Here is a 57,643-nt window from a genome sequence, read left to right as displayed (position 1 = left end):
TAAGCTATGCTGCTTGTGAACTTCTTTTCTGCCTGCACCACCTGCTGAGGACGCCTGATGGATGAGAGTGGTGGAAGGCATTTGCCTGAAAGGCATTCTGGGTTTTAGGGATGAGGCAAACAATGACCCTCCCACCCTTCATTAGGGTTCAGTAGGGACCCTCCCTCCCTACATTAGGAGCTGTTCTCACAGTTCATTAAGATGATTTATGGTTGCACTTCGCTTGCAGCTGACCTCACCATCACTATAGTGACAGCCATCCTTTTGCTGATCATGCTCCCCAGAAGCTTTCCCAAAGTAGCCCTGCAGGCTTCCCTCAACTTTTCACAAGGGAACATATACAGCACTTGCACCAGCAATTCAGAGAGGACCAAGGCCTCACAGTTTCAGGTTGAGCCTAACATTCAGCCCCAAACAATTTTCAAGCTCAAGCCATTGTATTCAAGTTCAAGCAATTGTATCAAATTAAATGCTTGATAGTTTGGTTCCTTGGTCACACAGAGCTCACAATACCTTGGAATGTTTCGTGCAGCTGCAAGGCCTCTCACAGCACCCTCTGCTGGCCTCTCACTGCAGTCTAGCCTAGTGGATCAACTTTGCAGGATCCCCCTTTGCAGGAATAAGATCCCCAGGAGGAAGGACAAACATTGAGATTTCACCACAGTGCCTGATCATTGCACAGAGTACATTCTTTCCATCTACCTGATGAGGTTGTATTTGAGCAACAACAAACTCCACATCCAAGACTTTAATGCATACACACCAACTACTGTATTCCTATTTACCAGAGACCATCTTGATTTTCAGGTCACCTGTCCCTTGCAAAAATTAGCCATTTTTGCTGGGAAGAGCCTTGTTCAAGTTTTAAGAAAGGTACTGAAGGCACCATTTTTTCAGGGTTTATCCCCCCCCCCCACAGTTTTAGAACAGATGTTTTCAACCAGTGTGCTGTAAGAGTTTGGGGGTCATTTATTAGTGGGGCTATTGGAGGATCTGAGTCCCCCCAGCAGCATGGTGTGCCTTATTACTTGGCAAAAAACTGATAGTGTGCCTTGACAATTTTAATGCTTTGTCAGCATGCCAATAAGATGAAAAAGGTTGAAAACCACTGGTTTAGAAGCTAGAATAGAGTCAAGAGGTGTGACAGCATATGTGCACATGAACACTAAGCCACTACATAGCATGCAACCTGCCTTGGGCTGAGGTTTATCTTGAACTGATAAGCAACTGTAATGCAAAGGTGTTCAATCAGCAGATGATTTGCATCTGAAGAGTAAACCAGGGGTGCCCAAATCCTGGCCCTGGGGCCACTTGCAGCCCTCAAGGACTCCCAATCTGGCCCTCAGGGAGACCCTAGTCCCCAATGAGCCTCTGGCCCTCCGGAGACTTGCTGGAGCCCATGCTGGCCTGATGCGACTGCTCTCGGCATGAAGGCCAACTGTTTGACCTCTCGCGTGATCTGTGGGATGAGGGCTCCCTCCACTGCTTGCTGTTTCACATCTGTGATGCAGTAGCAGCAGAAAAGGAAAGACTGGTCTTGCTTTGTGCAAGGACTTTTGTAGGCCTTGAGCTAATGCAAGACCTTCATTCATTAAGTTCCATCTCTAATATATTCATTTGTAAATTTATTCAAATTTTAAATGTAAATTAATTTCCCCCCCCCCCCAGCCCCTCACATAGTGTCAGAGAGATGTGGCCCTCCTGCCAGAAAGTTTGGACACCCCTGGAGTAAACCAACACAGGAGCTACAGAAGACCATCCCTGGAGATCCAAGCGGCTCCCCCTCCATCTGTTTAAGAAGGGGGATAGAAAGCATTTCTGTTCCACAAGCCCCCTTTGATTTATCATGGCTTTTAATAGTATGCATACAATTTTTGTTCATTGTTAATCTTCTCATCTCACAATTGGCAGGATAAAAAGCTTTGAAATAAAAAAATAGGCCCTCCAGCAATAGATATTAAACGGACAAGAGGGCCCGGGCCTTGATAGGAGAAGCAGGATGTTAAACATGGCCCTGTTTGCTCTTTGTGAAATACAGTAAACAGGAAGAACAATGACTTTGCATACTGCACTGCACAGCAGCCCCTTATCAGTGAAAGGAGCCAGTCAAGTCACAAATGAAGTGTCCTCCCTCCAACATCCCCCCACTGAAGATTTGCTTGCAATGCTACCCCTCTCCTAAAAAAACCCTTAATAAAGCTCTCCATGGCAACAACACACTTAGAACTGCATGTATGGGCTAAAGACCCCAGGAAGGTGGGTGTGGAGACAGGGAAAGACAGGAATACAATAAGCGGTCATCCCATTTATGCTTTTCCACTACTGTTGCCATGGAGATGCTGCCCCCAACTCCCCTCTCCCCCCTTGGATGTAGCTGGAAGGCATAATTACTCTAGACAGCTGATAATTAACAATTCATTGCCATGCAAGGCTAGCAAAAAAACACAGCAGCACACAGGACAGTTTGAAAAAAATGCTCTGGTCTGATCTGAAGGGAGATTTTTCAGAAAAATGTATATGGATTTTATAGAGTGGTAAAAATGTACTGCATGACACATGCATGTTTAAATAGGGCATGAGTCAATTGCCTAGAAGCAAGTTTAAAGCAAAATTGCTCTGGAGGAGCAGACAAAAATGTTCAATTTATGGAATTTACCTGCCACCAACATAGTTTCAACAAATGCACAGATTTTACAGCAGTTGTTGATTGCAGTGGCTAAAGATGAAACTCTCTGTGCTGGGTCAGTATGTCTCTGAAGTTGTATTCTGAAAAATACAGTTGTGAACTGTAAATTCACATTTGATCAATACTGGAAAAGGCAGTTATCAAAGTGAACCTCACAATTCACTTTGGGTTAAGCCATGATAAATATGTTACAGTTGAGGCCTTTCCCAGGGCAAGATTTAAATTAAGAATGGTAGCTTACATATCAAGTAATTTGCAAAACAAGAATCACTGAATTTGAGAAACTGCTTACCTCCACATTCTCTAGCACACAGATATTAAGACTGCTTCCAACAGGACATCATAGTGGAAAGTTTTTGTAGTTTTCAAAAACAGAATAAGGCAACTCTCAGAAGAGTAGCTGCTGGACTCCCTCTCGCCCCCACTCCTGCTGCTACTCATTGCTGCCCCCAAGCATTATGGCAGCCCCACCTCCACCACCAAACTTGCTGAGATTACTGTAGCACTGAGGGGTGCTGAGCATGTCTGTGTACACACACACACACACACACACACACACACACACACACACACACAGCACATTCCTGCCATAGTTATTGCAAGACACATGGCCACTAAACAAGACTGGCAAGGTGTGAACTTCATGCTCATCTAGAGGGGAAGTGCCACAGAAGGATAAACTTATCAGATGGAAGGATTTGTTATTCCATGAGTTGAGACTAGAACTTATGGAAAGTTTAAGAACACTGATGAAGAGGTGGCACATTATCATGGATTTGTTCCTTAGAGCTTTATGAGTCCAGAAAGAAGGCATGGTTTACCACCCAGACAGTGTACCCAGACATTGAACCCAGACAGATGCACCATTGTTTTAACATCTCATTAGCATCTTTAATTTGCATAGCAGAGAAAGCCAAGTCACCTATGGGCTCTACTACTGGTTTCACTGGCTGTGGAGGAAACTGGATGACAGGTAGGACCTGGCTGCCATATGGAGGGCGGTAATGCTTCTATGACAGGATCTGAAACAGCTCAGCCTCACTCTTCAAACATTGCCCCCCTTCTCCAGCCCTAGGCCTGATTCTGCCCCCACAGGACCAAATGCTGGTACTACAGAGTAAACCCATGCATTGCCCCTCACCCCAAGCCAGGTCCCACATGTCTAGACTGTTGGATAGCAACAAGTAGGGAGACTGAGATGTGTATGCAGGCACGAACATGTAAGTAAACACCTCCCCCACACTAGCTCCAGGGAGGTTTGTGAGAAATCAAAGTTACATAAAATGGGAGGCAGCTGAAAGTTATATCAGGAGGGGGAAAAGTTAAGCAAAAAATAAGAACAGCACAATAAGAAAGTAGGAAAAACAGAAGCAAAGAATACAGAAGACATTTATTGAAAGCCAAAAATAAAAAGAAATACAGACAGGCCATTGACTGAGTTCTACAATCCAAACAATCAAAATAACTATACACTATAGGAAGAAAGGTACTGCGTTTTGTTATAAAATAGTTTTAATTTCTTTTTTGTGTTTTGCATTACATTCTTTTTTAAGCCAGGCAAATAGATTCTGATGTGTAGGGTCACAACCCTCCCATCCACCTCCCCACCCCAATACTGAACCTGTAATAGCTGGTTATCAAAATATACAATACATCTGTTTGAGCCATAAAAACCTGGGTTCTGCTGCCCCCTCATGTCTTACAACAGGTATAAAAAATTATAAATATTTACACCTTTTTTTTTCTCATTACTCACATTTACATGCAAAACACACACACAGAATAGGAAAGATATGAAACCCCTCTCCCCAGGTTGCTTGGAGTCTAGGATTGTGATACTTTTGCACGCATCTTGCAGCAAAAAACCACACCCCCACAAACACACAGAAAGAAGTCTGCTTGCTGACTGAATCAAAGGTATTTAAAAGCTCAGCCAGCAAAAGGAGAGGTTGTGTTCCAAGGAGCCTCCAAGAGAGGCCTGTCAAACATTGTATTTTTTAAAAAGTTAACTTAAGACCACTCTAATCAAGGTTCTGTTAAGGTTATAAGAGTTATGGTAGGGTGCCACTGGTGGGTTGTTTTTTGCCTGCTAATATGCCTTCCCAGCCCCAAAGCAAAGGGATCCTGTGGCATCAGACCTTTGGGGGCCAGCACAGTGTTAACTTTATCACACAATGTAAGGCATTGGTTTATTTATATCATGGCCCTTGGAGAAACTCCCTGGCCCCCCCAGCAAAAACCCCATGCTACTGTCTTGGGGCAGTTAGGAGAGCAGAGGTAGACAGATGTTGATGAGAGGGAAAATCCCACTCCAAGGCTTTGTAAACCTCTTCCCTCAAACTGTTGGGAGGTCCAGATGGGGAAACTAGCAGGTTACTTGGGGGAAAGGTTTTACTCCTTTCTCCTCCCCCTCATTGCTGCACTAGGGCAAACAGGCCAAATGAAGGCCACTTCCAATCAAGCAGCCAGCGTTTTCTCCAGGCAAACATCAAGAAACCAAGGTGGCTGGATCTCCCTATGCTGGAGCAGGGGAAACTGCAGTCAAGAAACATGGTGACAAGTCCCATAAAAATAACTGGGTCACTCAAGTCTGCCTTGCTACCCTGGACCAAGGGGAGAAAGCCTTGGTGCCAGTCAACTGCATGAATGGGCCCTTTGTGATGAGGATCCTCTATAACTGATTGAATTAAGGCTATCATACTCTGCAAAGGTCAGCAGGCACTACCACCCTTTTGCATTCCAGAATGTTTGGGGGCTGAAGGACAGTTCTTAGGTATCTCCACCCACCCGATGCTGGCAACCCAAGCAGAACCTGCACTCAGACATCATGCACTCCTCCAGCATAGATTTGAGTCTCCATAACATTGGGGAGGAATTTAAAAAAAGTTTTAAGACTTTTCCAACCCCCTCAGTGACAAAGCAAGTCAAGAACTCCTGTAAAAGCCATCGACTTGAGACGCCTACACACACAATTTAAAAAAACAACTTTGGTCCACAATTTGAAGAAATAACCCTGATATTAAGGTACAAGATTCTGGTTCTCTTAAAATCATCTCACACAAGTTAGAGGGAAATGTAAGGCAACACTGGAATATAATATAAAGAAGGCAGATTAGCATGGGGAAATCGGAGGCCACAAAGACAAATTGAGGAGTTTTAGCTACTATTGGGGGAAAAAGTAATTTTGTATTTCTCTTTAAATAACATAAATTTGCTTGGATCATTAAAGTAAAGAGACCTTTCAATTTGGCTCCTTTCCTTAGTGTGAAGCAACCAGCATTTTTTTGCTACTTTTAAATACTTTTCAAAGTATAATGTTAAATCTTCAGCCATGACCTCTCATCTCAATCAACTAGATTCCTGCACTACAGTTTTCCAGATTACAAACAAAAATACAAGAATACAGTATACAAGGGTAATAGAATGAAAAAGTTTAGATATGTTTATACCATCTTATTCTATAAAAAATTAAGCTATTGCCTTTTGCATATATATAGATAGATATGAACCCATTAAAATATTTGGTCAACTGGAAATATTGCTAGGCAGAGACACTGCTTGTAAAAAAAATTAATAAAGGATTAACACAAAAAAGCTGAAGCTGTATGTATGATAGCAGAGATGGCAATGAAATTCAGGAAGAATAGGGGAGGAAGTACAAAGGCACCTTGAACTCTAAGTGAGAGTCCGAAACTCATAATCTGGACCATGAATGTTCAAAGCTCCAGGTACCCTTATACTAATCATGTTTTGATGTTTGTACATCAGCTTTTGCAATTTGCTGATGTTAAATGCAAAGATTCATTGCTGACAATGGAATGTTGATGGATCGGGGTGGAATGAGGAATCTCACCTGTTCCAGCCCGAACAAATGCATTGTGGGCCAATTTTTAAATCAACTCTCACCCAGAAGAAGAGAAAAAACACAAAAAGGTGGAGAAAAAAGCCATGTATAGATAGGGAAAGTTAATGTGGTGTTCTGCAGGTCAAGACACATTTTTATGGAGAGATGTTAAGATTGCTTAAATGAGACAAAGTTAAACATTCATCCTCCTCATCTCCCTGCTGCAATACAATTACCTGAAGGCAACTCCCTGTCTTCCCACCCTCAGTGAAAAACTTCTAAGGCACAGGATATTGGATGCAAGGCTTAGGGAAAAGGTAACTCCCACTTGCTCCCCCCTAAGGCAGCATCTATCTATACGTGGGAGGTTTATTCCAAAATGGAAACCACAGTTTGGGGTCTCTTCCAAGGCTTGAACAAGATAAAGGCATCACCATGAAGCCGCTATACCTTCTGGGACTGAGTGGGTGTGGTTTTGCTTTATTATTTTTTAAGGGAAGGCAGGGGAGAAGAGGAGAACTCCCAGAGAGGTTTCCAACCAAGAATGTAAACGGTTAAGCTTGCATTTTTTTCTTCTCCTGAACAGTCAAGATTGTTCTCCCACTCACTGCAAGAAAGGTTATAGCAATGTAAATTAAGATTTTTTTATAAAAAAAAACCTGGTAAACTGCTTTCCTCCTTAAAAAAATAAAATCTGTTGTCTTTAAGGTCACTTCAGCTGCATTTTTCTTTTCTTTTTTTAAAGTGGCTTTTTTGTTGTTTCTGGAATGATGGAAGTTGTCTCGCCCCCACACTGGAAGATGCAAGGCAGGGCCCATAAGAGGGGTAGCGGTTGGGTTTGTTTTTTTTCAGTCAGGTCCGTTCTGCTGCGCGGCTTCCCAAAGCTCCTAAATGGTGGACTTTGAAAAGGACACTCGGAGGTGGTGGTTCTCACCAAGGTCATGGTTATGGAGGTCGATGAGCGATTGGATGGCTTCTTCCACAGATCCCATCTGGATAAGGGCCATCTTGCGATCTTTCCTACAAAAGAGAAGAACCAGTGGTGTTTGTGCTGGAAAATGAGGTCAGAGAGGTATAAACTACACACTAGGCTAGTGGTTCCCAAACCTTTTCAACTAGCTGCTCCCTTGACCTACTGGGTCATTGGCCATAGCTTCCCATTATGGCTACAATTCTATACATTGTATAGGGCGGCACATTTTTTGCAAGGATTCTACAGCTCTCTTGGCTGGTTTCTGCAGTTCCCCAAGGAGCCACAGCTCACAGTTTGGGAACCACAGCACTAGGTTAAATAAGCTCCAGCTACAGACCATGAGACAACAGCTGCTCATCAAAGAGGCTGATTACCTTTCAAGTGTAAGCAGCAAAAGAGGACAGAATCTCCAAACAAGCGCAGAAAAACATTACATGGTATTAGAAAGCCACTGCATTTTGGCAAAAAGTCTTCTTTGAGAGCACTTTCTGCATCAGTAAACTCTGCACAATATAGACTTGTTACTGCCCTCTTTTTTGCTACATTCCCTTTCAAATGTGGCAACTTCCTTATGATAACATAGTACCTAAGTTAGACCAATGGCACATTCAGCCACCTGATTGGCATAGGTGGCTCTCCAAGACTATTCATTAGGTCACTGTCACTCAATTCATACTCTGTCCTTTAATGCAAAAATATTCTTAGGGAAGTTCATAAAATCTAAAAAATAAAGCAACCAGTTGGTGTAGTGCAGTGGTATTCAAACTGGGGCATCGCGACGCCCCAGCCTGTGGGTCCTGGCCTCTGCCCCCTTAAGGGGCGGGGGCAGCCAGGAGACAGGGGGAAGGCAGCAGCGTGATCCACAGAACTGCACCACTCAGGGGGGCTGCAGCAGTTTGGGTGAACTTGCCCGAGTCCCCTGCAGCTCCTGGGGGTGCGGGGAGCCCTGTGCAACCTTCGACAGGGCTCCCCGGGTCAGGAAAAGTGAAAGTGAAGCAATCACGCCCCGGAGCACGATTGTTCTGCTTTCCCTTCTGACGGTGCTGCAGGGACTGGGGTGCACCCTCCATTCCCTGCAGCAGCCGTCCCTGTGTGCGGGGAGCCCTGCGCGAGCGCCTGCAGGGCGCCCCAGGTCAGGGAAAGGGAGAGTGGGGTGATCGCGCTCCGCTTCCACAGAGGCAGAGCAGATTGCTCCACTCTCCCTTTCCCTGACCTCGAGCGCCCTGCAGGCGCTCGCTGCAGTACACAGGGACTGGGGGGTGCACCCCAGTCCCTGCAGCCCCCTGAGCAACATGATCCTCCCCCCGCTGCCTCCCCCCGCCCCTGCAAAGACTTACTGCGGGTTTCAAACTCCCGGAGAGTTTGAAAACCGCAGGTGTAGTGGTTTCAGTGTCAGATTAGGGCAACAAAGGCCTCCGTCCAAATGCCTGCTCTGCCATGAAACTCACTGGATGATCTTGGGTCAGTCTCCCAGATTAATCTACTTCACAGGGTTATTGTGAGGATAAAGAGGGATAACTCAGGCAAATATAATCATGAACACCCAAGAGACATTTCATGAATAGTTTCATCTTGATGCCAATTCACGAGATTCCTTAACCATGAGGGTGCCGAGAACTGAGTCTGGGGTCCTTCTAGCTGTTTTATACACTACTTGTGTACAAGGCTGGTGTGCTCCCTGGGGCATTTGGTGGGCCGATGTGAGATACAGGAAGCTGGACTAGATGGGCCTATGGCCTGATCCAGTGGGGCTGTTCTTATGTTCTTATGTAAGGCTACTGGTTGTAACTCCTAGAGACAGCAGATCCTTCATACAATTTATGCTAGAAAACATAACAGTCGTCAACACGTTTTGATTCATGTTCACGGGGGTCAAATTCCAAATGAACATGGATTTAAAAACCAGATTTTCTTCCACCAAGAAACTGACCATTTCACACAATCCTATTTAAGCTGGGCATCAGGAAATCTGATGCATCAACTTCCAAGAGCTGATACTGATAACCTGATGCAGTAGCTCAGCACAGCAAGGATAATGACCTCACATGTCAGGAACAGATCAAACAGAAGAGCTTCCTTTAAGGAAACCATTACTACTGAGCTACTCTTACAGGACAGATGCTTATTGGCATCCTCCCCCCTCTCCAGCAGCTGGGATGCTAACACCACTTACTGGAAGAATTTGAAGCCTTTCACCATTCCTCCATTACATGCGAAAAGCATCTTGAGGTCTTCTTCAGTTACTGACGGCCTGGAGGAGAAAGAACAGCAGCACTGGTTAGGCTCTAGCAACAAAGGTATGAATTAAGGAGTTACTTACAAATGCCTTAGCATCTGATAAGGCTAACATGTGGGACCCGCCCTACCTCCTGCAGGAAGCAGGAACTGCCTCAATTTAATGCTATTTCAATTTCTGTCTCTCCCCTTTGCTTCCCCACTCCAATTATCTTGTGCTTGTAGTAATCCAATTCAATGGCTGCAGGTGCTTCAGCTGCCAAGCCAATGCTGCTAACCTGATATGCAGTACTTTGTCACCTTTCCAGGATACACACTGGGGGACAGGGCAGGGCTGCTTCACTGGTTCCTTGGCACATGTGCCAAAGAGAGGGGCACACAAACACCTCCAGCTTCCTGCTCAAGAGAGCAAGTTCATTTGTGCTCTCCTTGGCCCAAATGTGAGAGAGACCACTTTGCAGATTGTGAGAGAGATCACTTACGGAATGTTGGAGAGGTGAAGGGTGGCTGAAGGGGGGAAAATGTTTTGGAAGTTCTTGGAGCCTGGTTTTTTGAAGCGATGGAGAGGAGAGTTGCCATAGTCCTTGGTTAAGCCCTGGTCTTCTTGTCCCTCACGGGGCAATTGCACTGTCTGGTGTTTTGACAGAGTAATACGGATAGGCTTCCCATGCAATTTCTGACCGTTGAGGTGACTCATTGCTGCCGAGAGTTAAGGCAATAAGGTAATAAAACGTCTGCTGTTCAAAAAAGTTCATTTAATCCAGTAACCTCACAGGGTCAACCAAATTCCTCCAAGGAGCCCACAAGCAGGGCAGGAAGGCAACAGCGTTTCCCTTGTTTGTCCCCAGTGACTGATATTCAGAGACAGGCTACATGTGAACACAGAGGTTTCATATAGCCAGGACAACTTATACTCCAGGAATTTGTCTTATCCCCTTTTAAAGCCATCTAAGCTAGCAGCCATCACCACATATTCCATATATTATGCACCAACATATGGAAAGCATGTTATGCACTAAGCCAGTGTTTCTCAACCAGTGGTACCCATGGGAGCCCCCAGACCCCTGCTGCCTGGCTTCAAGATCATTAATGCAACATGACAAGCAGCACTGGGAGGCTTGGCTTGGCAGGCAGAGTTCCAGCATGCGCTTTTCGTTAGCTCAAAAAAGCCCTCCTGTCCACTTTGAGCTTCTTAACAGTGTTTCTCGTATTGCATTTGGGCTCCCAATTCAGAAGTAACTAGCAATGACATTGTCACTAGTTACTTCTGGTCGTACTTCCAATGGGTGGACCACGCAAAGTGGTACACTAGGGGATAAGAAACTCTGCACTAAGCAGTAGTACTTTTGTTTGGACTAGAATCTCCTGCCAAACCTGGGTTCTAAGAACAGTTTTCCCCACTATGTACAATTTCATAAGCAATTTGTGTTCCACAAACTTTATTCCTAAATTTAAAAAGCTCTAAACATTGTAGCCCTCCCCATAGAAACAAAAAGAATGTCTGGTTCTGAGGAAACCTTTCCTTCAGCTAATTTGTGTGTTGGGGAAGATCATCAACATCACATAAGGGAAGCGTGGGAATTGACTCCATCTTGGTGGGCAGTACAGTTTAACCTCCCATTCCTTCAAAGTAACAAGAAAAAAGTTGGGCCTTATTTCAAAAATTCCTCCCAATGAGGAGATCCAAGTCTAGGCGGTTCACCTTTAAGACAAGTGGACAGATTTGAAACAAAAGAAACATAGCCAAGCAGAGGTGGGAAAAACTTCTCCCCTTCTTCAGAGCAGCTGTGCATTTGGCTATCTGAACCTAATCCACAGCTGGGCTGAATCTGAAGAAGTACTTGGGATGGGTGTCTTAAGAGGGACAGGAGCCTGTGGGAGGGAGCAAATTCTCACTGTTCAGTCTGAGGTTTAGGTATCAGGGGCTTAGCCCCCACACTATGTTTTATCTAGAATAAAGCTCCAAGGAAACTTGCACTGACCATTGTCCATAACAAAAGGAAAACTGACTATGGCACATTATCCCAGAGCCAACACACAAACACCTGTACTTCAACCCTACACATTCATTGCTTCCTATCACTGTACTAGTCAAGTCCACAGACAATATAAGCAACAACAAGTTTTTGCTGCGGCTAATAGAAAGATTAGTCTGGTGATGTCAGAATTTGCAGTAAGTTTCTGCTGCCTTGAACAGTCAATCCCAAGAAACCCTTACAGGGAACTCCTGAACAGGCTTTTGGAATGCTTGGACTCTCTCCACCCCCAACCACTCCATGGGTAATTTTAAAAAAAAGCCAATGACAAAAGTGTGTGCTTACCCAGCTGGGCTTGATTGCCATCTGCCATTTGAACCAAAGCATTCTCCTTCTTGTTAAACAAGATCTTCACTCTTTGCACATCACCATATACCCCTTGAAGCACAGGAAGAAAAACAAAGTCTTGAGGAAGAAATTCTGAACTTTTACATCAATTTATTTCCTCAAAGGCATTCACACCCAGATTGCTCTCACTCCACTTAAAAGATGGCTTATTCTGCTCAGGACAAATCTGATCAGCAACAGAATAATTGCAACAATCTTTAGGAAAAGTTACAACACTAGGGCTTACTAGCACAATGAAAATGCTGCAGCCACCAGTGAGTTCAAGTGGACAGATTTATACATGCTACCCAATCCTGACTCCTACCCAACACACATGCAAAGCAATCAAAACCATGCATAATGATGTATAAATAAGAAAAATTAAACAAAACTAAACTAAAATAGCATGTTACATGATTTTTTTAAAAAAGAATTCAACCAAATGGCAAACTGCAAAAAACACAACCATACTTCTTCCCCCCAAAGTAAAAAAATAAATGAAAAAGATAATAAAAGTGTGAATGATAACATACCGAAAAGAATAAAGAGGCATTGGGGTGTAACTCTCTTTAGAGAACAGCAGAGGCAAGGCAGCGGAGGGACAGGGAAGAGGTAAGGAATCGGAGGGGAGAGCGAAGGTTGTGCAAATCGTCGACAACGAAGGAAGGGCAGAGTCCCCGCAGGAAATGGCGAAATTGGTTCATGGATGATGAAGTTCAAGATGGTTAATATATTGAAGAGGGCAAGTTGGTTTCCGAAGAGCAGGAAGGTTTTGGTTTGGTTTGAGGGGGGTATTTTTATATATATTTATATATAATATTTTTTGTTTCAAGCAACAACAGGAAGCAGAAGGTACCGTGCAGTCAGTTGGCAAAGAAATTCCGGATCAGGGAGAAGGGGAGGGAAAAAAAATTGGGGGAAGGGGTGGAGAGAAAAAGAAAAAGTAGCAAAAACATAGGTCAGTAAATACATAAAAGAAATATGTAGTGTTCCATCAGTAAAGATTTATAGATTTCTAAAAACGTACAACTTTGTTTTACAGAAGAACTAGTTAATAGGCTTTTTTAACCTAGTGGAACACAACAATAAAAGAAGAGCACTTTACTTAAGGTGTAACTAAGAGAGAGGCAGTACTGCAACAGAGCAACTTGAGGAAGGGAAGATGTGCAAGCTCTGATTCCTGGCAGACACAGTGCAGAGTGGACTATCCAAGCAGAGGCTGGTCCAAAAGCTACAAGGGAAAACTTAACCCATTTCTGCCCAGCCCACAGGTGTACACATTTGATCCTTGTTGCATATATGCAACACTGGGCAGAAATGGCTCTTAAGGGGCTTGTTCTGTTATACAAGCGTCTCACATAGGCACACCTTGTTCTAGCCAACTGCAAAAGAGTTCTCAAACAAAAATTATAGAGTGGAAGGAAATGTTGGTTGAGCAATCATTTCAAGGCCAAAGTTCTCAAACTGCATTCCAGGAATTCTCATCAAAAACAGAGAGTGAATCCTCCAACTCATTCTTGCCTTGACCAAACCTGAGTCAGTTTTAAGCTAGTTGATATGCAAATATAGCAAAAGGAAGGACTGCTAAGGACGAATATCTTCAACATACATAAAATTTGTAAAACACGATTAGGTTAGTTTTAAAATCTGTCCAATTTTGTAGTAAACATCAGGGATTACCAGTGTCGATATGGGAAGGGTTTGCTCTTCCTTGACCAAGCTGTTTGGGGCCCAACATCATTGCTGGAGAGGTGAAGTGTGTCTTCTGTGTCCTTTTGAGCAGGGTGCCCAGCGAGTCAGAAGTAGTGTATGCCAAAGTACACTAGTGAGGCACTGCTTGACTCAATGGGTGACAAAATGATCTCAAAGCCTCTGTGACTGAGTCCATCAAGTCTGAAGTAGCATTTTATGCACTGTTAGCACCAAGCAAAGTGCTGCTTCTGACTCCATAGGTGCCCATGTAGACAACAAAAATTCACCTCTGGGCCTGGTAAAGGATGAGCAGTAGGACCAGTCAGCTCACCACATTAGGGATGGCCATTAGGCCAACATCACCTGTGCCCATCACAACATGATGCAGGTGTAGAAAGCTGATGCTCAGTAATTCCACCAAGTTCACAGCCAGTGAAAGGTGGGAATTTGCACTGGTATCATTGAGATAGCCATATGGCTCTTATTTGCATCAACATGGAAAGAATGTGTGCCATACAGAAACACATGGTAGAGGAGCCATTGTAAGACTTGCATCTTCCCCTTAGTGATCATTCCAGTCCACTTTGTATCTTTTGAGAACTGTGGCCTTCAGAAATAACTCTCACAGGGACTTCATTGCGGCTGTCAAGAATAGCTGGGATCCCACTTTTGTTCTGTCATGGTCAATGGCCAAAAACCAGGACTGGAGAGATTTGAAACAATTATACTTTTAAAAAATTTGTGCTTATGACCAGCTGAAGAAAAATTATGTGGAGCTACTAGCTTGCTAAGCAAGGAAACCCCAGCTCAAGAACTGATTAAGGTATGAACAAGGGGATTCAAGCTACTCTGCATAGCCACAATGTTATCTACCATCTTCCATGTGGCAATTCTGGGGGGAGCACAGAAGGAAAGAAGCCCCTCTGGAGAAATACTGCCTCTTCAACCATTTGCACAGATAAGTTTCTACAACACTGATTACACAAGCAATGGGGAAAGTTGGAGTTAGTTCACAGCTTCACTACAAGTATCAAAGTTTCTAGCCCAAAAGAAAAACTGGATGGATAAGCAAGGAGTTTGTAAAAAAAACACAAATAAGGCATGAAATAAGTTGCTCAGCAATTCTCATTTGGCACCAACTTCTCATTTGGCAGAAGTTGTATCTATTTTGATCAGAGGTGGTTGCACTGACTTCACAACTGTTTGTTATCTTTTGAACATGCATAATTTGAAACTGGTGAATGCACAAGTTAAGAGGCAACAGTAAAACCGAATGTTTTCAAGTTAATGTGTTTCTTTCTCCAAGTGCTGTGTGCATGAACTACATTAATGCATGACCCCTGCCTCTCCCATTTTGGAAAGCATCTGTTACACCACCCCTTTTCAAATGCAACACAGTGACTTCTGCTTTAAACAAGTTTTTAATACTATTCAGTTCTTGTTTCTCTGAAAAAATTTGTACACGAAGAGTATGTTTTCCACTCAACTGTACAGCAGGGGAAGCAGGAAGTAAACAGAGACCTATTGGAAAAACCTCTAGATCAGTGGTTCTCAAACTGTGGGTTGGAACCCACTTGGGTCACAATCCGATTTCTGGTGGGTCACGAGAAGCTGACAGCAGCCATCTTGGAAGATGGCAAAAGACTTAGGCGGCACCATTTTGGAAGTGGGCAAAGCCTGGACTTTGCCATTTTAAGCTTCCCAGCATTGAGACGTAACTAAGAGCGGCTTGCACATGTGCAAAGAAAGCAGCATGCCGCTTTCCCCCAGAAAGTGTGCTGCTGCCTTCCAGCTGGACCTCCCTCTGCACTCGGAGGCTTCCCTCAGGGGGGCCAACTGTGGAGTGCAGGCTTGGATCACAGGCAAAGAAGGACCGGGAGAGACGTGGATGAGTCAGCCAGGCTTCTCCCCACCAACCGTTGTCAGCTTGGCTGCCTTGACAGGATGGGCTGCCTTGGAGTTGCAAGACAGAGCAGTTCCCCCCCCCCCCCGCTGGACTGTAGAGTGTAGGTGTGTGTAGGTGAGAGTACACTGGAGAGTGTAGGTGGAGACCTGAACGCAGGGCTTGGCTGAGTAGAGGCAGACCCACGTGATCTCCCCTCGTCAGCCTGCCTTGAAAGCAGCATCACCGCCACCCCACTGCCGTTCTCATCCTCTGCATCACGGCCTCTCTCTCTGAAATCACCTGGAAGCCGCAATCCTTTCCTGCCCTGACTAGCACATCCTCTTTTTATATCTTTGCTGGGGTGAGGGCAGATCCCTGGTTGCCTGGCTGCCAAGAGAGCAGCCAGGAAGCGGGGGAGGGAGGGCAAACCTGGCATGTGGGGGGGAGCACCCAGGGAGAGTGCTGCTCCCCCAACCACTTCTCTGATGTGCACCCTTCCCCTCTTCCTGCTTCTCTCAGGCTGCAATTCTGTCTACTCTTACCTGGGAGTAAGCCCCATTGCCAATAATGGGAGTCAATTGAGTAGATGTGCTTGGGCTTGGGGGAGATGAGGGGAAGCATATCTGCTTATCTTCCTTCTGAGGGGGTACTACTTTTTTTATTTCCTTTATTTACAAAAACTCAAGCGACTTCTTGTATTGAGATGCATGAGTAGGGTGCACTTGTTTCTGGCTAATGCTGTGCACAGTATCAATAGCCACATCAATGTTTGTTAGTTTCAAGCGCAATACAAGAAGTAGCTTGAGATTTTGTAAATAAAGACAGAAATAAAAACAGTAGTAAATAAATACACAAATATTTTGGTCCAGATGTTTTATTTTTTGCTTGATAGCAATGGTAGCAAGGGCAGGGAGAATTGAAAGAGGCTTCTGAACTGGAATACTGTCTCTTGTCATTTACAGTTTGAGTTTCTAGACAGGAACTTCCTGCTCGATGACATCACTTCCGGCTCTGACATCACAGTGATGTCACTCCCCGTTTGATGATGTCATTTCTGGCTATGACATCACTTCCAGGTTGCTGACATCACTACCGGTGGGCCCCAGACAGATTGTCATTCTCAGAAGTGGGTCCCGGGTTAAAAAGGGTGAGAACCACTGCTCTAGATGATTTGCAGTAAAGGTAACTGACCTAATCGTTTAAAAACATCCACAAATACGCTTTCCCTCCCTAAAACAGGGTGTTGAAACCAAACAAACTTGGAGGGAACCAGTAGTCCACTTTCTTTGGCTGTGATCCCAGTTTAAGCACCAAATGATCTCAGGGCCTCAGCATGTGCTTGGAGGTAATTCCAAGGGTTTGTTCACCCATAAGCCACAATACTGCACTTGGCTCTCACTGGTAAACCTTTGGATTCTAGTCCAACAAAGAGATCACATAAGTCTGAAAGATGCCCACCCCAATAAACAGAAAAGTGCTGCTCTCCTAATGGTACCTATGCATAGGGTGGAAACAGTAACAGGGAGGACCAATATCCCCCCCCATGATTTTGCTAAAAACCCTCCACATGCATGTACAAGTGGAGCATCTACATTCAGTGTGCATGCCTGCGATACTAAATGCAGATGCTTGCTGTCATGAATAACCCAATTAACTGTTTGACTGGGAAGTGGTGTCATTGTTTGAAAGAGGTCAGACCTTGGTGTTGCCTTTATTTGGGAAAGGGCTCAAATGCAAGGAGGAGCATTGGGGTGCTTTTGCATTGTGTCCTTTCTATTACTAGTGCTTCCTCCCTAAATCAGGAAAGGTGCTCAGACCGACCACCCCATGCCTGCATTTTCTTGATAAAGAGGCAAATGCACATCCATCTTGCTTTGCAAGGAGCCTCATAATCCCACAGGATTCAAGACCATGCTGGGAGCGAGCATTGCTGGCAAAGTCTCATGTCCTGAAAAGAACAGTTACACAATGGACAGAAAAAGGAATAGTGAAACAGATTAAAATTGGTTAAGTTTAAAATTTCTCTCATCCATGCCTCCCCCTTTTGGCACTTCCAACAAACCAAAACTAAGCAAAAATTCAGCTTTTACACATTGGGGCTGAAGCAATGTGCACAACTCATTGCATCCAGGGAGTGACTTCACAGAAATCCCACTTCAAAGACAAAGCAGATATCTGGTGAATCACATCCTTTACCCAGAAAATACCAGGCTCCAATTTTAACTTGCCTTGAATCTGTACAGCAAGGTCCAAACTAGACACAACATAAGTCACATCCCTTGGCTCTTCATATTTTGTCTTTAATAGTCACAGCAGCCTAACTGATCAGGACCATGGCTGGGAGGAGAGAAGCTTTAAAGCTTTCCTTTTGCCACTCCCAACCACCACAAAAATCCTCACACACAAAAGGCAAAAAAGATGCAATTTAATGTCGTGTCTAATCTGACCCCAGAGCAACCAAATCTCTCAACTTGAAAAGGAAAAATGTTACATGGAACCAAAAATGTAAAATTGTTTTTTTTTAAAGTTTAGGAGCAGAAATTAAGGCACACACACTACTTTCAAGGAATTTTGGTAAAATGGGAATATGTCAATGCATGGCAAAGATAAAATGAAGCTAAGCTGGCAGGGTAGAATCATGATAGCCAAATGAAGGGAACAGAACACTATCACTCCAACCCAAGTGTTTAAAAGCAATAACATGCCAAAGGAGCAACTGAAGAGTATTTTGCTATGGTGAGGAAGACCCAAGTAGAGACAAAACCATAGGGATAAAAGGCAGAAAGGGAGATTTCAAAGGCTTTTGGGGAATTTTGTTTTTGGGAATGAGAGCAGATCAATAATACACTCTTGGCTTGCTACCAAGAAAGGCAAGCTTTAAGATTTCCAACCATGACCCTCAGGTTATCTGCTGAGAATTGTATCAAGCAGCTGGTTTGAATGCCCATCCAATTTCTACATTCTAGACATTTCCTTTCAGACAAAGGAAAGATTTGGCACTGTGATGTTCCAGCACAAAAGTTTTTTGAACAGTGATTCAGAGAGAAGTGAGAGCGGAAAGCAACTTGGAAGGAAGCAAAAAATACAAGAAAAGTCAAATAGAAGAGGAGATCACAACAAGGCTTCCACTAACCTCGGGGTTCAAATTGCTAACCAGCAGAACAGAGTTCCCTGACCCGGAGAAGCCGGGAATGGCAATCCGTCCTGCGGCAGCTGCGGCTGCTGCTGCTGATGGGATAGCCAAAGGAGCAAGTGCTCCATGTACATTTGGAACTGAGAGGCCTGGAAAAATTAAAGAATATTAACCAGTGATGTTAGCAGCATCTTCTCCACCATGACTGGCTGAAGAGGTGAGCCCTTGCATGTTTGGTAAAAGGATTGCCTGAGAACCCCCATCCCTCCTCACGCAAGCACTTGGGCCAGACAGCTCAAGCATTAATGGACTGATGTCCTTCCAGCCCTGGTGCTCCTTAGGACTCCGCTCTCAGCTTCTGACAGAATGGGAGTGAGGGGATCAGGGCAACACATTTTGCTCTCCTTGGGTGCTGGGCAAATTAACATCTCTGGACACCTGGTTTTAAACACTTTTGCAAAACAATTTCATAGGAGAAATAGACTGTAGGGGATGCAGGAAGGAGGGCAACACAAAAGCAGTGCATTTATAAGGTCCTTCCACTAATGCATGTCAGAAGTGCCTCATCCTTGCATCATGCATATACCAAAACCACACTTTATGCACATTTCAGTCAGTTAATTTGACACCATTTGGATGCAGGTTCTGCAGAAGCTCATGAGAACTCAATCTCTGCCCCTTTGACATTAGCACTCTTTGCACATGCACTCCCACTCCCAACACAAACACTTACAGGATGCACACTTGTCTTTTCACCTCTTACACCACAGAAAAGCATTATGGGATGCTCTGTGGGAATTCCCAGCATGTTGGTGAAAGGATAACTGATAACAGGATAACACACAGTTATCAGCAAACAGGTCTGTCATATGAACCCTTCTGAATGCAATGCATGTGCAACAGGCTTTAAAAATAAAGCATTCCATCCACCTTGTTTTAAGTTAGTACAGGGAGACCTGTGGTTCTGTACTGCAGACATTCTTAACAGATGTTGCAATGCTGCCTGAAAAACCCACAGAGTAGCAGCAACTGCAGGAATGCCCCAGAACCAGAAAACCCCAGAACCATTCCTCACCTTATTCTAATGCTTTACCTCATTCACAGCCTACTGTTACATTTCCAATCACCACAAAGTAAAACAAAGTCCTTCAGTGAGAATTAAGATAGTGCTGCAACCTAACTGTAAGCTGAACTCTTATACAATCATCTTAGGAACTTAATCAAGGGAGAAAGCCTTACGGACAAGCCCAAGCTAAGCAGATTAAGTTGCAGCACAGGCGAGTCTCCATTTTCAAGTCAGCCCTTTCACCTTCACACAATCCTATGCTGACCAACTTGCATCTCTCTTAGTTTGGTACTTTGTAGCCAGGAGTTAGTAGGTTTGGAGAGTTACACTCCAACACTGTGTACTGACAACTGTACTTCAGGAAATCAGCCTAAGTCATTTTCATGCTGCTCCACTCAGGTTACATTTCTAGGAATAGAGTCTCACCTGAGCAATTACAGCTACATTTGTTCACAAGAGCAGGATGTAAGAATGTTTGTGTGTTACAAGGGCTTGGTGTGGGGGACTTAAATTCCTTATTCTCCTGTTTTGTCATAATGCACAGGTAAGCGGCCTCTGGTACCTCTGCAATTTATGTTGTATCTACTTGACAGGTTGGAGAAGATAGTGAGATTACAGGAATGCCACCAGCTCCGTGAATCAGAAAGACAGTCCAAGAAAAAGCAAAAACTTTAATTTTGCTTTAAAACAGGTTCAGCAGCGAATATCTATGACACACGTCAACTGGGGATTCGAAGAACCACACAATTAGCACTATACATTCAAGGTGGGCCTGGGCTAGTGGAACAGTAGCTGCCCCCTGCCACAAGGCAAATCTGCTGTCAAGGAGACTTTCCAAAGCGTTTGATGTGGAGGAAGCTTCAAACACATGCTACAGCCCTTGGGGCTCTGCTAAAGTATTTTTTGGATCCTGGGCAGGATGCTCTACTTCTTTCTAACCAAGTACTGGTGACATTTTGGAGCCAAATCAACTGTGATTCCTTTTTTGTGGTGGTGGTTTTACATCAGAACTGTGAGGATTGTTTGGAAAGGCAACTGAGTTTGAAGATAAAAACAGTACCTGCAGCTTGAGGAATTGCAAAAGCAGGAGGAAAACCAGCCCCTGTATATGGAGAGGCAGAAATTATCCCCGGAGCACCTGCAACAATAAGAGCAAAGGACATTTGTCATTTGATTCATGAGTACATGACAAGTTCTATTTAGAACAAATTATCTGCACTGAGATAGCAGCATCCAGCAGCATCCTTTAACAGGGACAGCCAACAGCTAAGCTGAATGCTAGGATCAATTTGTTTCATATAAACCTGTCCCACTGAATCCCCATCCCCAAACTGATAAAGGGTTCTGCTGAATCAGTCCATCTAATCTAGATTCTCATTTTCTATAGTGGCTACATAGTAGTTGGCAACCTTCAGTCTCGAAAGACTATGGTATCGCGCTCTGAATGGTGGTTCTGGAACAATGTGTAGTGTGGCTGAAAAGGCCAATTCGGGAGTGACAATCCCTTCCACGCTGGGAGCAAGTGCAGTCTGTCCCTGGTCTGTCTCCCTGGTTATGGGCCTTCCTTCTTTGCCTCAGTCTGTTGGCCAAGTGTCTCTTCAAACTGGAAGAGGCCATGCTGCACAGCCTGCCTCCAAGCAGGATGCTCAGAGGCCAGGGTTTCCCACCTGTTGAGGTCCATTCCTAAGGTCTTCAGATCCCTCTTGCAGATGTCCTTGTATCGCAGCTGTGGTCTACCTGTAGGGCGCTTTCCCTACACGAGTTATTCATAGAAGAGATCCTTTGGGATCCAGCCATCATCCATTCTCACAACATGATCGAGCCAACGCAGGCGTCTGTTTCAGCAGTGCATACATGCTAGGGATTCTAGCTCGTTCCAGGACTGTGTTGTTTGGAACTTTGTCCTGCCAGGTGATGCCGAGGATGCTTCGGAGGCAGCGCATGTGGAAAGCATTCTGTTTCCTCTCCTGTTGTGAGCGAAGAGTCCATGACTTGCTGCAGTACAGAAGTGTACTCAAGACGCAAGCTCTGTAGACCTGGATCTTGGTATGTTCCGTCAGCTTCTTGTTGGACCAGTCTCTCTTTGTGAGTCTGGAAAACGTGGTAGCTGCTTTACTGATGCGTTTATTTAGCTCAGTACTGAGAGAAAGAGTGTCGGAGATCATTGAACCAAGGTACACAAAGTCATGGACAACCTCCAGTTCATGTGCAGAGAATGTACTGCAGGGAGATGAAGTCCACATCCTGAACCATGACCTGTGTTTTCTTCAGGCTGATTGTCAGTCCAAAATCTTGGCACGTCTTGCTAAAACAGTTCATGAGCTGCTGGAGATCTTTGGCAGAGTGGGTAGTGACAGCTGCATCATCGGCAAAGAGGAAGTCACACAGACATTTCAGCTGAACTGTGGACTTTGCTCTCAGTCTGGAGATGTTGAAGAGCTTTCCATCTGATCTGGTCTGGAGATACTCGTAGATGCCTTCTGTTGCAGTTCCAAAGGCATGCTTCAGCAGGACAGCAAAGAAAATCCCAAACATCGGCGCAAGAACACAGCCCTGCTTCACTTCGCTTTGGATGTCAAAGGGGTCTGATGTGGAGCCATCAAAGACTACAGTGCCCTTCATGTCCTTGTGGAAAGACCTGATGATGCTGAGGAGCCTGGGTGGACATCCGATCTTGGGGAGAATCTTGAAGAGGCCATCCCTGCTGACTAGGTCAAAAGCCTTCGTGAGATCTATGAAGGCTATAAAGAGCGGCTGTCGTTGTTCCCTGCCTTTCTCCTACAGTTGTCTAAGGGAGAATACCATATCGGTGGTGGACCTGTTGGCTCGGAATCTGCACTGTGATTCTGGATAGATGCTCTCTGCAAGTACCTGGAGCCTCTTTAGTTCAAATCAGGCAAACAGCTTTACTACAATGCTAAGGAGAGAGACGCTGCGGTAGTTGTTGCAGTCACCCCTGTCACCTTTGTTCTTGTACAGCGTGATGATGTTTGCATCCCTCATGTCTTGAGGTACTCCACCAGAGTCCAGCAGAGACAGAGGATTTCATGCAGCTCAGTGACGATGATCTCTTTGCAGCACTTTAGGACTTCAGCAGGGGTGCTGTCTTTTCCAGGTGCCTTGCTAAAGGCAAGAGAATCCAGAGCCACTTGAAGTTCTTCTAGGGTTGGTTCACTGTCAAGCTCCTCCAGCACAGGCAGGCACTCAACGTTGTTCAGCGCTTCTTCAGTGACTATATTTTCTCTGGAATATAGCTCAGAGTAGTGCTGCACCCAATCCTGGATGGCCTCGCCTGCGGCAGACTTCAGAGGGGCAATTTTCTTCTGTGTTGGACCTAGGGCCTGCTTGATACCATCATACATCCCCTTGATGTTGCCCGTGTCAGCTGCTATCTGTATCTGGGAGCAGAGCTGGTGCCAGTAGTCATTAGCACATCTCCTGGCAGTCTGCTGGACTTTGCTGTGAGCAGCTTGGAGGACCTGCAGGTTGCGCTCACTGGGACAGAACTTGTATGCTGCTTGAGCTTTCCTCTTTTCTTCAATGACTGGTGTCAGCTCCTCAGAGTGGGCTTCAAACCAGTCTGCCGCCTTGTTGGTCTTCTTGCCAAATATGTACAAGGCGGTGTTGTAAACGGCATACTTGAAATGTTCCCATCTGTTGGATGCGTTTGCGTCGGCCAGGCCTGGAAGAGATTCCTCAAGCACTCGTGCAAATTCCTCCACTTTTCCCTGATCCCGGGTCTTGCTAGTGTCAATGCGAGGTCTTCCTTCCTTTTTTGGGTGATACAGTCACTTTGTTCGCAGTTTCACTCTGCTGCACACCAGGGAGTGGTCGGTGTTGCAGGCAGCACCCTGATATCTGTGTGTGATCTTGATGCTGGGAAGGCTGGAGCGTCTGGTGAGAATTAGGTCAAGCTGGTGCCAGTGCTTTGATCTTGGGTGTCTCCAAGAGACTCTATGTTGGGGCTTTGTGTTGAAGAATGTGTTGCTGACACAGTGATGACAGCAAAACTCTAGCAGGCGTTGGCCATTTTCGTTCATCTTTCCAATGCCGAACTGACCTAAACAAGTGGGCCACAACTGTGATCAGCGTCAACTCTAGCATTGAAATCGCCGAGGATGAACAATGGCTCTTTTATGGGGATCTTCTTGACAGCGGTGGCCAGGTCATCATAGAATTTGTCTTTGGCTTCTGCTGGAGACGACAGAGTCGGTGCATAAGCACTGATGAGAGTAACAGGTCCTGCTGATGACTGGAGCTGCAGGACAAAATTCTTTCACTTCCCACAGTAGGTGGGATGATGGATTCCAGCAGGGTATTTCTGACCGCAAAGCCAACACCATGTTCCCTGGTTTCCTTTGGTGGTTTTCCCTGCCAGAAAAATGAGAAATTTCTCTCCTTGACAGATCCGGAATCTAGCAGCCTCGTCTCTTGGAGGGCGACGATGTCCATCTGCAGTCTGCTCAGCTCCATGTCGATGACAGCTGTTTTGCGCGCGTCGTCTATTTCTTGCAGGTCATCAGAGAAGCCAGGTGTCATTGTCCTTATGTTCCAGGTGCCAGGCTTTAGGGCAGGAGTTTTCTGTTGCATGGTGCAGAGTTGTCGATCCGCTTGTCAGTATTCACCCTAAACCCCACGCACCCCGTGAGGTTAACAGACTGTGGTGAGGCAACACCTTACTGGCTGGGGACTGCCCAGCTTAAGGCGGGCGGTAGCTGCCCAATGAGATGCAATGATCTCTCCCACCATCAGAAGCAGCCCCTGGCATCACGCTCTACGCCAATCCAGCGAAGACTTATAACCGGTAAACTGCTGCTTCCCATGTTGTGCCGACGCCATATGGCGAAGTTGGAGTGTCCTCTCTAGTGTGCGAAGCCTGGGTAAAGAAGGTATGGAGGATAGGCTGTTATCCAGGCAGCAAATCCCCCCTCTCCACATCACCGGAATGGTCCAATGGAAAGGCAGAAGCCAATACTGTTGGTTCCAGTGGCGTTGCAGGAGTTGCCAGAGCGTGACTGTGTTCAGCCATGAACTGCCTCAGGGACTCCGGCTCCGGATTTTGCCTCGTAGTTGACTCCTGAAGCCTTTTCCACAACTGGATATAGCCACAAGGCAGTGGAGGTTTGAGGTCAGGGTTTCCTTCTCTTAGATGAGCTGCCTTTCCAGGCTAACGAGTCCCATCTACCCGGTGGCTGTTTGGTTGCCTCTTACAACAAGTACAGCCAAACTGAGGGCCTGTTCTTATCCCCAGCCCTCAGGGGATGATGCAGGAGCGGAGGGGCAGAAAGGGAGATTGTGGGGGATGGAGGACTGCAGGGCGAGAGAGGAGGGTTGTGGGTAACAGAGGACAGCAGGGAGAGAGAGGAGGGTTGTGGGGAATGGAGGACTGTAGGGGGATAGAGGGGGTTGTGGGTAATGGAAGATTGCAGAGGGAGGAGAGAGGGGAGTTGTGGGTAATGGGGGATTGCAGAAGGAGAGCAGGGATGAGGGTAATGGAGGACTGCAGAGGGGAAGGGGGAGAGAGGGGGTTGTGGGTAATGGGGGATTGCAGAGGGAGGAGAGAGAAGGGATGAGTGTAATGGGGGATTGCAGAGGGAGAGAGGGGGTTGTGGGTAATGGGGGATTGCAAAGGGAGAGCAGGGATGAGGGTAAGGTAAGAACGGTACAGTGGCTAACCTGACCAGTTTCCAGTAAGTCCACTAACTGGGTATAAACAGCCCATTCCCAATGTTTGCCTGCAACACCTGACATCCAATGGTATAAGGCCTGTGAGTTTAAAAGTTTCATATAAGTATCCCAGTCAATAGGCACCAACAGACCAATCCTCTGTGAGCTTTTCAAATCTTTCTTTAAAGTTATCTAAATTAGTGGCCATCAATACATCTTCTCACAAGACAGACCATTTAAATACATATCATGGGGAAAAAGCACTCTTCTGGCCACTATTATCACTGAGGCACAAGCACAGGGAGCTGTCCCTAGGTTGCATTTGGCCCGTTACCCAAGACTGGCCCAGTTCCTTCTCCTGTGGAAGAGTTGCTCAAAGTGATAAATGCAATGTCCACATGGACTCCATTTGAAGGAATCTTTTGACATTAGGCTCTCTGCAGGTTGATTTTCTGTAACATGTACTGAACAGCAGAGGGCAATCAAGGGAATCATAACTAGGAGCAGCTACTCCCTATAAAGAGGAAACAAGAGTATATAGGTACAGAGCCCTTTTCAAATTTATCCACTATAAATGTCTGTTTCAGAGCTCTGTACTTTCTTATCTATTAAACACTAGGCAACCTCAATAAGCAAGAGCCTTGTGGCAAAATCTTTCGTGGCCTAGAGTCCACTTCATTAGATGTACCCATGAAAGCTTTTGCCGTAATGTATTTGTTAGTCTAAAACAGGGGTCTCCAAACCCCAGCCCAGGGGCCAGATGCGGCCCGCAGCAAGCCTCTTTCTGGCCTGTGGCCAACCTCTTGTCCCCTGAAAGTCTCTGGCCCACTCAACTGAACATGACCAGAACTGTGCTCTGATTGTGTCTGGAGGGTGTTCTGAGGGGCAGAGAGGTTGAATGAATGAGCCCATTCATTCATTTATTCACTCATCCAAGTTCCATCTCTAATTTATTTATTTAAATTTTATATTTAAATTTTTTTCCCCAGCCCTCCACAACATGCCATATATTTGATGCAGCCCTCTGGCCAAAATGTTTGGAGACCCCTGGTCTAAAACAAGACATGTTTCAGTACTAGTCTAGAAATGTGCCACAAAGCAACATGACAAGGAAAATACTCTACGCAAGTTTCCTGCTTAGATTATGTTTTTACATCCAATGTGAAAGCTACCAACAACAAGTTAAGCATAACATGAATCAGTAAGAGCAGTTTTGGCTCAATCAAGTTTTAAAAAGCACTAACTCCAAATGCGGAGTTTTACAAGATCCGGGTATGCCACAGATGAACTGAACTTGCATACAACACAGAGTGATGGGGGAATAATGTGCAAAAGTGTTAGAGCCTGTGGCCATTAACTACAGAAGCAGAAGAAAGATTGGCTTTAGAAAGGGTGTAGCAGTTGCTTCCTTTCTAACCCCTATCTGAACCTCTCTGCAGTATATGATGCAACCCATCATCCTTGGAGACTCATAGCCTGACAAGCACACAGAACAGTGGAGACTACTTCAACTTCACCCCTACTGTGTTGAAAGCCTTTACAATAACTCAAAAAAGGAAGTTAAAATCATTGGCTAGGATGAATCTGGCTGTAGCCAAAAATGCAGGGATGGTCAAACCAATGCCGCTGCCTGATACCATCACCATGTCCTTTTCTGCAATCCTCTTGATAAAGCAGGAACAGCAGGTCATGCTGGAGCTCCCAGCACACCTATGTTTTACTTAAAGGGATGGTAAGGAAGGAGCCAAGTAAATGTCTGCTTCCTCTCATTTCTTCCTTGACCAATCCCTTTAAATTTAAACAGACCATGGGAGAAAGAAGGGAGGGGTAGCAAAATGGCTCACTGTTGCCCACATAGGTTTTTTCAGCCCAAGAAATGGTGAGCCAGTTTGCTCTTCTACTCCTTCCTCGTGCAGTCCAACTGCGCAGGGAAGGGATGAGGGGAGAGGCAGTGAAGCAGATTGTCTGAAGCAGATCAGTGCAGCTTATGACTGCAGCAGGCTTGGGGTGAAGGGAAGCCCAAATCTGCTACCTCTTGCTGTTCACTGTTGACACAAGCCACATAAGTTTGCCTCATGGTTGGGCCAGCCCTGCAAGAGTAGTTCACCCAATGCCAGCCAATCAGTTCACAGTCACAATAAGATTCCACCACATTCCTCCTAGATCATGCTTCATGTACTTAGCCACTGAACAACCCCAACCTCTTACCAAAGGCAGCTGCCATGGTCTGGTCAAGAGAGGGCTGGCTGTCCCCAGAAGGCAAGTCTGGTCGTGTATAGTCTCTGCTCTTGTCATTGTTATATTTCACATTGAGGCTGGTGAGCTTGGAGAAGTCAATGCGGAGCGTACAGCAGGCATTATAGATGTTCTGCCCATCAAGAGACTACAGAAAACCAAAAAGGAGCACTTGTCATATCCATATCAACTACGGCACTTCGACAAACTAAAATGCATATCAGATTTGTCAGTTGTGTATACTCATGACACAATTTAAGAAAGTGTGACCAAAGGAGATGCCCGTATTTGGCAAGCCAAATCAGATCAGAGTATTCTGAACCTGTTCTCCAAGTTCCTGTGCATTCCTTCCCTCTAACCAGGTACATTTTTCTGCTAGCACCCAAGTCCCAGCTACCACGCTGCCTAGTATTTGACATTATACCCACACTGCAGCATGGATTTTCAACTCCAGTAGCTCTGGTACTGGTGACAAAGTCAAGCAATTGTGGACTCCCTGAATAGGAAACTGAGGGTCCAAGGACATAAATATGGTTATGTTAGATCTGCATCACAATCCCAACACTGTGCTGCCTCCCCCTCAACAGTAGACAAATGACACCAAGCTATTGGAGGGCAATGCACAAATGCTACTGCAGGCTCTAGAGTGGCACTAGAACTTTGAACTACTGCTGGCAACATTGGAAAAGTCATTGAGACAGCCTGGCAACCCCAACTAGAAAAATAGCCAGAGGCAAAAGAAAACTCTGGTATGATTTAAGATTAGGCAATTAGAATTTAAAACTGGTTTTCAGTTGGTAACTTCTGGAGCTTACATTTAGTTATGCAAAGGCATCTTTTTTGAGAGTGTAAAATTAGCAGATTTCTGCATGTTATTTTGCCTTTTGCTGTACCAACAGAATGAATGCATTACAGAAAAAGTTCAGTTCAATTTACTCAGTTCTGAAAGTGAGATTAAATCTTGATTTTAATTACTGGGGCACTACATTGACTATTCAAAGGCCTCCTGCTCTCTCAAGTGACTTTTTCCCTTACTGCCCCTTATGCATGGCTCTACCTCCCAGATCACTTGTGGGTTGCTTCCTTACTCAATTACAAATATCACCTTTTTCACAAAGCTTTAGGCAGCATACCTTAGATCCCATTTCCAACTGTAAATTTAAGTGCATGTAACTGGAACAATTGCTTCTGTTTCCTCTTTTATTCCTGCCTCCTTCCCCTCTCCCCGTTTCAGTTCTCCCAATATCTACAAGCCCCTTAGGACAGGAACCTGTCTTCATTTTCCTGTCTTTTCACTTTTTACACACTTGCATTACTCAGTTTATTCACACCAAGCCAGTTAAGCATCACAAACCAAGGTTTGGTGTAATTGACTGAACTGAGTCAAAGGGAACTAACGCCAAGAAAGAACACAACCCTTATCTGCCAACTCATTCCCTTTGCTTCAGCATATCCAAAGTTCACACAGGTCCTCCCACAGGAGATAAAGCAGTTGTTGCTCCTGTGTGTCACACCTACATCTGAACATTAAAAAAACACACTTCGTCATACATCAGCAGATTTGCAACTCGTGATACGTTTCCTCAGTAACCGCCTGCTCGGAAGTAGCCCACTCCATTTTAGAAACCATTCAGACTAAAGAACTGCAGAAAGGAACTCACCAATTTGGCATGCTGGGCGCTCACAGGGTCTGCATACTGCAGGAGAGCCTGGAATTGATTGTTCTTTGTGAACGTGATTATTTTCAAGACTGTACCAAACTTGGAAAAAATCTGTACAAACAAAATGAAACAAGTTCAAAAAGCAATGACTTTGTGTCTGACAACAAGGCACCAGGAACATATGAAGCTGTCCTCTAATGAGTTGGATCATTTATACATCTACCCCAATATTGTCTATGCCAATTGCCAGCAGCTCAAAGTTTCACATGGGGGCTTTCGCAGCCCTATGTGGAGGTATTAGGGACGGAAGCCATGAACATCTCCATTCAAAGCAGGTGCTTTACCAATGAGCTGGAATGGGTCTTACATGGGCAGAGAAAAGATCACAATGCAGAACTGGCCTACCATTACCTGTTTCAAGTCAAACTGTAGGAACTACTAGATACTCTATTGAAATGGTTCTCAAGCCTCTGCCCTTTAAGGGGTGGGGAGGGGCGAAGGCAGCGACGCGATTCACTGAATCACATTGCTTTGGAAGGGCATAGGGGTTTGCTGCCACTTACCAGAGCCCGCAACAACCTCCCAGGTGTGTGAGGAGCCCCCAAAACAGCCTTCGCAGGGCTCCCCACACAGTAGAGAAAGTAAAAATAGTGATTGAGACCACTTCCCCAGTGCCCCTCCAAAGCAATGTGATCCAGCGGATTGCTTCATTGCCATCCCGCCCACTCCCACACACACTTTCTGTGACTCAAACTCTCCCAAATTTGTAACAAATTTGGTAGTCTGCTTAAAATGCATTTTCTTTATAGTAAAGCAGAAGTGAGAATTCTATTTATGCAACTTCTGCCCATGTTGCTGCATCTGGCAACCCTAGATAGCTCTGATATATATAACACAAATTCATCAATATTCCTGCTTCTGGGTAAGAAGGCTCCCCTGCTCATTCCCTACTTCTGTGATTATCAATATCAAGAATTCTGCTGTTGAAAGTATCTCTTATAGCAAGGGCAGGTAGAACTAAGCATAATGGTTGCGGTTTTTTTTTAAATTCAAAAGATAATTGAAAAGTTTACTGGCAAGAGAGTGGGAATGAGCAGACTTGTCTGGACAGGCCAATCTTTCATCATTAACTGAAGGTGAGTTCCTGCATGCAGGCAATGCAGAATGCAAAGCTTACATGTGAGCAGTTGCAGGTGATTGGTCCACTGAGTGACAAAGTTCATGTACCCAAGGAGTGAGTGTCTACTGCAGCTTTAAACAGAATTTGAATAGAACCTTAACTTGTTTCAACTCCTCGCCGCAATAACCAGATATTCTTCTTTAAAGAACCTCTCAAGTACTCTGCCACATGAAAATGACAGAATACTTGCACAGCTCCAAGTGGAACTACTCCTGTCTAGAAAACACTGCAGAACTCTGGAATATCTAAGGATGCATGTACACATGCCTTCACACAGGTACAGATATCCAAGGCCAATGAAAAGCACCAAGGAGGATCCAAAAACTGGTTTGAAGTAGGCAGATGTGCCCTTTAAATGCACAAGATACTTCCATCTCATGTCTAAAGCCATATTTAATCAGGAACTAGTTTGATGTTGTAGCTAGTTTTGGCTGGAGACCACAGTGCAAATCATGGAGGTTCAGACAAGTTATCTTGAACCAGTCACAGGGTTATTGAGAGGACAAAAAGGCAGACCACCAAGCTCTTTAGAGAAGGGGAGGAATGAAAATGTGATTATAATACTAGAAGTGCAGTGCTCCACAGATGCAAAAATAATCAGAACAGATTTATCAGAACCAACTTCAGCCCAGGAGAAAACATTTCAGGAGATGGAGGGAGCAGCGGACACAACACAGATCTGTTACTTGATATACACGCTGCTAATGGCTGTTTCCAACAGATACTAGCTGAATCCCTCACCTGATGCAGGACATCTAGTGTGACAGGATAGAAGAGGTTTTCCACAATGATTCTCAAGACGGGGCTCTGGCCAGCCATGGCCATCCCAGCATCTACTGCTGCTGCAGAAGCTGACAAGGCCAGGTTCCCAGACTGCACAGAATTTACTGCCTGCAGGGCTGCCTGAGCACGCTGTGGAAGCAAATGTTCAGGACATTAATAAATCACAAAGGCACACCATTTTACATTTTAACTTCACCAGGTACATTGTCTTTGCAAGCTCTCCTAAATGAGACAGCAAATGGTTGTCATTTTATCAAGCCAAGGTCTGAACACGCCTTATGATTATAGTCCTTTTAAAGCTGAAGAGGGTACATAGTGTTTACAGAATCATTATATGGAGAAAAGAGATGTATGATTCACTCAATATGCCAGAAGATGCCACAATAGCAGCAGGAAGTCTGGGATACACAAGAAGTCAGTAGGACTTTGCATGAGTGTGACCTATTGAATTCAGTATCACAGGGTGTTTTGGTGGTCCCAATTCCAGAAAAAATTAGAACAAATGAGAGAGATGGGTCTATCATTCCCCCAAGTTATGGAAGCCAGCATGAAACCTAAATATTGTGGGGCTGTATACCTCTAGTAACCAGCTTTTCTACTGCAAACACCTGAACTATGCACAATCGTACAATACAAAGTCCATTAAACATAAGCTAAAGTCAAGGTAAATGCAATAAGAATTGCATGCAAAGCAATCCTTATGCTGTGTAGCATAGCAAAATACCTACAAGAACTATAAGCCAGTAAGTCCTCAGTTAAATTTTGTTTCATGCCATCAACTTACTCAGGCATACCACTCACCCCCAGTCTCCCATTTCTGCCTCCGTATTACCCATCTGCAATATGGGAATAATAATCATGGCCTACTTTACCTGGTGGTGGTGACTACAGTTTACAAGGTCATGTGAAATGCTCTGAACAGTCTACAGGGCTGTATAAACATGAAGGAGCTTCATGAAGCTCTTATTCGTGAGTTTCCTAGGAGGATGTGCCCCTCTTTGTTCAATTCTTATGGTAGTCCACTCTGTTCCTTGAGTGTGCCATCAACAACCCCCACCCTCAGACATTGTACTCTTATCACCATAAGCCCCAAGGCTCCCATTACTTATTTCTTCTCCTTGGTAAGTCTAAGTTACAGCATGTGGCTAGTATGGAAAGTCCAAGACTGTTCTAGGTGTGACAGCTTGGAACAAAATCTCAACTCACTGCTTGGTTTGGAGAGTTTTCAGTCTTCAGTTCTTTGTGGTTGGAAAACTGGATGTAGATGGCCTGGCTCCGGAGGATTGGAGTTACTGTGGTGTAGTAGCTCACCATGGTGTTAGCTGCTTCCTCAGTGTTCATTTCTATGAAAGCCTAGTGAGGAATTGTAGACACAGAAGTACAACCTGCATTAAGTCCAAATATTCTTGACCCAAATGCAATGGTTGAAATTGAGCAACCAGAACAAGCTGCTTTTACTCCACACAGATGAGATCTTTAAATCCCATCTGGTAATCAAAACAGTGCATCCAGGCACATCTTCAGGGAGGGCTGAACATACATTAACCTTTTCAGACAACTGCAGAAGAGAGCAGCCATTATATTGGGGCTTTATAGTGTGCTCAACTGAAAGCTGCCCTGGTTTTGACTGATTTGCCCCGATTTCACAATAGAACAGTCTGAAGTTGAAAGATGGCTGCTAGCGACTGTGCTCCATCCTACTTTCAAACTTGTCTACAGGTTGCATATTTCAATATGGCCGTGTAGTTTTCCTTGGTTTTCATACACTACATCGTTCCGACAGCTAGCTGTTAGGTCTTGTTCACTCCAGTAAGGTTTTTACCAAACCAATTTTTTTTCCTAAAAGCAAGACAGCTTTGTGCAGTTCAAACTTGTTGCCAAGAAACAAAGCTAGGTGCAGATGTTGCCTATCAGGAGGCCATTTTCAGAAACAGGGTTTTAAAAAACTTAAGCACCTAGCAAGGTGTGTTTAATAATCAGAGATGCCTGAGGTTATTTCAGTCCTGTTCAAAGATTCTCATGTGAAAACAGGATCTGGCACCCTGAGAATGCCAATTCAGCTTCTGGCACTCCTAGTTAAGGAAGGCTCCTTAACTGGTGTGTGGACTCTGGCTTCATTCAAGGCTTAGAAGTCAAGAGCTGAAGCGTTACCAGCAGCACAGGCTTGCGCTTGCTGCAGAGAGGACTAGAGCATCCCCTGCATCTGTCCAGGAACATCCCAAGCCTCTGGCACCTTTGTCATAGGTTAGTCTATCAAATTACTGTTTGGGCACAGTTTGACATCATGTGCATAGTGCACCGAGAACATGATTCTGGACTTTTATGTGGAACAAAAGATTCAGAAAAGGCTTCCTTTAACTTCTCGACTTGTACAAACCAAGAATATTACTAGGCTAGCAAATGGAGCAATGAAGAAAACAGACCAGCATCTATCTACCAAAAAAGTTGGGATATGTAGCACTTGATCTGGACAGTTCTATTAAATCAGCTTAGCAAAATCATCAGCCCCAACTTCTGGTTTGTGGCCAATGCTGTCAACAACTATGGAAAACCAACAATGTTCCAAATGAAACTGACAGCCGCTACAAGAGACGTTCTAATATCCAGAAAATTGTGATCTCTGGCTACACTTCAGTCCCAGGAATGCTGAATAACTTTTACTGGAACTGGTTTTACTCATACTTTACCAGCAACTGCAGATCAGTATATAATTTACAGTCTGATACTGAAGTCATTAACTACTATGATATAGAAACTGCTTCTATACAACTTACAGGCTTCCACCCAGAAGGCAAGAGCACCACCTACCTGATTCTTTCCTTTTAACATTAGTAGATTTGTGACCTTGCCAAAGGGTAACCCCAAGGAAATGACTTCAGCTTCTGTGACGTCACTGGGCAGTTTCCGGATATGGATTACTCGTGATGGAACTCCTGCGCTTCTGCTGTCGCCTTTGAATTTTTTGCTGTCATTTCCATTGGCTGGAAAGAGATGGGAGGTGGCTGGTTACATCTCCAGCAGTCTGGCTAGACTTTGCCCTCCTAATTAGCCACTTTGCACTCAAAAACACAATGAGTGAAAGCTCAGTGAATCATGTCATATTTCAAAGCTTCCATTACAAGCACATACACAGAAAGTGGAATTTGGATAAAAAGGAAAAGTCTATTTTCATATCATTGCACTGTGATAAATGGTCACAATTAAGAGGTCATTTGGTGGTTTTGCCTCTTTGAATATGAGAAACCACCTTATTGATCAGACCAAAACTCCATTCAGTCTAGCATCTGACCAGGCAGGTGCCTCCAGCAAACCTGCAAGCAGGACATGAAAGTAACAGTTTTCTGAATTTTCCCCAAGTTCCTTTTATTCAGAGGTACACTATCCCTGAAATGTGGAAGTTACAGATGGTCATTATAGTTAATGGACAGATTTCTAGAGGAGAGGTCTAATTCTCTTTTAATACTTTGTGTTGTCATGAATCTACTGCCAATTGGGTGATTCAGAATTTTTGCATTATGAGAAAAGTTTTTCCACAATTTTTGTAAACCTGCATGTAACCCTAGTCTTGTTTCCAACTACTGAAAACGAAACACCTCGTTGATAGTAATTACATATGGTCACTACTTTGGCAAGACCAGATAAAGTGTGGAGCTTTAATGAATACAAACAAAGAGATCTCAGGCACTACCTTAGATTTCCACTGAGGTGTCAACTGTGAAGGGCACAGATCTATAGAAGCCACTCTCCGATACACATGTACAAGCTTCTATGTAAAACTGCTGTATCCTCTCACCACTTTAATTCAGCTGCAAGCTTCCTACTCCCAGTGTTCCATTTCTTATATAGGTCACATGTTTAAGTTCATTTTGCCACTGTGTAACTTATCATTGGCAGGAGCCACATTTACTGGCACAGTCATTTATGCCTTAAGATGGCTACGCCCAGCCAGAGAACATGCACACGCCATATGAATCTTAATATCAACCGAGGACTGGAAATCAACAGCTTTCTGGTACTTTTGTATTTCATTTTTTAAAAAAAAATCAATAGCTAACAGACACTCTGTGGTCTCCTCCCCACCTAAAGCACAGGGGGATATTTTGCTCTCATTACGCACCATCTCACAGAGATGTTACAACCAAGGTCTGTGATTAGTTTGGGTTGAGAGCATTACAATGTATTTTTACAAGCCTGACAAATGCCAGACTAGAATTTGTGGGCAAGCACACATTGGGCCATAATATTTTTAAGGCTGTTCCACACGTTACATTCAAGTAGCCTGAAACTACACCCTTGTGGTGAGGTGTCACGTCTAAGCTATCGCTACTATTTGCTGCATGGCGCACCATGTAGTCCTTCCAGATGACAAGGTTGTTTTCTGCATCCACTTAAACCCACTGTTCGGTGCAAGCATCATGACTGTGCATAATGCTCTATGCATTACAGTAGAGGATACCACAGAGAGGCATTTACAATGGCTTCGTGTGGCTAACAACACATGGGCTGGTGACTCAAGTTACCACCTGGAAATGCAATTCAGCCAAAAACAGAATCTTAGAAAAAAAATACTGTCTGAAACAGTGTATATCCTCAAAACAGGAAACCAAAACACAGAGGGAAATTTTAGGGAAATAAGCAAAATTTTATTACAGTAGCCCTCTCCCATTATTATAAATACAGAATGTTACTTCTCAGTTCTATAACAGTAGTTTCCATTTGGGTTATCATCTGTCTTGGCAATATTAAATATTCTGTTGTATGAGAAGGTAGGAACATGTTGAAGGTGCTGACAGCTTATACCACTTTAACATGAAGTTCACCCAGTACTGAAGGCTAAGGTTGCATAAATAGAAGATAAATACAGGAAAGCACCCATTTTAAAAATTCCTTTGATGCTTACCAGCTGGTGGTCAAATGTTAGCCCAACAAGTCTCAACTGTTTACTGTTAGAGTGTGCTCCAAGTCAATCCTGATATGCAAGAACAGCAAGGAGGTCTAGGGGAAAAAACCAGTATCAAACTGTCTCACCCCTGGACAAAAAGGAATCTCCTCTGCTCTCAGGAGAGAGGCAGCTATGCAATGTTCTCAGGAACATGTTTCAAACAGCAGTTTCAGAAAATACACCACTTAGCATTTAAAACAAAGGATCAGAGTGCTGCAGTCTTCACTTTTGATAGTGCTTCTCTGCCTTTACTTGCTCTTCTAAGCTGTGCTGGATATCTAGTTAGCATGAAGATCTATAAAGAGATGCTCTGGACAGGCAGTGCAGAAGCTTTGGAGAAGCAGACTGTTGAAAACCATCAATACAAAGGTAGCAGCAGCATTTCCTCTCAGACTGCGACCTAATCCTGTAAAGCTGACTAGAATAAGCATTCCAAGAAGTCTAAGGACTAACCCTCCATGGGTAACCTGGACCTTAGGAAATGCTAACACTCTGGGCTGGCAATGTTACCTGCAGAAGCAGAGTTGCTGCTCATGATAAAGGGTCCGTTAGTGACACAAGTAGAGAAAAGTTCGTCAGATCCCCGCTGGAAGAGAAACAGAAAAGGAAAAAAGGTAAGTCGAGAGCACTTTGCTAAATTCTACTCAGGTACTGTGAGGAGACAATTCAGAATTGAAGTGGTAGAGATACCAAGCAGAAGGGTGGGGAAAGTAAGGGGAAGAAAGCCTGATTTGTCCACCACCCACTCTTACCCACATGAAATGGGATCAGCAAAAGTGATCTGATAAGAATCAAATAAGTAAGGGGGCAAAGCTACCCCAACAGTGCCCATAACCAAAGATCAAGTATATTTTCTGGAAGAAAGGAGACTTATTATGGTGGATTTCTTCTTGGACATGATCAAAACAAGGAGGGGATATTGGGAATCCCTGAAAACCTAATGACAGATTTTAACTCCAAGCTAAATATGATCCCTTGAACCTCCAGCTGGGAGATGCTCACCTATTCAAGTGATGATGAATATGGTTATCTTGTGGGCCTAGAAATTTATTTCCATTCAAGCAGATTATACCCTCTGGTACTTTCAAATTTAAAGCTAGTCTTCCCTCACACATTCCGTTTGTAAGTGTATCAATGCATGCCTAAAAATGCAAAGCACAAACACAATACACATGCATTGTTGCATCAGGGAGTTAGAACTGGGTTTGCTCCTGCATGAGGACAACACAATCCTAAGCAAGTTTGGTTGCTACTACAGGTTTCTCTAGTCACAGGTCCCAGTTTCATTTTGTGCCTTTTTCAGAGGCAGCACCTTCCTGGAGAGCCAATGTTTTCTCAGCAGATGGGTAAAGTCAAGGCCAGCAGAAGTTAAACAGCTGTATAGGAGAGCAGCAAAGTTTCAATTTCAGCAGCAGTAAGTGAGGATGCTACTGCCATTTGTAAATGAAGATGCAGACAGACTCCTAAATCAATATGCAGACAAAATTAAGGCCAGTGAATGTTGAAGTTGCTATCTGAACACACACTTCTGAACACAAGGAACATTTTCCCCCCAAAGATGTTCTGCCTTATAATCAGACAATCACCAAAGAAAAAGACATACTTCTTCAGGGGTGACAGCTTGTAATGGCTCAAGCTGCACCAGCTTACAATACCTATACAACTTCACAGCTGACCTAGAGGCTGTGGAGACAACTTGCAAATGATTGACAGTGAGAATTACTGAGAACTTATCAGGACAGAGTTTACTTCTGACACACTTGTTTCTAGTGTGCTAGGCTAGAAGATACCTTTATTCATAACTTCTAAGACAATACACCAAGGCAGCTATTGCAATGCCTGTCAGTGTGACTTTTAGAATGATATACTAACCAACCATTTACCAGGCTAGCTCCAACCTACTTCAGTCAGCTATGACAAAACCAATGCAACCCAATAGCTCTATAGAGATGACCCAGCTTAACCTCATTTTCCACTGAAGAAACTTGACATGCAGATAAAGGGCTTAATTATTGTAGGCTACACGTTCAACATCTTGGGGGACAATAAAGTTAGAAAAGGGTTTGACATCTCCAACAGATACATCATGAAATTCTAAAAAAATGAAAGTTGTTTAAACATCCACCCATTGGAATGAAGAGATGCTGTGGTTATTTCAAGCATTAAAAATAACCCAGAGGAAGGAGTCTGCCAACATTTTCAGGAACCCAGTGAATATCTCAAATAGTGCAAATTACCTGGATTCCAGAGACAACATGTCTAACTGGACAATGCTTATCCTTTTGCATTCTAAAAGCAGACCTTTTCAGGTAAAATCTTCAAGAAGACTTTTGTCTTCAACTAGACGAACTAAGCTGAGCAGCAGTTATTACTTATTACAAGAAAACCTCCAGGATGTTTACTGAAACATTTCTGTATATTTCCCTCTGTTTTCAACAAACCCAGCACCTGAGCATCTACACATTTCAAGTATTAGGCAAAGCTTACTAAGTTTAAGCACCAGATGGAACTGGCAAGAGCCTTGAAACTGGTAATGTTCCCAGTGTTCAAAGACATGGCTTAATTTGGCCTTGAGATTTAACTACAGATGTTCTGCAATTACAAAAGCTAGGAGACTTAATAAAGGGGCAAGCAGTCCTCAGGGGTGAAGTTCTACTTTATTTTACACTACAACCCATAAGTAAGAGTCAGGTGCCACCTAGGGGGCTTGGGGCACAGACTCTAAAGGGATGTCTGAGAACATGCTCGGTCCAGGAATGTTTTCAGTACTAGAACTGATTTTGAAATCTTTCCACACAAAACTCTCCCCACTCCAGCTTCTTCATTTCAGCAACCTAATTTAAAAAGTGAAACACATTTCAGTTGCTGATAAACAGTCAAGTATCAGATCTTGCCAATTTACTGCATGTCATCCAGAGCTCTTCCATAGATCCCAATCTACCTTGTGCTTGCCCATAATACATGCAAGATACTCATTTGCAAATTAGAGGAAGCCACAGTGTAGGATTCACAAACTACATTGGTAGAGACCCCAGTACAGTAGTGGATGAATACCACATAGCTCTCAGAGGGCAGTGTCTATCATCTTCTCAGATGACAGACAAATAAGTCAGAATTTGTATTGCCTGCAGCTGCTTTTGTCCTTTGCTTAGAATGCTGAAATGTTTTCTGACCATTAAGTTTCACAAGATAATGAGCTTCACAATCTCTGCTTTAAGGTAATTTGCCACCAAGAAAAAGGTCAAGAGCAAGTATGCAAGTGAATTGGAACTACCACAGTTTTGTTAAGATAAGCCATGCATTTGAAGATTGCTCCAAAGCAGAGCATCCTTCCAACTGTTAAAGCAGAGTGGATCTTAACCTCTGAGAAGTATGCAATTGTCAACAAGGTACAAGCACATATGCTGGCAACCATGAACTGCAATATAGGCCTAACTGGCTTGAATCCTCTTCCAACTAAGTTTTAGCAACTCTGAAAGTTTTATTCTGTTGGTCTTATGGGTATACTCTCAATGAAATTCTGGGACAGCACAGGTGCAGCCATGTGGCCTAAGAAATCCAAAGCAATTGTGCTGCAAGGACACTTTCTTGATAATCACCACAAATCTGAAATCTCATGTTCAACAGGACTACCTAGTGATGTGAATCACTGGAATTTGAAGCTCTGGATATGGCAACACATTTTAAAGTTTTAAAAGGACCCTTTTTTACCAGTCAGTTTTAGTTATCTTGTCCCAGATTTCTCAAGCCTTTGTGAACAGAACTTGGTTGCTTCTTCTTTCAGACTCCCAATCAGGTGTCCCCTTTCCCAGAGACCATGATAAAATCTTACTTCCATTAGCTTTCTCCAGTTAGCTGAAATACTACCTCTTGGTGTGCATAACCCATCTGATTTTCTCAACAGTTGCTGCTGTATAAATTAACTGCCCCTACCTGCCCAAACAGGTTAAGTAGGCCAAAAGTTTCAAACTAAGGGAAGAGAATTACTTCGGATCTTTTGTATTGTCCTCCAAAGCAATCGCTAGTCAAGCAACTGCCCTGCACCACTCTTTGACTAACAAAATATTCTTCTTGTGACAAGATTGCTACATACAGATCTTCAAGCCTACTTCTACTGCTTCTGCTTTTGCAAACCAGATTTTACAAGGAATAGGCCAATGGTACTCCTGATATTTTTCCTGGAATGTTTAAGACAACAGCTAGTTCAGACATTATGGGAAACCATGGTTTAAAGGAATATCAACTCTATACTTAACAAATGTTTAGACCATTTCCTCTATTTGGCTACTGGAGTTTTCTTTTGTATATTTTGTATATATTTTGTATATTGTTTTGAAGCCTTATAAGCTGCCCTTAGCTTCTTTAGTAAGTGGAAAGGCAGGACTATTGATAACACAAATCAGTAATTTGGAAGCTCACAGTATGGTTTAGAGCAGGGGTATCAAACATAAGGCCTGCAGGCCAGATTCTGCTCCCTGATGCTCTTTATCTGGCTCACATGATAACTGGGCTCTTCCAGTGTTCCTCTTTCAGCAGTGCTGCTTCTGCTGAGGCATATCAACTCAGAGTACCTGAGTTGATAAATGCGATACCTCAGCAGAAGTTGTTTGGCTGACAGTGTAAAAATTAGGCTCTCCTATATCTTGAAAATATTATCAAAATTTGCTTATTTTCTCTTATGTCATTTGCAGCTACTGAGTTTGTAGGTAAGAGAGAAATGCTTTTTTCTGGTCATCATCTGCTTAATGACATCACTTGCTGCTTAATTATGTCACATTCAAATCTTAGTAGGCACCATGAATGCTATTCAGTCTGCGGTATAAAACAAGTTTGACACCCCTGGTTTATCGATTCCAAATGTACAGAAAGTCATGGTTGCTTTCATTTTCCATCTGCTTGGCAAAACATGCTTTACAGCAGTGCTATTCAAACTATAGTCCATGAGCCATCAGCTGCTGGTCTATGGCATGGCTCCTGGGGATGCTTCTTCTGACTACCAAATCTCTCAAAGCTTGACTGCAACTTGTATGCACATCAAGAATAGTGAGAACTTCAAGAAGCCAGAAAGACCACAAAACCTATGTGGTGTGGATTGACACTATATTCAGACATATATGTGTCTGTGGCACATCAGGGTGAAAAAGATTTCAATTTTGCAACTTTTGACCCTTTGAGAAATGCTGCTTTAGAAAGATGCCATGTTCATTTTCATTTCCAGGTGATCACATTTATTTTTACGGTGGTGTTGCATTCGCAGGCCAACTACAGCTTGTCAATGTAGATCAGTGATAAACTAGACTTAAACTGCCGTAAGTCATTATTTATTGCTATGTCTGAAGTTAGAATAGGTGGTTCAAATTTTACCAGCACAGAGCAATGCAGAGACAAACCCTCAGAGGTTTTAATCCCCATCACAAGGCTGCACAACCCAGACAGATACAGGAGTAAATTCCCTCAATAAGTGTTCTACATGTGCTGCCACTGCTTGTGAAAGTACAGGGGTTCAAAGTATGTCCTGCATTGTGTCAGAGCACTTGATCATCTGCTTCCCATTTTAAAATAGTTGTCTACAGTTAAGGGAAGCAACAATACAGAACTCCTACTCAGATCTCCCTCCCAAACCCAATTGGCTACTATGGAGACAAGCCATAAAATAAATCTGCCCTTTTGAGTAGATCTAAGGGGTGTGGCTACTGTTAAACAACTCAGGAATTCCTCAACACAGAGAAACAAGAGTTACACAGTCATTCTTGTCTGATATGAAGTACCCTATCAGACAAGAATGACTGCATAACTCTGGTTACTCCACACCCAAGCTAACTGCTAGCAGCATTTACAATTATGAGGCTCCACATGGTTCCCACCTAAATTAAAAACTGCCCTGTGCAATAAAAACCTGAAAGCATCCCTTTACTCAGTTAAGCACATATAAGTCCTAACCAAGTTCCAAAAAGTTTCTTGAACTACAGTGCATGGTTATAACATATTGTAAGGTGGAAAAATCTCCAAGTCACTTTGGGTTAGAGTCATGTGCACTTATGCTCATACAAATATTTCCTTTAACAACTCAATTTAATGGACACTTTTCAGGATCAGTATAAACATATAACAGCTCCATCTGAAACTGCAACATGGGCAAGTATGGTAAACCAATGATGTTACATCAAGGTTGGACAGGGCTCCATAGTGGACAAGACTGACAGTGCTGTGGGAATATGATCTAAGGAGACTCAAAACTTATGGGATGTAGTCATATTCAAGTACCAGTTACTTTATCTGATCACATCTGCATGTTTGAATCTATAAAAACAACATGACAACCAATGAGAAGGGAGATTAGCTCAGCAGATGAGCAACTGGTCTGTATGCAGAAGGTCTCAGGTTCAATACTCATTCTCTGTACAGAGGGGTGAGAAAAACCTTGTCTGAAACCCTTGGAGAGCTGCTGTCAGTTAGAGAGACCAATGATTATTTGGTATAAGACGAATCTAAGCAACTTTGCCGCAGTGTCCATGCTACATTCTAGATCAGTCCAGCACACTATTTGGTTTCCATTCTCTCCAACAGCCTGTTATGAGGGCTGCAAACAAGCTTCTTGTGTTACAACACAGCTCTATTTTCTAAAATCATTTAGTTAAGAGCTATTGGGCTCCCAAATGCCCTATGATCCAGAGATGATGTTTTGAATTTAGCCTGTTTCAGGGGGACTTAAACAGGACTGAGGACCCAAATCAACTATGTTGTGAACTGACACCCCTGCAGACTTCCTCAGCTTTGTCGCACAGGCCAACATTCATTAAAATTACCTTTTCATTTATGCTTGCTTATTACTACTAATTTAAATGTGTAACTTATTAGTTTGTGGTCAATTAGCACTGAAAGGCCATTATTGCATTAAGGGCTACTCAAGTTTGTTACTTTCATGTCAGAGTGCCTCAAACAGAAGGAAGTCTCACAGTAATATTAGTTTCAATAACCTGAAGGCAGCAAACAAGAAACGAAGTCATTTTAATTAGCAAAACACTAACAGACAATCATGCTGACATACTAACTAAACAAAGTTTCAGCTATGTTCAATTTCTTGCAAAATTATGTAAGAAAGTATTAATGCAGCCCAGTGGATCAGAGATTGGATGTGGGATTCACCTTCTGATTAAAGTCAGTCAAAAATATAAGACAATTCCCTTATTCCAAAGGGGGTATTAACCAACACATTAATGTCCCCAAATTGGGGCCAGATCTAAACATGCAGTAGAAAAACATAGCAAGTAAATATCCTTTCAAACTGCAAGCAAGGGTGACCATTGCTTAGTTTTCTCCAAATAAGACACACAAAGCAGAAGGCCAGCATGTCAGGAGCATTTTTCTGGTCCGACTTCTGTAATCTGTAATTTATGTAATCTGTAATCACAGACTTCTGTAATCTGTAAAAAATGTAAGGTTTTGCTTGCAAGAGTTACTCTATTTTATATAGGGAAGCATTCAAACATTTATGACCCACCTACAACTCCAAGGAGAAACAATCTTCTCTACAACTTCATAGTTCTAGCAACTTATTCCCACCTAATTTCTCCTGCGCAAAGCTCCAACCTTGGCATCACTGAAGATGCAAACTATAGGGGAACTTTAGCTGACTGGAGAGAACTGAAAGACATTTACATTTAGGTCAGGCCTAGCTTGCATGCCCAACGTGTTTCCCATACTTTTTAGACTCTGTGAAAGTGTTAGTCAATCTCCCTTTGTGTGTCAGCACATGTGGCTCACATATGTGGCCAAGCTTGCTGCAGCACAGGCCCACCAAGAGGCAGCTTGTTTCAGCCTTTGAACTAAAGCCCTAAGTGAGGGCTGGAATTTCCTCACTTGCATTCCTGGCCTGCGGCCCAAAGCCATAATTGCTGTTCCCATGGCAAAGAATCCTGGCTGGCCCACAAAACCAGGTCTATCCAGCCTGGCGAAGCACATCGCTTGCTAACAGGTCTCACAAAGCCAGTACAAAGAAGCACATTTCAGAGCCAGTGGCATTTGTTCAGTGGTACACAGACATTTTAGGCTCATTGCTTATTAAGGCTAGGAAGGGGGTTCAGGCCCATACTCCAAGACCTAGGCAGTTAGCAGCACTTCAAGGTCAGCGTTGGCCAGGAGATACATGTTTCATACTGTTCTTTCCTGGATAATTTACAACCAAGTGCATTACTAGAAAAATATTTCTAATTCACAGGCACTAACAAATGATTCAACAGTCAGAACTGACCATCATCTCATTTTTTATTGCCAGATCTGTACCAAGAGACAGAACATGGAGGCACTAGTAGCAAATATCCAAGCACCTGATAAACAGGTAACAGAGCTTTTCTAGGATTTGGAAGCTCCTTCCCTACAATCAGCCCCACCTTACAATAAGTAACAATGGTTTCCAGTTATGTCTGAACACAACAAATATATCACTTCCCTGCAGCTGTGAGTGCTAGGAGGAAGATCAGTAGTGCACAACTGAGGTCTCTTCCAAGGAAGACTATCTGTCACCAAGCTTCTCATTGAGATAAGAAGTCTCCAAGGAACCTCAATGTTCACCACTGCCATTTGAAAACCACTGGACAATAGCTTCACACATTTCCTGTGCAACTACTATACTTGCCTCACACCATTTCACTGATTCAGAAGCCAATTCTTAAACAGTGTGCTTTAGTGATGTCATTTACATGCTTAAATAGATGATCAAACAGTGATGCCATTTACAGTACAAAAGAGATAAGCCATGAAAACAAGAAAAATAAATGCTTACCTTTGTACCAACTGTTATATCTTGGACAATGCTGCAAGGAGAAAAAGGATTACAAGATTAGGTAGGTTTGCAAATATATATATATAAATCAAACCAAGACTGTTATATAAAAAATAAAAGAACAAAATGCACAATTCTCAGCAGGTGAGGAACTCATGCACTTAGGGTGGTCATAGAATCCAAGTGCCAGAGGTATTCAGAAATGTAATGCATGGGAAACTGTACTTTCAACAGCAAAGTACATCCTAAATAAGGGAAGAGCACTTGCTCATCTTCCCAAGAATGCTACACAACTGGTCTTTACACTACAGTGCTTCCACATTAAGGGCAAATGTGCTCTATGGTGGTGCTGGATTCAACCACACCTCAATCTGTAAAAGCCAAATAACGACATCAAACCCAACATGCTTAAAACAGTTTCATGAGGACTAATTGCTCCTAACCTAAATCATTGAGACAGTGACTCAATGAGACCCATCTCAACTGACTCCCAGATCTCCACCAACATATCTGCCAAGCCTACAGAAGGAAGCTCTTGCATTTGATTATGCAGACCAGGACCAATTACTCTACAAGGTGCAAAAAGGCATCAGGTTTCATTTGCAACACACAGAAGTAGTCTTCTAGAATCTGACCCTCAAAACTGTTAATACTGCCAATTTCCACTATACACTTTCAAAAAAAAAGCAGCCCCTAAATGTTTTAAATGGTCCCCTGTCCAAAAAGGGCTTGCAAACTAAAAAGCAGACCACCATCAGCAAACAGCTACTAGAAGAGACACTGCGCTGGAGTGAATATAGTTCGCCCCCTGCTAAATATAAGAGATCCACTATTTTAAAAGTTTTCTCTGCCCAGTTAGCAGGGGTTAAAAGCCAGTGCACTAAGGAAAGAATCTCAAATTCCTAGATGCAAAGGGAAGAGTGGAGATGCTTGGTATGTTTTAAATCCTTCAGAGAAGTTAGGCTTGGAGGTACTCAGTGCAGCTACACACAGATATATGGTTCTCAAAACAATTCAGTTTTGGAAGAGCGAGGAGACTTCAATGCCTCCCTAGGGAGACCCACCTCTGCCATGGCACTAAATAGCCCAGAGCTGCCCTCTTTTCCCCAAGCCTTGTTCTTTTTGGCTTCATTAGCTTGGTCCCTGCAATCTGACCTCCTGCCATAGAATCCTGGGATTACAGACCCTACAAGAGATCCATAACACTCAGCAGTGCTAACAGGGCAAACACTTCATACTCTTTTCATCTGTCATTATAGAAACCAAATCTAGGAATCCAATCAGCTCTCCATGTAAAATCATATTCTATATATGTAAAAGTATTTTAGAAGATAAGTTATTTACTAGTAACCTTGATCATTTAGAGAGCACATCTGGTAATTTCAAGGAAACCAGCCTTTATATTTATTGTAGAATTAATTGTGTTTCCCATGTCACCAAATACTTGCACATTTCTTCCTCAAAATAGAATCTGTCATATCTTAAGCCAGACTCGCTGCCAGGAAAGCTACAAGTGGCATATACTGCACCATCACTAAAAAGCTAAATGAGGGAATGGAGGATTTTTACAATCCCACTTGTGTTTAGAATCACCAGCAGAGACAGATGGGTTTTGTTGAACTTGAATGCCGGCTCAAGTGGACTAATTAAATCCATCTGCTTATCAGTCAAGAAGCCCAACCAAGGAGTGCTAAACACTGCTGCTCAGTCATCCAAAGTATGTAAAGGGCTAACTCACTCACTGACATCCCCCCCCCCCAATTCTGGAAATGCAGATGCTGCTTTGCCCCTGTTAAATCAGCAAGAGGAAATTCCCAGGGAAACAGAAAGACCAAGCAAGCACTTACAAGTTTGAGTTCTCAAAGTTACCCTGCAAGCAATGACTCTTATTTCCTGTTTCTCTTACATGGGGCCCAAACAAGTAACAATCTACACTAGAACAGCTTGACTTGGAATAGCAGTTTTAAAGGGGATCCAAGGATGGTTCCGAGTGCCTCAGCAACTCAACTAACAAACTGAGACGCTGAAATTAGCTGTTTAGAAACTTTTTACAACTTTTGTTCTATCTGTTTCTACAGTTCCATGAGAAATTCCAGCCTTTATTGTAGTTTTCTGTTGTTTTCAAGGCAGATCAGCAAGCTGCATCATCATACACTTCTTATACAGTCATGCACTGTGGGAAGTGCAAACAAGCACAACAGCTCCTTATAAAAAATGCTGTGAACTACCTTTGCCAGTTACAACCGCTTTACAGGGGCCCACAATATCCATGGATTCAGTATTCAGATATTTCAATATCTTTGGATGCCAACCTGGGTCCCCCATGCTCTCTAAAGGTGACCAGAGCAGCGCTCTGGTTGCCTCTGCAGGCTTCAGAATGCAGCCCAGGGCACTATAAACACAACTCCGGTTTTTATACCAAAAACAAGAAGTCACATTTAAAGTGCTTTGGGCTTCATTCTGAAGCCCACAGAGGCCATGGGTGGCAGTGCACAGTCTCTCCAGGCTTCAGAAAGCCTCCACAAGCAACCAGAGTGCTGTTCCAATCACCTTTGGAGGTTTTAAGTGGACCCAAAAAGCGCGTATTTCAACACCTGCAGTTTTCCTTATATGTGTGGAATGGAACCCACACAGAAAATGAGGGCCCACTGTATATCTGAAGCAACTGCCAAAGCTCATGATTTTAACTGGCCAACCTAAAAAATACAGTAAGTTTCCTAAGAAGGAATTCCACATCTCACTTCCCCAACAAGGCACCAAGTTATCACTTACATTTTGAAAGAATGACCCAGATGTGAAACCAGATCACTGAATGGTAATCAATTATTCAGCCTGCATTTTAGGTCTTATTGTTTTGCTCCAAAGGACAGCTACAATACCAAACCTTCAACTATCTCTCTCTCTCTCTCTCTCTCTCTCTCTATATATATATATATATATATATATATTTTATTATGTAAACCACTTTGTGAATTATTCGTGCTGAAAAGGAGTTTATCTATATCCCCAGGAAAGTTTAGGAAAACAGGGCAACACAAGATGGCCTTCAGCAGTTTCAACTACAATAATTCTCTTAAACTTCTAGTTGGTAACTTCAGTCATAAACATTGCAGACAAACAGGCAGAGCCATTGTGTGAGAATTAATGTAACTAAATGAACAGTGGTGGGTTACCAAGCACATGTTGGTAGTCAGCCCAAGGGCTACTAAGTACAGCTATGCAGTCAACCACCATCTGCAAAGAGTAAAGATAATCAGTTGGTGTTTGGAAACTATTGGACTATAGTGAACACATTTAACAAAAATGCATTTATGATTAATAAAACTGAATAGCCTGAAGCATGTATAGATATAAATGCCAGGAAACATACAGGTTGATTTGAGATGTACTCTTTAGGATGGTGTGTTCCTGACCCAACATACAACAGAATGATTCTAGACATTTATTTGGGAAGACTTATGATTGGATTTTACTTTCAAGAGTGTTTAGAATTGCAACCTAAACCATATGATAACAAATCTAGTTTTTCAAGCAGCCAAACTCATAAGGGGCAAGAGCTAAATGCAGCCATTTTCAGCCATTGTGCCATGGCACACTGGTGTGCTGTGGATGATCTGCAAGTTGTCACAAGAGTTTGGTGATGGGTCATTTGTTAGTAGGGCCACTGGGGAATATGACTGCTGTCAATGGGTATGCCTTGTCAATTGTCAAAAGCTGATTGTGTGCCTTGACCATTTTAGTGCCTTGTCAGTATGCTGCGAGATGAAAAAGGCTGAAAATCACTGAGTTGAAGTGTACCTCACCACCCAGAAGAGATAGATTCAGTGTAGCAAATTGCTTAGCAAAAGGTTTAACTGATGACGAGAGACTGGAATTGGACACAGAAAACCTGACTATTTGCTGTTATCAACACACCACACCAGAATAGTTCCAGACACCTGGTTACCCTGGCAGTCAATAGTCATACTAGCACCTAAGAACTGTTGCCTTTTCAGCTCTTTGTAGGGCTGATGTGTGCACTTGGTTGCCAACACACAGGGAGAAAACTACTGGTACCTTTTAAGCTCTCAGCCCATCTATTTGTGAAATTTTATGGGATGACAAAAGCCCTGTTGAAAAGTTATGTACACACTGGTACTCTCCACACAATGAACTGACAGCATATTACTAAGTCATGCTCCCCAAATGAACAGGGTTTCTCTGAACTAGAGAGACTTTGTCCATTGTTCCTAAACAAAGAAATTATATTCATTCCCAGTTTGAAGAGACACTTGGCAAACAGTCTGAGGCTAAGAGGCAAAGAAGGAAGGCCCATAGCCAGGGAGACAGACCAGGGACAGACTGCACTTGCTCCCAGTGTGGAAGGGATTGTCACTCCCGAACTGGCCTTTTCAGCCACACTAGACGCTGTTCCAGAACCACCTTTCAGAGTGCGATACCATAGTCTTTCGAGACTGAAGGTTGCCAACTCAATACAAGGGAACTGAGAATGCAATGTTAAGCCATGTTCCCCATACATACAACTTTGTCTGCACTGATAAGCACTACACTTGGGAAGACTCTCACCCCCCCCCCCCGGTTTAGGAACACAGCTCAAAGTCTACCTGGATAATGTATAGGCATGCAGAGAAGCTCTGTACACACAGGAGGGATAGCTTACCAGTGCGCTCTCAGTGCTTCCCCATCACATGGCCAATATCCAATTGGCCCAATGGCAAATGTAATTTCTGCATACAGTAGGACCAACCACCTCATAGCAGTAAAATACTATGGTACTACAGAGAATAGGTGGGTTATTGGAGAATAACATTAGATGTAAAAATACTGTAAGGGTTGCTGATTATTTATGTGAAGTTGCTCAGGTGCTTAATTATTATATTACAAAGCACCTGGCACTGGACATAGCCACAATTACCTGCCATTCCTCCTTTCCCTTCTGCAATTTTTGGCCTCCAAGTCACCTTTATGGGTGATTCACTTTACAAAACTAAAGCCACCTCCCCCAAGCAGACATTGCTCTCCTCACCCTGGTAACAAGCCTCCACCCATCTTAGCCTGCAGGAAAAGTCTAGATTTGCATGCAAAGTGTAGAAGAACATTTTTCCCTGGTGTGTAGAAAGATGTAGCAGCAGAACAGAACACTTCATGTCCCATCCCTCCAGCTACAAGAAACAAGTGAAATTTCTTCCAGACACAAAGAAAAGAGCCGAGCAGGAAGTCCACAAAAGGAACAAATAGCATGACACCACAAAGCAGAATGTAAGACCACATTATAGCAAATACAAATAAGACCCATCAGTAAGTAGCAGTGAGAAGTGGATTGTCTCACACACCTCTGCATGCAGATAGATGGACAAGATGAAAAGTAAGATGGGTTAGATTAAAGAACCCATTCCTACAAGGGAATCATACAGAAAAGGAACATGTGCTGAATACCCTTCACTCACTCTTCTAGGAAGCCGCAAGAAAAAATGCTACTCATCTACGTGGTTCGACTGTGGTTTTTAAGACCTTTAGAAGGTATTATAAAGTTATAGGCAATTCCTGACAAGTTTTGCTCTTTGAGAACAACAAGGAAACTGAAGGATTAGATGCTACTTTGACATGTGATCCAACTTTGCAAATGAGTCCATAGAAGTTTCAAATAACTTTCCCTGATGTAGTATGGCATGTTTTATTGGGTGAGTGCTCCAGAAAGAGGCTTCTCTACCACCTACTCACATATGCCCTTTAGTAATTTGTTGGGCAAGGAACAGCAGTTTTGTCCATATTTGCTGCCAAGTTGCCTGCAAGCAATACTTTCTGGCCAGAGGGGCCATCTACAAATTCGACACTGTAAATAAATGGTCTTCAAATGTCAATTAGACATTTGTCTAATCAACAATGTCGATTAAAGAAGTCTTAAGAGAAGGGAATGCAGGAGGCAGCTCTGTAACTATCCAGGTACAAAGAGTAAAGTTAATGTGTTTCATGGCTGCCCATCTCACCATAGTCCAGGGTAAAGTTGAAACATGCTACATACACACTCTCCATGTGCCTAGAAAGGGGAAGAGCATAAATGGGTTGTCTACACAAAGGTGCCTGCCTACAAAAACTCATTTCAGTTACAGAACCATGAAATAAATACACAAGTGTTTTTAGCTTTTGTCATGCCCTACATTTTTTGGGAATGTCCTACCTTTTGGGGTGCCCTGTCCTCTTTTGTGGTTATGATATCTGGTCACCCTGAGAGAGAAGCCCAATCACAGGCAGGTCCCACTATGCAAGTGTATTAAAAGGGTGGCTGGGAACCCCACTGGATTCTCTTCTTCACAATTACCATATCTCATTCACTTTTTATATTCCTTTCTCTTCTTAGTGGGGGGGATTAATGAATCCCCTACTGCCCCGCCCTACTTTCCCCTACACCAGTGTTTCTCAAACTGTGGGTCGGGACCTACTAGGTGGGTCACAAGCCAATTTCAGGTGGATCCTGAAATTTTATTTATAATATACTAGACTTGATGCTGCCATGGTATGTGACTGCGCTTGGGGAAATGCGACAGATCTTGTCCTTTGAACAGGCTTGTCCTTCCGGCTTGATGATGCCACTTCCGGTGGGTCCCGACAGACTGTCATTCTAAAAAGTGGGTCCCAGTGCTAAAAAGTTTGAGAACCACAGAAATGAAAGGGGAAGAAGTGCCTGCTGTCCACGTGCTAATGGGCCTCTCCCCTCTCTCTATGCCAGCCCCACTTCTTTTGCTTCCTTAAGGCACTCAAGCAACAGGCTGGGGGGGGAGCCCTAATAGGAGGAAGGAAAGAGGAAGGTGTGGGGAAGGCAGCACGAGGCAGAGGGCACCCAGCAGACACACACTTCCCAAGGAGAAGTTCCTTGGAGCGGAAAAGATGCATCGATAAGGGGCAGGAGGAAGCAAAAGGGAGAGCTGCTTGCTTGCCTGCCTGCCCCAACTGCAGACCTCCAAGGCACAGCCAAGGAGCAGCACGCGCGCCTGAGGCTTAGAACATTGAACAAGCTGAGAAGGGGGGGCTGCGAAGTGCGCGCGCGCACAGCGTGGAACTTTCAAGTAGGGCGCGCGAGCGCCGCCGAGGACGCTCAGAACGTTGAGATCGAGGAGGCGCGCGCGCTGGGAACGCTCAGAGGATGGGCGGGCGCGCGCGCGATTAGAACACAGGAGAGCCAGCGCGCGCGGGCTGGGACACCGAGGGAAGGCGGGACGTGGCGCGTGGGAGTAAGGGGGAGGGGACAGCTAGGGGGGACCCGCCTGAGGCGGGCGCGCGCGCAACGGTGCTCCCCTTCCCGCCTCTGGAAACGGCCTTTGAGGGAAAAGTTACGAGGAAGGAGCCCTCAGCCCCCCACACAGACTCGGCCCGGCCCCTCCGAGCGAAGGCAGCTCTGTGAGGGGGCGGAGGAGAGTCGCCTCAGGAGGAGTGGAGAGGCGAGGCCCCTCCCCCCAGGGGGCTCCTCCACACAAACCGTCCTTCCCCCCCCCCCATTTCAGGCTCTCACCCGTCCATGGCACACGAAGGCGACCCGAAGGGAACGGAGTGGACGCGCCGGAATAGCAAGAGCGAACCCAACGGCGACGTGTTATATAGACTCACAAAATGGCGGCGCGGACCGGCCCCGCCTCGCTTGCCCCTTGGGCCCCGCCACCCTATTGGCCGGTGTACCTGTCGGTCTCATGAAGCGCCTGGCAAAACTTAGTAGCGTCACTGAGCTCGACCGGATACGAGACCCTGATTGGCTAAGAGGGAGCGTAAAGCGGGACATAACGCCGGTGCGGGCGGCGATTGGCCGAGTGAAGCGCGCGGAGCCATCTCGGGAGCGGAAGGTGAAGCCGCTTTGGCGGCCATGTTAGCAAAGGGCAAGCGCCGCCATTTTGAGTGTGGGCCCCTGGGCGCCGAGAGCCATGTCGGTTATGGGCAAGTGACGCTGGAGCGGCGGTGACCTGAGAGCGGCGGACATGTTGGATGTGGGCGTTGGAGCGGAGCAGCCATTTTGAGAGCTGGCAAGGCCAGGCACTTCCGCATTGACGCAGTTGCAGGTGGGACCAGAGGAAAGACCAAGTGATGAGTTCCACTCAAAGTGGGCGTGCAGTTTTCTGACTCAGGACAAGGAGAGCTTCGCTGGGGGTTCCTTTTCCTTGGTCTTTCTGCTTTATCAGTAGTTTATAATGCAGTCATATGATTAATGCTTTTATTTAAAAATAGCATCCTCTGTGCATGCCCTTGCCTCAAGTTCTCGACTGTAGGCTGCTTGGGGCAGAGACCTGTGCTTCAAATATTGCATGGATGTGTGGTTGGTGGGTGGGGGCTGGTGAGGCAGAGCCTCCCTGCCAGAATCATTTGAAAAGCAGCGCCACTGCCTTGTGAGTTCCTCAAGCACACTCAACCCACGCACTCCGCGGGGTTTGCACTTGAGAAAGGAGATTCAAGGAAGGTTGCAATACATACAAACACAGTATGGCTTCCCTTTGGGGTTAACCAAAAAGAACTCTACAGGATCAGCCTCCTGTTTCCAACCAGGTTCCTCTGGGAAGCCCATGAGCAAGACATAAAGGCAACAACAACTCGCTCACTCATGTCTTCTTGGCATCTAGTATTCAGAGATGAAACCTCCATGAGCAGAAGCAATGTGTTTAGTTTCATGGCTAATAGGTGCTGATCGCCCTGCTGTAGAAAGAAGAGCACTGCTGGATCAGACTGGAGTAGATCCATCAAATCCAGCATCATGTTTTCAGCAGCATCCAGCCAACTGTCCCCAGAAAGCTCACAAAGGAGAGCAGGAATGTTTTGTATGTTTTCAGTATTTGATCCTGTAAGGTAGGGGTGCCCAAACCCCAACCCGGAGGGCCACTTGCAGCCCTCGGGGACTCCCAATCCAGCCTGCGGGGATCCCCCAGTCTCAAATGAGTGGTGGAGCCCATGCTGGTCCAACACAACTGCTCTCAGTTGTCGACAACTGTTCGACCTCTCACCTGAGCGGTGGGACAAGGGCTCCCTCCACTACTTGCTGTTTCACATCTGTGATACAGCAATGACAGCAAAGGAAAGGCTGGCCTTGCTTTGTGCAAGGGCTTTATAGGCCTTGAGCTACTGCAAGATCTTCATTCATTCATATAAGTTCCATCTTTAATATATTCATTTATGTAAATTTATTCAAATTTTAAATGTAAAGTAATTCTTCCCCCCGCTCCCCCCAACAGTGTCAGAGAGATGATGTGGCCCTCCTACCAAAATGTTTGGACACCCCTGCTCTAAGGTAGCCTGCTGCTGAGCAAAGGTGCTCCATTTAACAGCTACCTCTTGATAACAAACCTTGTAACAAGGCATCTCCAACAAAACAGTGAATGATTTGCCAGGTTCAGTCATCATAAGAAAGGGAATGGCCCTAGTTAACAGCAATAGTCAGAGCACACAAAACAAAAGAACGAAGGCATTTCAAAATGAGCAAATGTTTGAACTGGAACTGAGAAAGCAAGAAAAAAAGAGTGAGCCAATGCAAAGAGCTGAATTGAAGAGTAACATGATGACATGGAATATATGAAAAAAGAAGAAGAATTCATAAGAGAAGAAGGGTGGAGAGGAAAAAGAGGCAGGAAGGCCAAGCCAAAGAGCATTGAAACAATTCACGCATGGGTGACTAAGTTTTATTTGCATTAAAAGAGAAGAGTGGAATGGGGAAGAGAATTTAAAAAGATATTACAAAATTGAAAGCGAGATGTAGCAATTGAATTGGGAGAATGAACGAGAAGAATCAAACCTAACATCAGTTATAATTGTCTCTTGTGTAACATGTTGACTTGTCCAACGCAAGCTCATGTTCAGGGAAAGTTATAGAAATATGGCAAAGTTTGATTTGCATTTCTGGGTGTGTCGCCCACAGGCCCTTTAGTTCAGTGCACCTATCAACCACAGAAGATTGGAACAGAGATATTTCCTTATTCACTAACTGATGGGGAAAACTGAATCACACCTCCCTTCAGCCATTCTCTATTGTTTCAGAAGAATTAATAGGATGACTGTGACACTTGGGAAAGGATATGTGAATGGAGGTGATGGGTTAAGCAGCCTAGTTGGGTAGAACTCACACCACCTTTTCCTATTTCTCATTTTCTCATATGGGTCTTTAACACAGAGGATTCTAAAATCCTACCCAGTTTAATCACATGCAGGTCAGTTTCTTTTTAATGGTAATGGAAGAGGGAACCCAACAAATGTCTCCCTCTTTCTTCCCTACTATAGGCTCCTTTATATTACAGACCCATAGGAATTTTGAGGTGGATGTGTTTTCTCTTCAGATCATGCCTAAAGGAAGAGTAAAATGATGGCCACCCAAGCATAAAGTGGCAATTCTATAAACACTGTCCTGGGAGTAAACCCCATCTAAGCAGGCATGCATAGGGTTGTGAGGAGCAATGACCAATGGCCCAGTAGGTCAAGGGAGCTGCCAATTGAAAAAGTTTGGGCACCACTGGATTAGGGGCCCAATCCTATCTAACATTCCAGTTCTGATGCAGCCACAATGCAGCCCCAAGGTAGGGGAACAAATGTCCCCTTACCTTGAGGAGGCCTCTGAGATTGCCCCCCCCCCACCTGCAGGATGCAGTGCATACTGCATTGGCATGGCTGCATTGGTTCTAGAAAATTGGATAGGATTTGGCCCTAGACTAATCAGTTTATAAGTCATGATGGCTGCAACCTCTGGGTTTTAGAGGTAGACTGTTTCTGAATGCCAGGTGCAATGGAGGGGCAACAGAATACAGGTATCTTGTTGCTGATGTGCTCTAAGATGCATTGAATAGGCCACAATGAGATACAGGAAGTGGGACTAGATGGATCCTTGGCCTGACTCTGCAAGTCTCTTCTTATGTTCTTCGTCCTTGTAATGGAAACCTCCCAATTTTGTATGGCCTCCACCTTGTCCTGTGCAGGTGCTCATATTCCCATAACCCAATTCACACTTGTTGAATTGGGCTGTCAAGCACCAGCTTCTGTCCCCTGCTTTGAGGAAGTTAGAGAAATCTTCAGGAAGAAGATTCTTTCTGCTTTTGGCAGGCTTAGAGAAAAGATCAGTGATGTAAACTCCTAGGGCCATCAAGCGTGCTTTTTTTTTCCCTGTCCCTTTTCCCCAACCTTTTGACATACCCATCATTTCCTGAACACTCTTGACCGTGTTCTTTTACCTGCTTTGCAATATTACGCCAGCAAAACTTTGCCCTCAGTTTTGGTCTGTTTTTTTTCAATGCCCAAATGACCAGCACATGGAATGCCATTGGCCAGCTCCAAATGTTTCAATGGCACTTACTACGCAGCAGCAACTTAGGAGGGCAAGTCCCATTGAAACACCCTGGAGCTGACTTCCAGGAAGACAAATGGCTACTATCTGAAGCATGCTGTCCCTTTCACACTAAACTTGCATAGGATTGCACTGCATGGCTGCAACACTAAACATATTTACTAGGGAGTAAGATCTGTTGAACATAATAAGGACTTACTTCTGAGTAAACTTGTCTGAGATTGCACTGCATGCTAGACTGCAGCCTGAAAGATACTTCCTAGGGAGTAAGGATGCAATCCTGCCCACAATTTCCTGGGAGTACATTCCATTGAATTTAATGGGACTTAATTCTAAGTAGACATGCATAGGGTTGTGCTGTAAGACTTGTTCAATGTGATTTACTTCTGAGTAAAAAAATAAAGATTGCAGTGCACTTCCCATTGAATCAATGGAACAAATTAGTTGCAACTGCCTCACATCTCTTTGGTTCCAGTGGGCCTTATCATGACTAACTGTAGCTGGATCAGAATCAGTACATTTTCACCACAAAAGATTAAGCCCCCCCCCCACTCCACCAGTTAACACAATATAAACTTCAAGGCAACTTCCTCACTAAAGATGAAACACAAACAGTAATTAATAAGAACCAGTGATTGAAGCCAAGAGATTTACCTCCCTGGTTGATTTGGGGACTGGAGAACAAGCAGAAAACATTGAAGTGAAGGTGGGGGAAGAAAGAACGTTTTAATTCAATTTTCCAGGCTTTCAATTCAGCTCACTTGCCCCACCTCCAATTTACCAGCTGTCAATAAATTGAATTTGGAAGCAAAAGCCTTGTGCATGCGATTATATTACACTGTTATATTGGGTTTCGGTGAGGAGCGATTTAATTTCATGGCCATGGTTTACTCTCTTCATTAGTAGTAAAATGAAATTGCTTTCCTTCTTTACCAAAGAGAGAGCTCACTGAGGTCAGTGCATCTGTCCCAGCCAAACTCTCAAAATTCCACAACCAAGAGGAACTCAGATTCTTCAATCTGGCAAATTAAATATATTTGCATTTTTTTAAGAACAAAAGAATACCCCTCTGTCCCATATCCTGTCTTTAACAAGACCCAGCCTGCTAGATGTTCTGGAGAAAAATGATCACGTAGCTACAGCCTTCTGATGCTGCTTGTCCCTAGTACCTATTGTTTTGAGGTACAGTGCCTCTGAACATGAAGGTTCCACATAGC

The 57,643-nt window shown here is 44.0% G+C and overlaps 1 protein-coding gene across 2 annotated transcripts; it reads right to left on the bottom strand.

The window, feature by feature from the left end:
- Nucleotides 1-4,059: 4,059 nt before the first annotated feature.
- Nucleotides 4,060-52,713, bottom strand: PTBP1 (polypyrimidine tract binding protein 1). 2 transcript variants are annotated; one of them, XM_066634784.1, is made up of 15 exons: nt 52,635-52,713; nt 45,128-45,158; nt 36,856-36,931; nt 34,212-34,384; nt 32,610-32,756; nt 31,362-31,532; nt 29,441-29,551; nt 27,753-27,927; nt 20,938-21,015; nt 18,812-18,960; nt 12,635-12,668; nt 12,060-12,152; nt 10,221-10,437; nt 9,677-9,754; nt 4,060-7,550 (listed from the first exon to the last, which is right to left on the bottom strand). In XM_066634784.1, the coding sequence occupies exons 1-15, from the start codon at nt 52,640-52,642 to the stop codon at nt 7,418-7,420; spliced, it is 1,674 nt and encodes a 557-aa protein (XP_066490881.1). In that variant the 5' UTR covers nt 52,643-52,713; the 3' UTR covers nt 4,060-7,417. The 2 variants fall into 2 exon arrangements, with proteins under 2 accessions (XP_066490881.1, XP_066490883.1); XM_066634786.1 differs by lacking the exon at nt 36,856-36,931.
- Nucleotides 52,714-57,643: the final 4,930 nt, after the last annotated feature.

The sequence above is a fragment of the Tiliqua scincoides genome, chromosome 8 (assembly GCF_035046505.1).
Source record: "Tiliqua scincoides isolate rTilSci1 chromosome 8, rTilSci1.hap2, whole genome shotgun sequence".
Classification (NCBI taxonomy): domain Eukaryota; kingdom Metazoa; phylum Chordata; class Lepidosauria; order Squamata; family Scincidae; genus Tiliqua; species Tiliqua scincoides.
Note: the sequence above shows the minus strand (reverse complement) of the source record. Positions and strands in the feature narration are given on the sequence as shown.

Excerpts from the sequence above, each read along its gene's own strand:
- PTBP1 (XM_066634784.1), bottom strand. Across the intron at positions 36,932-45,127 it reads ATATAACAGTTGGTACAAAG|CGGGGATCTGACGAACTTTT; the intron begins GTAAGCATTTAT and ends TTTCTCTTCCAG. Across the intron at positions 32,757-34,211 it reads TGTTAAAAGGAAAGAATCAG|GCTTTCATAGAAATGAACAC; the intron begins GTAGGTGGTGCT and ends ATTCCTCACTAG.